Raw genomic sequence first — 51,130 nt, forward strand, 5'->3', positions numbered from 1 at the left:
AGTGGTCCCATATGCGTTTCCAAAGCCTTGTCCCTCATTATTAAGAAGCAGGCTCTGTTTATTCTGCATTTGAAGTTGGTTAGGACCTTGTGACTGCTACAGTGAACAGAATATGGGAGAAATGACTTCCAAAACTAATTCATGAAAGGTGATTTGACTTCCACCTTTCTCTCTCTCTGTTTTTTGTTTTTTGAGATGAAGTCTCACTCTGTCACCCAGGCTGGAGTGCAGTAGCACAATCTCAGCTCACTGCAACCTCAGTCTCCTGGGTTCAAGCAACTCTCCTACCTCAGTCTCTCGAGTAGCTGGGATTACAGGTGCTCACCACCACACCCAGTTAATTTTGGCATTTTTAGTAGAGACAGGGTTTCACCGAGTTGGCCAGGCTTATCTTGAACTCCTGACCTCCAGTGTTCTGCCTGCCTCAGCCTCCCAGAGTGCTGGGATTACAGACGTGAGCCACTGCGCCAGGACCTACCTTTTTTCTTTCGAGATGCTTGGCCTTGAAACCCAGCCGCCATGCTGTGAGGGAGCCCCTGCCAGCCACACAGAGATCCAGGTGGGGAGGCACTGAGGCCCCGCCTACAAGGAGCATCCTCTTTCTCACATGGGTGGGAGGGAGGGAGGGAGCCTTGAGAAGATCCAGTCCCTGGCTTTCCAGCTGAGGTTCCAGACAAAAAGGAGCAGAGACAAGCTGTCATCATGGATGTTCTGTGTGTGAATTCCTGACCCACTGCGACTGTATGCATAATAAATAGTTGCTTTATAGGACTGAGTTTTGGGGTAGTCATAAAAACTAGAGCAGATAATAAGTGTGAAGTCGTGAAAACAGGTGCAGCTAATGAGTGTGGAAGTCAGGGTTTGAATGTAGGCATCTGAGACTCTTTCCACTACATTCTCCCACTATCCTACTCTTGCTGTGTGGTGAAATAGCAGCATCACCAGCATTTATCCGCCTCCTCTCCCCCTGCCTGGGACCTCTGACTAATCTCAAGAGCACTCATTTTTATTTGGAAAAGAAAAATCAGAATTCAAATGAAATTGTTCACAGAAGGTGTAAAAGCCTTTCCCAGTGACAGCTGCAGTTCATTTCACAAAAAAGAGCCACGAGCCCACTTATGGCAACCCCCCTGCCCACCCCCAACAAGTGAGAAAACCTGAGTCAAACAAAAGGAATGAGAATGTCTGTTCATTTCTGCCGCCCATGCTGTTTGCTTATATTACAAAGTCTCCAAGGATCTGCTAAGACAGGCCTCGTTTTGTGTGTGTGAGCGCGCGCGCGTGTATGTGTGCTTGAGATAAGGACTCACTCTGTTGCCCAGGCTGGAGTGTAGTGGCGCCATCAGAGCTCACTGCAGCCTCAAACTCCTGGTGTCAAGCCATCCTCCTGCCTCAGCCTCTCAAGTAACTAGGGCTACAGGCAGGCACCACCACACTTGCACTAATTTTTTTTTTTTTTTTTTTGAGACTGAGTCTTGCTCTGTTGCCAAGCTAGAGTGCAGCTGTGCGATCTCAGCTCACTGTAACCTCCACCTCCCAGGTTCAAGCAATTCTCCAGCCTCAGCCTCTCCAGTAGCTGGGACTACAGGCGTATGCCACCATGCCCAGCTAATTTTTCTATTTTTAGTAGACACAGGGTTTTACCATGTTTGCCAGGATGGTCTCGATCTATTGACCTTGTGATTTGCCTGCCTTGGCCTCCCAAAGTGCCGGGATTAATGGGGTGCACCACCGCACCCGGCTGTTATTTTATTACTATTATTTTTGAGACAAAGTCTCACTGTCACCCAGGCTGGAGTGCAGTGGTGCAATCTTGGCTTATTGCAACCTCCGTCTCCCAGGTTCAAGTGATTCTCCTGCCTCAGCCTCCTGAGTAGCTGGGATTACAGGCATCCGCCACCATGCCCGGCTAATTTTTGTACTTCTAGTAGAGATGGGGTTTCACCATGTTGGCTAGGCTGGTCTGGAACTCCTGACCTCAAATGATCCACCCACCTCAGCTTCCCAGAGTGCTGGGATTACAGGCATGAGTCACCATGCCCGGCCATGCTTGGTTAATTAATTAATTAATTTATTTATTTTAAAGATGAGGTTTCACCATGATGGCCAGGCTGGTCTTGAACTCCTGACCTCAGGTGATCCACCCACCTTGGCCTCCCAAAGTGCTAGGATTATAGGCACGAGCCACTATGCCCAGCCTCATGCTTGGCTAATAAAATTGTAGAGATGGGGACTCGTTATGTTGCCCAGGCTGGTCTTGAACTCCTGGGCCCAAGGGAGCCTTTGACCTCAGCCTTCTAAGTAGCTGGGACTATTGGCACAGCTGCCATGCCTGAGCGCTATCTTTTCTACACCTACCTTGCCTCTCTCCAAATAACTTTTCAGCAGGGATAGACGTAAACCCACATGTTCAGACTTGAAAGCCAAGTTTAGCTGAATGTGAATCTATTTTCTTTCCCCCGGGCATGTGGATCAAATAGGACTCATTGCATGTTGGAAAAAATAACAAAAACAAACCAACAACATCAACCTAAGCTGTGTAAAACACATTTGGCCAGGCACAGGGGCTCACACCTCTAATCCCAGCACTTTGTGAGGCCAAGGAGGGAGGATCGCTTGAGCCCAGGAGGCGGAGGTTGCAGTGAGCTGAGATGGCACCACTGCACTCAAGCCTGGGTGACAGTGAGACTCTGTCTTAAAAAAGACAAAGTTTAAAACGCATTTAAAAGCAAACAAAAAATGTATTCACATACACAATGGGGAAGTTCAGATGTTGTTAGACTGTGAACGGGGCTGGATCCAGGGGCTCAGATAACGATACCATCAAGACTCAGAATCCCTGAATTTTGGCCAGGCACAGTGACTCGTGCCTGTAATCCTAGCACTTTGGGAGATCAAGGCAGGAGGATCACTTGAGGTCAGGAGTTAGAGACCATCCTGGCCAACATGGTGAAACCCTGTCTCTACTAAAAATACAAAAATTAGCTGGGCATGGTAGCGGGTGCCTGTAATCCCAGCTACTTGGTAGGCTGAGGCAGGAGAATGACTTGGACCTGAGAGGCGGAGGCTGCCGTGAGCCGAAATTGCACCACAGCACTCCAGCCTGGGTGACAGAGCAAGATTCTGTCTCAAAAAAAAAAAAAAAAAGAATCCCTGCGTTTCTCAGCTTCATCTTCTCTGTGCTGTTTTCATCTTCTGGCTCCTCTTTGGAGTCCCCTGGAAGTTTCAGGTTCTCCATGTCACCAAACCCAATACAAAGGAGGGCAGAGTCTCTGCCTGAGAGCTCCAAAAGAAGTCAAGCAATAGAATCCTGCTGTCCTGGTTGGCCTGAAAGGAGTCAGGAGCCCTAACCCTATCACCATGGCCTAGGAGATGGAGTTGGCTTCATTTAGTCAAAGGCTGTGAATTTGGCTACACAAGAGAGTGGTGAAAAAGTGGAAAATCAGGTGTTATCACAAGAAGCAAGAGAGGATTTGGGCAGCTGGAACATAAGGAGCCACCACAAGGTGAAATTGGGGTACACTGAGAAAGTAACATTATGCGTGACCCTAACAGGCTCTGACAGCCCATTCCCAGAGGACAACACGGAAATAGTCATTATAAATATTAGAGGGCCGGGCTGGGCATGGTGGCTCATGCCTGTAATCCCAGCACTTTAGGAGGCCGAGACGGGTGGATCACCTGAGGGTCACGAGTTTGAGACCAGCCTGATCAACATGGAGAAACCCAGTCTCTACTAAAAATACAAAATTATCTGGGCATGGTGGCGCACGTCTGTAATCCCGGTTATTTGGGAGGCTGAGGCAGGAGAATCACTGGAACCCAGGAGGTGGAGGTTGCAGTGAGCCCAGATAGAGACATTGCACTCCAGCCTGGGCAACAAGGCAGAAACCCTATCTTAAAAGAAAAAAAAAAATTAGAGGACTGGGCGCAGTGACTCATGTCTGTTATCCCAGCACTTTGGGAGGCTGAGGCAGTGGATCACCTGAGGTCAGGAGTTCGAGACCAGCCTAGCCAACATGGTGAAACACCGTCTCTACAAAAAATACAAAAATTAGCTGGGCATGGTGGCAGGTGCCTGTAATCCCAGCTACTTGGGAGTCTGAGGCAGGAGACTCGCTTGAAACTGGGGAGGCGGAAATTGCAGTGCGCCAAGACTACATCATTGCACTCCAGCCTGGGCAACAAGAGCGAAACTCCATCTCAAAAAACAAACAAAACAAAACAAAACAAAAGCATTAGGGAAGGTCAGGAGTGGTGGCTGAGGCCTGTAATCCCAGCACTTTGGGAGGCCAGTGCAGGAGGATCACTTGAGGTCAGGAGTTTGAGATCAATCTGGGCAAAATAGCAAGACACCATCTCTACAAAAAAATTAAAAACTTTTTTTTTTTTTTTTTTTAATAAAGACGGGGTTTCACCATGTTGATCAGGCTGGTCTTGAACTCCTGACCTCAGGTGATCCGCCCGCCTTGACCTCCAAAGTGCTTGGATTACAGGCATGAGCCACCACGCCCAGCCTAAAAAATTTAAAACTAGCTGAGTGAGCATGGTGGCATGCATCTGTGGTCCCAACTGCTTGGGAGGCTGAGGCAGGAGGATCCCTGGAGCTTAGTGAGTGGAGGCTGCAGTAAGCTGTGATTGTGTCACTGCACTCCAGCCTGGGCAACATAGTGAGACCCTGTCTGGAAAAAACAAAAAAGATGCTTGAGTTCTTCTTTTTGAAGAAATGCCAAGCGCCAAGTGAAATATCAAATGACCTATCTGTTTCTCACCTCCCCCATCAGAGTAGCTGTAAGTGACAGCGCTATCCAGTGTTGGCTAGAGCATGGGGATTGCGCACACACAGATGATCAAGAGTAAACCAAAGCATCCTTTTGGAAAGTCAATCGGACAGCATTTCTCAAAGATTTAAATCCTTACTTCTAGAAATCCTTAGAAATCAATGCACGTGTGCCCACGGATGTATGTACAAGTGACAATTGACGAAGGATTATTTGTTAAAATAAAACAGTGGAAGTCCCCTAACAGTCCATTAGCAATGGAGTGGATGTCAATGACAGCATCTTTGCGCTATAGAATGCCACATGGGACTGTGCCACCATTAAAGGCAGAGACGTATGGACAGACATAAGGCATTCTCCAAGATTTATTAAATGCAAAAAGCAAAATGCAAAAGATGCACAAGGTATGACCCCATTTTTTGAAAAAAGACAGTATTTGAGAGTCAGTAGAATGTAATGGTTATGAATAAACTCTGGAACCAGGTTCCCTGGGTTTGAATCCCTGCTCTTTTTCTCTGAAGCTGTGTGACTTTGGGGAAGTTACTTTACCCCTCTGGGCCTGAGTTTTCTCCTCTGTAAAATAGAGCTAATAATAGAGTTTGCCTCATGGGATTTTGTGAAGATTAAATAAATGAATTCATGTAAAGTGCTTAGAGCAGTGCCTGATATGTAGCAAAATGCCCAGTTAGTGTTAGCTATTAGTCCTGGGCACATACATACATAAATGGAGAGAAAGAGAGAGAGAAGATTGTAAGGATGTGCTCCAAACTGTAGATAGTGGAAGCTAGTGAAAGGGGACTTCACATTTTGCTAAAATCCAGATTGCTAAAATCTTTCACAATAATCATAGATTCATGTATTACTTGGGTGATATTTTTAATACCCTCCACTCCCAAATCCCCAACCATGATGTCAGTAACATTTTTCCTTCTGTAGAATATTCTTATTCTGTGTGAGAAAGGGCAGAGCCTAGCATGACCATTATGCAGTTGGAGAAAAGGAAGCTGCTGGAGGTTAAGCCATTTGTCCACCTTCAGCCTTTGACTCCCTGGCCAGCCTGGCCCTGCATACAGAACATTGTTTTCCTCCAACTCCACTCCATTCTATCTCTACCATGGGGTTCAGTCCTCAGTTGCCTTTAGGACTTTAGAGTATGTTTCCTCCTTCTTTAGGCTGTGTAAAGGGCTCTCGCTCAAAATATCCAGTGCCGCCGGGCGCGGTGGCTCACGCCTGTAATCCCAGCACTTTGGGAGGCCGAGGCAGGTGGATCACGAGGTTAAGAGATCGAGACCATCCTGGTCAACATGGTGAAACCCCGTCTCTACTAAAAATACAAAAAATCAGCTGGGCATGGTGGCGCATGCCTGTAGTCCCAGCTGCTCAGGAGGCTGAGGCAGGAGAATTGCCTGAACCCAGGAGGCGGAGGCTGCGGTGAGCTGAGATCGCGCCATTGCACTCCAGCCTGGGTAACGAGAGCGAAACTCCGTCTCAAAAAAAAAAAAAAAAAAAAAAAAAAATATCCAGTGCCTTTCTCTTGCCAACCCTAGCAAGTAGACAATATTGTGATCTCATTTTCCAGATATGGACACTGAGGCACAGAGTGTAGTAGTGTGCCTAGGATCACACAGCTAATAAGGGGCAGAGCTGGGCTTCAAACCCACTTCGTTCTGATGTCAAGGCTTGTGCTCTTTCAAAATTTAATCAGGTGTGCACACAGTTCTTTCAAACTTTAAATAAGTCAGGTATGCATGCAGTTTACTGCAGGTGCCCATCCATCCAAGAAAACCTGGCTGGGCGCGGTGGCTCACACTTGTAATGCCAGCGCTTTGGGAGGCCAATGCAGGTGGATTAGGGAGTCGGGAGTTTGAGACAAGCCTGGCCAACATGGTGAAAACCTGTCTCTATTAAAAACACAAAAAATTAGCTGTGCATGATGGCAGGTGCCTGTAAGCTCAGCTACTTGGGAGGCTGAGGCAGGAGAGTCTGTTGAACCTGGGAGGTGTAGGTTGTAGTGAGCCGAGACTGCACCACTACATTCCAGCCTGCACAACAGAGCGAGACTCTGTCTTACAAAAAAAAAAAGAGAAAAGAAAAAGAAAAGAAAACCTAGCAGGAGCCCCCTGCGAAGCAGGAGCCTCTCTGCTGCCAGTGCTCTCATCTTGCAACAGCCTTGGAGTCTTGCCTCCAGATCTGCAGGGCTCTCTGGAGAGTCCTGGCCTGGACCCACATCCATTCTTGTGCGTGGGCCAGACTGTCCAGCCAATAGGGCAATCTGGAAGGTCAGATAAGAAGGGAGCCAGGGACTATGTTGAGCGCCTGGCTGCTCTCCCATCAACAGGCTCTGGGAGAGCAAGAGCCAGAGGTCTGTATGAGTCAGCACAGTGGGAAGTGGAAACGATGACTCAGCTCTGGGCCCTAATTTGCCTCTTCTTTGTCTGAGATGAGTCATTGCCGATATGCCTTTCATTTTCAGACTTTTGAACTCATCCCAGCAATGTAGAGAAAGCTGATAAGGGAAAGCTCCCTGCAGTGTGGGCTGTGCCCCCAGGAGCTCCCAAGTTTAAATTCAGTCTCTGCTACTTACCAATCACAGGATGTTGGCAAATCGCTGAGCCCTCATCGCCCCATCTGTCAAATAGGGGTGCTAAGGCCTACCTGGCAAGATTCCTTCACCTAATCAGTGCCAGGAGCTGAGGAGATGATAGTAAATGACATAGACTAAATTCCTGCCCCCATGAAGCTTACATTCTAACGAGGAAAAACAACGATGAACAAATCTGTCTGTATAACCTAAGGCCAGCTGGTGGTGAGCATGTGAAGAAAAAGTAAACGGGTGAGGTGTAGAGGTAAGAGAAGGTTAAGAGGATTGGACGAGAAAGGCCCTATAGGGTGTCTAGCGCTGGGTCTGACATAGGCTAGGACTTCAATAAATAAATACAGATTGTCCTTTTTGTGGTTTAGGAATTAAGGGGCACGTGGCTTACAGGACTGAACAGAATACACAAACACACACACACACACACACACACACACACACACACAGAATGGCACAGTGGCTCATACCTGCAATCCCGGCCTCTTTTGGGAGGTTGAAGTGGGAGGATCCCTTGAGACCAGAAGTTTGAGGCCAGCCTAGGCAACATATGGAGACCCCTCCCATCTCTATAAAAATTAAAGAAAATTAGCTAGGCATGGTGATGTGCACGTGTAGTCCCAACTACTCAGGAGGTTGAGACAGGAGGATCACCTGAGCCCAGGAGTTTGAGGTTGCAGCTATGGTGACACCACTGCACTCCAGCCTGGGCAACAGAGGGGGACTCCGTCTCTAAAGATAAATAAATAAGTAAATAAATGAATTGTTTTTATTGAGGTGAAACTCACATAACATAAAATTAACCATTAGCCATTTTAAAGTCAACAATGTAGTGGCATTTAGTATATTCACAATGCTGTGCAATCACCCATGCCACCTCTATCTAGTTCCAAGACATTTTCAGCACCCAAAAGGAAACCTTGTGTCGATAAAGCAGTCACTCCTCATTCCTCCCCCTCCCTAGTCCCTGACAACCACTAATCTGCTTTTCTGTGTATTGGTTTACCTTCTATTCTGGATGTTTCACATAAATGGGATCATGGAATATGTGACTTTGTGTTTCTGGCTTCTTTCATTACGCATAATGTTTTTTGTTTTGGTGTTTTAAGACAGGGTTTCTCTCCCGTTGCCCAGGCTGGAGTGTGGTGGTATACTCTTGGTTCACCCCAAGCTCCGCCTCTCTAGCTCAAGAGATCCTCCTGTCTCAGTCTCCAGAGTAGCTGGGACTACAGGTATGCACCACCACACCTGGCTAATTTTTTTATTTTATTTTTTGTAGAAATGGGGTTTCACCATAATGGCCAGGCTGGTCTTGAACTCTCCACCTCAAGTGATCCTCCTGCCTCGGCCTCCCAAAGTGCTGGAATTACAGGCATGAGCCCCTGCACCTGCCTGATCATAATGTTTTTAAGGCTCTTTCAAGTTGTAGTATGCATCAATGCTTTGTTCCTTCTTATAGTTGAATAATAATCCATTGTGTGGATATACAATCTATGTATATTCATTCATCAGTTGAAGTAATTTTTAAAATTTTAAACATTTTTTGGTTTTGTTTTGAGACAGGGTCTCACTCCCTGTCACCCAGGCTGTAGTATGCCATCACACCTGGCTAATCTTTTGTATTTTTGGTAGAGACAGGGTTTCTCCATGTTGGTCACACTGGTCTTGAACTCCTGACCTCAGGTGATCCGCTCACCTTGGCCTCCCAAAGTGCTGGGATTACAGGCATGAGCCACCGCACCCGGCCTATATTTCTTATTTTTTGTAGAGATGGGCATCTTGCTGTGTTGCTCAGGCTGATCTCGAACTCCTTGCCTCAAGCAGTCCTCTCACCTTGGCCTCCCAAAGCGCTGAGATCACAGACCTGAGCCACTGCACCCAGCCCATTTTACCCTCTTGATGATTCGCTTGCCTGGTCCTAGTTCCAGCCCTGGGAGGTGATGTCAGGAATCATTCAGAGGCAGAGGGAGTGAACAGGATGAGAAGGCCAGAACCAACAAAAGGTGCAGGTTATTGTGGGCAACTGTATACGTTGTGCTGCCCCAGTGGAGGGCGGGGAGCCTGGGGCATTTATCCAAACAATTCCTAACCTGACTGGTTGAGGTGGCCCTTGGGACTGGAACTCCCCCGACATTTCCGGGGTGAGCCTGTTTGGTTGAGCTGGAGAGCACCCTCAGGTGGAGAAGCAGAGAGACTCAGTCTTCTAAAACCAGAAGTGCTGAGTGAACTGGAAACCATCTCTTCTGCAGCTGCAAGTGAGCTCAGATGAGCAAGGGAATACAGGTAGCATCATCAGCCCCTGTAGGCACTTACACGATGCTTGGGAGCTTGACAAATATTAATTCACTGACTTCTTTTGTTGTTGTTGAGATGGAGTTTCGCTCTGTCGGATGTAGTGCAGTGGCACAATCTCAGCTCTCTGTAACCTCCACCTCCCGGGTTTAAGCGATTCCCCTGGCTCAGACTCCCAAGTAGCCCTCCCAAGTAGCTGAGAATACAGGTGTGCACCACCAGACCTGGCTAATTTTTGTATTTTTAGTAGAGGCGGGATTTCACCATATTGGCCAGACTGGTCTCAAACTTCTGACCTCAGGTGATCCACCAGCCTCAGCCTCCCCAAGTGCTGGGATTACAGGTGTGAGCCACTGTACCTGGCACAATTAACTGACTTCTAGAAACAGTCCTATGAAACAGGTATTATCACTGTCCCCATTTTAAAGATGAAGACACCGAGGCCAATAACTTATCCAAGATTATGCAGTGAGTCGATTTTAGAGCAGGATTCAAATCCAGGAAGTCTGTGCTCCTCACGTCCATGCACTGCTCTTGCCCACTCAGTTTTGCTTCCTTTCATGCTTTCCACGGGCACCAACTCAATCTGCAGACACCATGCCCACTACCCAGTTAGGGTGGCCAAATCTAGCAAATAAAAACACAGGATTCCCACTGAAATGTGAATTTCAGAAAAACAATTTGTTTTTAGCATGAGTATTTTTTTAAGAGATAAAATATTGTGTGGGAGATACTTACAGAAAAAAATAAGTGTTTGTTTATCTGAAATTCAAATGTAACTGTGTGTCCCGCATTTTATCTGGAAATCACATTCCCTCTCCTTACTATTCTCCTGGGGTGGAACTAGAAGCTGGTAGGAGGGGTTAGAAGAAGTCCCCTATTGTTCTTTCTTTTTTTTTTTTTGAGACGGAGTTTCACTCATGTTACCCAGGCTGGAGTGCAATGGTGCGATCTCGGCTCACCGCAACCTCCGCCTCCTGGGTTCAGGCAATTCTCCTGCCTCAGCCTCCTGAGTAGCTGGGATTAAAGGCACGCACCACCATGCCCAGCTAATTTTTTGTATTTTTAGTAGAGACGGGGTTCCACCATGTTGACGAGGATGGTCTCGATCTCTTGACCTCGTGATCCACCTGCCTCGGCCTCCCAAAGTGCTGGGATTACAGGCTTGAGCCACCGCGCCCGGCCCTGTTCTTTTTTTTTTTTTTTTTTTTTTTTTTTTGAGCTAGACTTTCACTCTGTTACTAGGCTCAAGTGCAGTGGCATGATCTCAGTTCACCGCAACTCCGACTCCCTGGTTCAAGTGATTCTCCTGCCTTAGCGTCCTGAGTAGCTGGGATTACAGGCACATGCCACTATACGCCCAGCTAATTTTTTTGGATTTTTAGTTGAAACGGGGTTTTACCATGTTGGCCAGAATGGTCTTGACCTCGTAATCCGCAAACCTCGGCCTCCCAAAGTGCCGGAATTACAAGTATGAGCCACCGTGCCTGGCCCTGAGCTCAGCTCTTTAAGGTGCATTTGTATAATGATTCTGTATTACTTAAGAGAACACTAGCCACTGTAACAAAGAAACCCTTAAAAGGACAAAACAAACAAACAAAAAAACAAAGACACACCCAAATCTCAGTGGCCTAACAAAATAGAAATTTATTTCTTGCTAATGTAAAGTCCAAAATTGGTATTCTTGATGGACAGGTGGCTCTCTTCCAATACCTGATCCAGGGATACAGGCTCCTGCTAGCTCGTGGCTCTGCTTTCTCCATCAAGATGAGTAAAATGCAGAAGCAAAGAGGTTGGCCCAGGAGGTAGTCACTAGCAAGGTCTGAAAGCAGCTGTCCTTGCCTCTCCTTGCATTCCTTTGGCCAAAATCCAGTCACATGCCCATCCTCAACAGCAAGGGATGCTGGGAGATGTAGTCCAGCTTCATGCCAAGGAGGAGGCCAGGAACAGCGTTTGGCTAACTCCTTCGAGTCCGTGAGTAATCTGGGTCTGACCTCACTCCACCTTCCTCATTCACTATGCTGTAGCTACATTGACTCCTATAGTTCCCCCAAATGAAAACCTCTTCCTCACCTCAGCTTTTGTCCTCGCTGCTCCTTCTGCCTAACATGCCCTTCCCCTCTGTCAAACTGGCTTGTTCCTTCCCATCCTCCAGGTCTTAGGTTGGGGATCCTCTCCTAAGAAGCCTCTTATGACCATGTCATCAAAAAAAGATCCCTCCAGTCCAGGCTCGGTGGCTCATGCCTGTAATCCCAGTACTTTGGGAGGTCAGGGGTTCCAGACCAGCCTGACCAACATGGTGAAACCCCGTCTCTACTAAAAATACAAAAATTAGCCTGGCATAGTGGTGCACACCTGTAATACCCGCTGGAGGCTAATGCAGGAGAATGGCTTGAACCTGGGAGGCTGAGGTTGCAGTGAGCGGAGATCATGCCACTGTACTCCAGCCTGGGTGACGAGACTCTGTCTAAAAAAAAAAAACAAAAATAAAGAAAAATGGGCCACTTCCCCTAGCCTCTATCACAGATTTCTATTTGCTTTCCTCTTGCACTTATGGTTTGTAATGATTGTATCTGGTTTACCTACTTAGCATCTGTCTCCTTTGCTAGACTGGAAGCTCCACGAGGGCAGGAGCTGATCTCCCTTATTCATAGCTGCACATCTAGTTCCCAGCTCAGGGCTTGGCTTAGAGTAGAGCTTAATAAATGTTAACAGCACCTAAAGTGTAGTTGAATAATTAAATAAATGAACCCAACTTACAAAACATCCTGATGCCATGTTTCTACAGCTCTGGCACATATAAATTATACTGTTGTCCAAATATTAATTAATGAAGTCTGCAATTTCCCCAAGGGGTTGGCTGAAGGTGCTTTCATGTGGATGATACAAGTCACAAACAGAGCAAAATGATTTATTCTGGGTCACTGGTGACTCAGTGTCTGGGAATAGAAACATACTCCAAAACCTTTGCTCTAATTAGTCAAGGTAATTATTAGGCACAATAATTAAGCATGAATGACCTCAGCCAGGCTGTTTTGTAACCTCTGGAATTTAAGACCTGTACTAATTTTGCTTTAATGACAGTATTTGTTATGGCTTGCCACAAACCCTTTTTGCTTTTCCTGAGAAATCAAACATATTTGTCTAAAAATATAGTATTTTCAATAATGAATACTTTGATTTACTCATTGTCACATTCTGGAGTCATTCCTTACATTATTTCCCTCTAATATGATTTTTTGTTTTTGTGGGATTCTTTTGTGTTTTCATTTTTGATGATTTTTACAGGTCAATTCTAGTTCATTAGAAACTCCTCCCCGGGCCCATTTATTTATTAAATCAATATTTATTGTGGGCTGGGCATTGTGGCTCATGACTGCAATCCCAAAATTTTGGGAGTCCCAGGTGGGAGGACCACTTGAGGCCAGGAGTTAGAGATCAGCATGGGCAACATAGCAAGACCCCATCTCTACAAAATATAGAAAACTGACCGGGCATTTTGGTGTGTGCCTGTGGCGGAGGCAGGAGAATTGCTTGAGCCCAAGGTTCGAGGCTGCAGTAAGCTATGATTGTGCCACTGCACTCCAGCCTGGGCAACACATTGAGGTCCTGTCTTAAAAAAAAAAAAAAAAAAAAGGCCAGGCTGTGGTGGCTCACGCCTGTAATCCCAGCACGTTGGGAGGCCGTGGTGGGTGGATTACAAGAGATGGAGACCATCCTGGCCAACATGGTGAAACCCCGTCTCTACTAAAAATACAAAAAATAGCCGGGCATGATGGCACGTGCTTGTGGTCCCAGCTACTCAGGAGGCTGAGGCGGAAGAATCGCTTGAACTCAGGAGGGAGAGGTTGCAGTGAGCTGAGACTGCCCCACTGCACTCCAGCCTGGCAACAGAGCCAAGACTCCGTCTCAAAAAAAAAGAAAAGAAAAAGAAAATTCTAGCCAGGCATGGTGGCTCACGCCTGTAATGCCAGCACTTTGGGAGGCCGAAGTGGGTGGATCACCTGAGGTCGGAAGTTTACCAGATTGGCCAACATGGCGAAGCCCCGTCTCTACTAAAATATAAAAATTAGTCAGGCATGGTGGTGGGTGCCTGTAATCCCAGCTACTGGGGAGGCTGAGGCAGGAGAACCGCTTGAACATGGGGGGCAGAGGTTGCAGTAAGCCGAGATCGCGCCATTGCACTCCAGCCTGGGTGACAGCGCGAGACTCCATCTCCAAAAAACCCAAAAAACAAAACTACAGGTCATCAAGTTAAATATGAATTTCAGATAAACAACAATTTTTTTTAGTGTAAGTACGTTCCATGCCATATCTTATTTTATCTGGCAACACTGCAGGGAATTGCTGTGTGACCCTGGGTACTGCTCTTAAACTCCCTGGTCTCAGATTATTTGTTTTCAAAATAAAGAGAACAATCCCCATTCACAGACTTACTTTGAGAAGTAAGAATGCTGCCAGGCACAGTGGCTCATGCCTTTAATCCCAACACTTCAGGAGGCCAAGTTGGGTGGATCACTTGAGGTCAGGAGTTCGAGACCAGCATGGCCAACATGGTGAAACCTCACCTCTACAAAAATACAAAAATTAGCTGGGTGTGGTGACACACTCCTGTTGTCCCACCTACTTGAGAGGCTGAAGCAGAAGAATCGCTTGAACCCAGGCGACAGAGGTTGCAGTGAGCAGAGATTGTGCCATTGCACTCCAGCCTGGAGTGAGAGTGAGTCTCTGTCTCAAAAAAAAAAAAAAAAAAAAAAAAAAAAAAAAATGCTTATAAAGTACTTGGAATGCTGCAGTGCCTCCTAGCCGGTCTTCTTTTTACAGGCAGCCCACTCCAAACTGTGCTCTGTGCATTAGCTAGGCTAGAGGAGACTTTTGTTATTATTATTTTTGAGATGGAGTTTGGCTCGTTGCCCAGGCTGAAGTGCAATGGTGAGATCTCTGCTCACTGCAACCTCTGCCTCCCGAGTTCAAGCAATTCTCCTGCCTCAGTCTCTTGTAGCTGGGATTATAGGTGCCCGCCACCACCCCCAGCTATTTTTTGTATTTTTAGTAGATATGGGGTTTCACCATGTTGGCATGCTGGTCTCGAACTCCTGACCTCAAGTGATCCACCATCCTTGGCCTCCCAAAGTGCTGGGACTACAGGTGTGAACCACTGTGCTAGGCCAAGACTTTCTTTTTTTCTGAGACGAAGTGTCACTCTGTCGCCCAGGCTGGAGTACAGTGTCGCAATCTTGGCTTAATGCAACCTCCACCTCCTGGGTTCAAGCGATTCTCCTCCCTCAGCCTCTTTAGTAGCTGGGATTACACGCACGAGCCACCATATCCAGCTAATTTTATTTTTAGTAGAGAAGGGGTTTCATCATGTTGGTCAGGCTTGTCTCAAACTCCTGCCCTCGTGATCTGCCCGCCTCGGCCTCCCAAAGTGCTGGGATTACAGTGTGAGCCACCACACCTGGCTTGTATTTTAATTAATTAACTACTTATTTTTAAAGAGAGGGTCTCACTCTGTTGCCCAGGCTGGAGTGCAGTGGCATGATCATAGCTCACTGCAGCCTCAAACTCCTGGACTCAAGGGATCTGTCTTCCTCAGACTCCTGAGTAACTGGGACTACAGACATGCACCACACTTGGCTTTTTTTAAGAGAGGGTCTCCCTATGTTACCCAGGCTGGTCTTGAACTCCTGGCCTCAAGGGATCCTCCCATCTTGGCCTCCTAGAGGGGACTTAAAATCAGGCCACAGCCTATTGAAAACTCTTAAAAGTTCCCATGCCTGGCTGGGCATGGTGGCTCACGCCTGTAATGCCGGCACGTTGGGAGGTCAAGGTGGCTGGAACATTTGAGGTCAGGAGTTTAAGGCTAGCCTGGCCAACATAATGAAACTCTGTCTTTACTAAAAATACAAAAAATAGCTGGGTGTTGTGGCACAGGCCTGTAATTCCAGCTACTTGGGAGGCTGAGGCAGGAGAATCGCTTGAACCCAGGAAGTCGAGGCTGCAGTGAGCCCAGATCATGCCACTGCACTCCAGCCTGGGTGATACAGCCACACTGTCTCAAAAAAAAAAAAAAAAAGTTCCCATGACATCTAGACTAAAGCCCAAAGTACAGGAAAAGCACTTGAAGTGAAGGAGGAGAGAAAATGGATGGGGATTTGAAATTAGATGCTGAAATAATGTAGAAGAATACAGCCGAGCATACTTGAATCCATCCTTCTCTTCTGGCCTCTCCACACAGTCACCCTAGGTTAGAACTCACTTGCCCCTGCAGCTGCAATACCCTTCTCACTGGTCTCCCATCTCCTATGAACCACTGTGCTGGGCAGAGACTTTTTTTCATTAAAGAAATTTTCAGAAGATATACAAAAGCAGAGTGACTAGAATCATGAACCCAGCTTCAACAATGCTCAGATCATTAGCTCATGGCCAGTCCAGTTTCAGTCACTCCTCAATTCATTGGAATTTTTTTTTTTGGATGGAGTTTCGCTCTTGTTGCCCAGGCTAGAGTGCTGTGGCGCGGTCTCGGCTTAGCGCAACCTTCGCCTCCTGGATTCAATTCTCCTGCCTCAGCCACCCGAGTCGCTGGGATTACCGGCATGTGTAACCACGCCCAGCTAATTCTGTATTTTTAGTAGAGACTGGGTTTCTCTATGTTGGTCAGGCTAGTGTCTAACTCCCAACCTCAGGTGGTCCACCCACCTTGGCCTCCCAAAGTGCTGGGATTACAGGCATGAGCCACCATGCCCGGTCCTCGTTGGAATTTTTAATTCCTCCTCCAGAGATTTTTTTTCTTTTTTGTTGAAAAATTTCAGTCTCAGGGACAGGATAACATGACTTTTCTTTTTCTAACTACTTAGTTAGTGGTTGCTACCTATCAAGGCTGCAGTGAGCTATGTTCACACCACTGCACCTCAGCCTAGGCAACAGAGTAAAACCCTGTCTCACACAAAAAAAGGGGGTGCTAATTTTTCAATGGCATGTTGAGATAAACTATCAGCCACATTCTGGAGTTCTCCAGGGCTCTGCTGATGGGAGAATTATAAATGCAGATGTTAAAGTATCCAACTTCCAAGGAACACAAGTCACTAACGTACACATTTTTAAATTTATTTTTCTATTTATTTCACAGATGATGAAACTGAGCCCAGAGAGGCAAATTTACCTAGGTTCCCATACCTGGTAGGTAGGGTCAGCATTCAAACCCACGATATCAAGCAAAAGGTCGTCCTTCATATGAATGGGCAAAAAGCATATTAAAACTGAAAGGTCACTTCTGCCAAAGGAAGTATAGATAACCCAACACTGGCTAAAATGCAAGGGGACAGGTACTCTTACTTTCTGATGGCAGAACCCATCAGTATTTTATAGAGGAATTCCTTTGACCCAGCTAGTTCATCTGCAAAATTTTGTCACAGAGATACTTAAATATTAGGCTGCGTGCAGTGGCTCACACCTGCAATCCTAGCACTTTGGGAGGCCATGGTGGGTGGATCACAAGGTAAGGTGTTCAAGACTAGCCTGGGCAATATGGTGAAACCCCACCTCTACTAAAAAGTACAAAAATTAGCCAGGCATGGTGGTACGTGCCTGTAGTCCCAGCTACTGGGGAAGCTGGGGCAGGAGAACTGCTTGAACCTGGGAGGCGGAGGTTGCAGTGAGCCGACATCATGCCACTGCACTACAGTCTGGATGACAGAGCAAGACTCCATCTAGAGAAGGAAAAAAAAAAAAAAAAAAAAAAAAAAAGACCAGGCACAATGTCTCATGCCTGTAATACCAGCACTTGGGGAGGCCAAGACAGGTGGATCACTTAAGGTCAGGAATTCGAGACCAGCCTGGCCAACAAGGTGAAACTCTGTCTCTACTAAAAATAAAAAATAAAAAAAAAATTAGTCAGATGTAGTGGCGCACATGTGTAGTTCCAGGAAGAAGAATCGCTTGAACCTGGGTAGCGGAGGTTGCAGTGAGCCAGGTTTGCACCACAGCACTCCAGCCTGGGCAAGAGATCCTGTCTCAAACAAACAAACAAAAATCACTGAGGCATTACTACTAATAAAAAAAACCCTGGAAACTGTATCAAGGCTCATCTGTACAAGGAAATACTATTCTGTCATAAGATTTCACCATATTTGAAACCCTGTATCTAACAAAAATACAAAAATTAGGCGGGCTTAATGGTGGGTGCTTATAAGGCATAAGAATTGCTTGAATCTGGGAGGCAGAGGTTGCAGTGAGCCAAGATCGTGCCATTGCACTCCAGCCTAAGCAAGAGTGAAACTCGTGTTAACAACAAAAAGATGTCACCATATTAATTCTAATGTGTAAAAGACCTGTATAGGCTGGGCATGGTAGCTCAGGCCTATAATCCTAGCACTTTGGGAGGCCAAGGTGGGCAGATAACCTGAGGTCAGAAGTTTGAGAACAGCCAGGCCAACATGGTAGAAGCCCATTTCTCTACTAAAAATACAAAAAAAATTAGCCAGCGTGGTGGAACGCACCTGTAATCCCAGCTACTCATGAGGCTTGAGGCAGGAGAATCACTTGAACCCGGGAAGTAGAGGCTGCAGCAAGCTGAGATCGTGCCATTGCACTCCAGCTTGGGCAACAAGAATGAAACTCCATTTAAAAAAAAAAAAAAAAAAGACCTGTATAAACTGTTGTATGGCTTGATTTCTGCTGTTTTAATTCTTTTTTAAAGTACTAAATCAGTACAAAGAAAATGAAGGGCCATTGAAAACTTGACTTGCCACGTCACAGGCTACTGTCTACTGAACTTCACAAAGAGCCTGCAGGAAGTAAAACCCTGGGTCTTGCCCATCAAACCCAACAGGTACAACACATGGTCTGACAGCCACCCTGGGTGCTCAGGCCTGCTCCTCTCTTAAATACTGTCCTCACTAAAACATCACACACCTCAGATATTCCACAGGGAGGCTAGAAGCTGGCCATATGGGGTAAGGTCATCTTAACTATCAAAGCTGACAGCTTTCAAGAAGGGGTAAGCAGGTACTTTACACAAGGGGTTCCTATGGAAGAACCTTTATAGTCATTTCATTCCAAAACTCCAGAATGTATCTCTGAAGATTCCCACACTCAACATAACTAGATACCTCAGTCATCAATCTAATGAATGAAGTGCCAGGTTATAACATACTATGTGAAGTAAAACGCAATGAGATTAATCGGCTAACATAGTCACCACTAGAGGTAGTAGCCAGGCCAAAAATTTAATCATTCTGTTCATAATTTTCTGAAATGGCCCCATTTCAAAATCATCTCTTGGCGTCTTGCACTGGCCTCTGAGGTTGACTAGCCCTCTGGGTTGATGTTGGCCGTCCCTCTCACTATAAAGGAAGTTAGCCCAGTTTCCACTGCTGAATGGCAATCTTCAGGCCCAAAGCCACAATTATTCAAGTTTAATTAGTTCCAGTAGCCCTTAGAAAAAAAACACTTATGAAGCTAATTCTTTTTTTTTTTTTTTGAGACGGAGTTTTCGCTCTTGTTACCCAGGCTGGAGTGCAATGGCGCGATCTCGGCTCACCGCAACCTCCGCCTCCTGGGTTCAGGCAATTCTCCTGCCTCAGCCTCCTGGGTAGCTGGGATTACAGGCACGCGCCACCATGCCCAGCCAATTTTTTTTGTATTTTTAGTAGAGACGGGGTTTCACCATATTGACCAGGATGGTCTCGATCTCTTGACCTCGTGATCCACCCGCCTCGGCCTCCCAAAGTGCTGGGATTACAGGCTTGAGCCACCGCGCCCGGCGCTAATTCTTTTTTAAAAGCCAAAACTTCATTTGATTGCATCAAAAAGTTATTCAAATGTGATGACCAAAACAAAACTGCAGACAAGCCCCATGGTTTTTTTGTTTTTATTCATTTTATGATTAAGGTGTGTATCACTACTCCAGTTGGGTAAACCACATTGAAGAATTTGACTGCAGGTCTTTAGATTCAGCCAAATGCTTTCCAGTAGGTTTGCTCTATAAAATATTAAACATTGTAATACTTCAGCCATGCTCAGAACGCTGCAGTCTAAGGATGAACCTCAACCCACCCATGCCAAGCAAGGGCAACAGGAGCAGAACTAATGAACTATGAACGTCTAAAAGAATCAGAGAATCTGGCTTAAGACGAAGAGAGGTTCTGTTCCCCCAAACTACAGTATTTAGTCTTTAAATCCAGCCTGAACTGTTCAAGAAACTGAAAATGTCAAATTGTTCTTAAAGTACCACACAGGTATGCAATCTTCCATTCTTTCTTTAGCATCTAAACTAGCCCAAGCAAACACTTCAAAAACCTAGCTGTCAGAAATTAAGTTTTCCTAAGAGAAATCATTACCCTTCTACAAGTGAGCTTGTTTATTCTGTGCGTAGGAGAACAGAAGAGAGCAATGGGGCAGAGAAGGGAAAAGTTGCAACTGGGTGGCAAATGCATCAGGTGCATTTGAGAGTAAATGCAATGGAAAAAAGGAACAAATGCTAAAGTTTTGTAAAAGTTTAATGAAGCCATTAAGGCATATAAATTGTGTTCTGGCAGACATTAAGACCTGCTTTCTCTTACCAAAGAAAATGGCACATGTTTTACCCAAATTTGACAATTCAGAGTAAAGGGTACTGAGAGTTAAGCTTCAGAGCACCAACTTAAACAAAATAACAAAAAAATTGTTATCCAACTTAGAAAGAGGAACAAGAACCAAGGCATAAAGGGGAATTAAATATGTGTTCCTCGATCTCAAAATCCTTTTAGGAATAGGAGTCTGGCCACTTGTGAGCAACACATCGTACCACCAAACCCCAATTCCAGAATCTAAATTTACAACGATAGAAAAACAAAGGTAACTCCAAATGCATGTCTTGTATATTCCAAAGGGAAGCTTGAAAGTATTCATAACACATAGGCTTGTCTGTTTCAGGTAAAATGACAGGTTGCTATAATTCTTCCTGCTATTATAGTCAAACAAAAATGATCCACTTTTGCAAAAATTTAGAAATATCTCACTTTCATTCCTAGTTTTAGTATGGAATTCACTTTTTTAAATAAGGGCTACATCTACAATGAATACAGAACTTCAGTTCACACATTTCTAACATTCCATTCACATCCCACCCAGTCAATGAATATTTATGGTTAACTTAGCAGAGTTTCTTCACAGAAAGATATTATTAAATGGCTGAAGAAATTGCAAACTTTAACAAAAGTGCTGTGAGTAATTACTGGAAAAACCCTTACACTGATTTGCAATGGTCTTTTAAGGATTAAAAATAGGAAGTAACTGATACTGGACTACAAGTTTGCAAGGAAACATTTTCACTGTCCTACTTGATATATAATATAATAATATGATAGAATAAATTACAGTACCTGGCAGGCTGACATCAGTTCTTCATCTAAAAAAAACACTATCATTCAGTTCAGGATATTAAAAATGAAGATGAAACATGCTCTAAAACATTGTAGCTACAAGAGGTCTTATATTTACTCAAAAGAGGAATCTATTGAGAACTTTTATTTAGGTCTACCTAACAGCTTAAGAATCTCCATGCGATTCCATCTTTTCCAGAATGAGATTCCAAACTGAACTTTTTAGGAGAGGGATTGGAGGGATAGGGAGACTTGGGTTTTGCTATTTTAAGTTGCAATCACATTATTAGTAGATAAAAGAGAGCTTTATCATCATCTGCCCACTCCAATGGAAACTGCACTAAGCAGGGCCTCCATGAAAAATGTAAAATGATAGACTAGAAAACCTACTCCACTATCCATCTCCCTCACCCTCTCACTAATACTGAACCAAAAAGGAAGCCCATTCTCAAAGTTCATAACGTCTCTACTTTAGCTCACCTCAAATGCAGTCTACATGTTTACATTTACCATAAGTCAAGTACCCCATATAGGAAGTAGTGTTTGTCTTAAAACTGAGTACTTTAGGCCTACAGGGTTAATCTGGGGCAGTTTAATAATAATATTGCTACTTTAGAGCACTAACACACACAAAGTGAATCCAATAAAGCTCTGTGCATTGATTCAATATTAAGTATTAATTGCATGACCATCATAGCACCTCTTTACATCACACAATCACCAGAATTAGAAACTGCTTTGAAAACTAAAAACAGGGCACAGTCCAATAATTAGAGTTGCACACTGTTACTATTTAGAAACCAGGTGCATGTTACAGTGCAGCTGCAAAAATGGAAGCCTAATCATGTTTTTAGACAATTTTAGGAACCTGGCAATACTGTTGAGGCAAAATACTCAACACAGCAGGAAATGGACCAAAAAAAAAAAAAAAAAAAAGCCTTCTATAACCAAATAAACATCTGATATCTCCTTTCCCTTTGAGAATAAATACAGTTAAGGTCACTTTTAGCCTTGGAACGGATATATGTTTGCCTATGATGATCTTGCTAACGACTACACAATATCTGATGTCCTCTGCTAGGATTATAGTTTTAAGAAAGCCATAGTTACAAGAGGCATCTACTGTAAATACCTACAACTTCCTTTTATGGCAACCACTATAGAATTCACTTGTCTTAAACAGTGAACAAGGGAAGATGGCCTCATGTTTCCTTTGCAATTATAGTATATGTTGAGGATCAAGTGGCTTTCAAGCAGCATGGTGGGTGTGAAAATGTTTGCAGTTTAGATCATTCTGTTGCGTTTATGGGTTGGTGAGTCTGTAATGACATCGCCACACTGGGCTGAGGTACGCTTTCTAGTTCCACCATTGTCCAAGTGGAGTGCCATTTCTTCTGATATGAAAGTGTTCAAATCGACATCATGGAGTCCATTTCTCCTTCGACTAGCATTCGATCCACTGCTTACATGTGTAGGAGAGCCTGGGGTACTCGAACGCACGCTTATACTAGCCATTGCACCACTAAGACCTAGGAAGAAGAAAAAAGGTTTTAAGAGTTGCTCAATTATTTAACCCTTTCGAACGCAACCCACTTACTTTCCATGTTGTCACAATGTCAAAGCACGTCTGCCTATTTTCTTTTATAAAGGGTTACTAGCAAGCAATTAAGTTTTATTCTAGAAAAACACACCATCTGGCCTTGAGATATGTTTTATTGGTACCAATATCTGCAATATTGGTAACTACCAATTAATACAAGTTACTATGTCAGCCATGGTGCTAGGCGTACAAATAGGTCACGAAATCTCCCATCGATTAGGTAGGTGCTACACACAATTTACAGAAAGGACAGGAGGCGTTTGCTTTAAAACAAGACATTTTTGGTTACCCACAGTTACCATTCCAACAGACCCCTCTGATGAGTGTGTATGTCTGTGATGTATTCAAGAGAGCAAGAAATCACTTCCAGGCCTAGGTGGGCTTATTCCAACATCCCCTTTAGATAAGGCGACCATGTAATTTATCATCCAAAACAGTATGATTACGGAGCCCAAAAAGAGTCACTGTTAAAACGTCTACTGGAAAATCAGGTACAAAGTCAGTCTGCCCTGGACAAACTGGGCTACGTGATCCCCTCAAGTCTAGAATGTAGATATCCTTTAGGACAGCCTCAATGATGATCCTCTCTAATCCTTTAGAGAAGTGGGGAGGACAGGGGGTTGTAAAGAATCATGCTGCTTTGTTTTCAACATTAAGAGTTATTGAATCCAGGGCTGGGCACTGTGGCTCATGCCTGTAATCCCAGTACTTTGGGAGGCCAAGGCAGGCAGATCACTTGAGGTTAGGAGTTTGTGAACAGCCTGGCCAACATGGTAAAACCCCGTATTTACTAAAAAAAAATATAAAAATTAGCTGGGTGTGGTGGCAGGTGCCTGTAATCCCAATTACTCGGGAAGCTGAGGCCGAATTGCTTGAAGCCAGGAAGAGGAGGTTGCAATGAGCTGAGACCATGCCACTGCACTCCAGCCTGCGTGACAAGAGCAAAACTCTGTCTCAAATTTTTTAAAAAAGTTATTGAATCAGAATATACCTAGCACTCATGGACACTCACTCATTCCTTTCCTTAAACTGTTACGGTTAAAGAGCTAAACTTACATTCCACCCCTAAATGTTCAAGATAAACCCGTGAAAGGTATGAGTCAGGCCAGGAAACATAAACCATAGTGTTGCATTTTTAAAAACCTACCGTCATTGGCAGTGATCTTAGGCCTTAGGAATTTCCCCTTCCACTATTCTTGCCTCACGTAGAGATTCATTATTGCTTGACTAAATTTATAACACAGTTTAGTATAATCGATTAATTTTCAAAGACTAGAACTTAAATCTTCAAGTAAGCTTAGAGGTTTCATTTGACAGGGGCCCATTCTTTCTAATCATGAACTCTGTAAATATGTAGTTTACATTTGAACTTTAAGTTGAAAAAACATTCTCTGCCTCCTATCACATGAAATCTATTAAATTCCCCTTGACATTTTTCTCCCTCCACCAAATACATGCTGTGAACGTTCTCAAATGCATGGCCTCCGCCATCGTCCCACGTGCTGGCCATGTCCTTCAGGCCACATCTCCCTTCTGAGGCGCTCTCAACTCCACACTCTAGGTGGCTCCTATTCCTTTCTGCACTAATCCAACCAATTCCCTGGCTGCTCACCATGAAGAAGGTGCATCCTCCCTTCCTGCTGGTGGTCAGAGGAAATCAAACTGTGTCTCTTTAGCCTCTAAACCTTTCAAAGGCTAGTATCTACTAAAAAATAAAAGCATTAACATGGGAGTACTTCCTACATCAGGTACTGTTATGTCAATTACTCCTATGACATCTATAACATCTCCACGCTGCAGGTGAAAATCCAAGTTTAAAGGTTAAGTAATTCATCCAAGGTCAACAGGCAGTAAACAAGAGCTGAGACTTCCACTCAAGTGTAATCCATATTCCTATTCAGTTATTCTGATTTCCAAGTCTAGAGTATTTTAGCAAAAAGGTGGCTTCAAGTTGGTCCTAGGACCAGCCTGCCTCTTAGGCCTCATCTCTCTGAACAGTTTCTCTTCCTGCCCTCTTCACCCTTAGACCGAATCTGCACTACCAACATCATGCAATTTGCAGCTCTTTGAAATAGTGAGGCCTGCAACTCTCTCTTCCAACATTCACGCCGTGAGCCCACCTGCTCCCCAGCACACCTCCCCTCTGAGGCTCCTTTCCTGGTTCTCCTACCTCTCTGTTTTCTTTCCTCCTCCTTGAAATTCAAACTCTCTACTCCTTCCTATTCACCAGCCTGCCAGCTCCCTTCCACGTCGCCTTTGTGGGGTTCCCTTCTGCCCCTGAAAGGCTGTTGTCACCCTGGGTGATACCCTCAACTCTCACCTTACCCACACACGTTGGTGTTTCCCAAAACTGGACTAATGAGCTCAAGGACCTTCCCAGATTTCTAACCGCCTATTGGACATCTCAAACTCAACACCATCAAAAAGGAACTTCGCTTCCTCTTCCCCAACCAGCACAAGCTTATTTTTAAAAACAAAACACCATCTTAAGCTATTTTTCTATAGCATGGTATAACCAACCATCTCTTCCTACAGAAGGTATCTTTTCATTTCTATATAATGACCCTTAACACAGTGCCTGACACATCATAACATTCATTGAATTCTAAAGAGTAATACTTCAAAGTCCTACACCCCCTCGTTGAAATCCACTGAAATCCAAGGCTCGGCTGTTGATGTTTATTCACCTCTCCAATACCAGGAAATAAACCCAGATGGTTCTCTCCGCTTACATCACTGCCATCGAGTTTAAAACTCAATTATCCCGTGTTGGCTTTTTTTGAGGTTCTACAGCAAGACTAAAGTTAAGGGGAGAGCTATGCCTTCTTTTATCCTCGTGTCTCAGCCTGTAACATATTACAAGGTGCCCATGTTCTTCAAAGATAAACTTTCATACTTGTTTCATAATGCAAAAGGTCCCAAGGTCATATGGCAAAATACAGGCACATTCTGCAATAAACCAGCCTACTTCAATAATTAAAATCAAGATACCCCTTATCATTTCAAAAGACAAAAAGAATTCAACGAACCCCACCCCAATGCCCTTGTTAACATAACACAGGACTCCAATGGCAGCATGTTTAATATCTAACAACAAATATGGAAGGCTCAAAACACTGTATCAGAAGTGCACTAGGCATTTCAAGCAAATGTTCCTTATTGTTTCAATTGCCATTCTCCATGAAAAAGAAGATGTATTAAACATCAATTTGGTAAATCTGAACTCCAGCAGCTTCTGGGAAAACTGCTTTTTCTACTGGGTGTATGACCTAGGTGTTTAGCTTGATAATTGTAATGTGCAATATGATCTATGACTGACTCTCATTGCAGTAAAAATATTTTCAAAGTTTGCCTACCTAATCTTCCCCAAAAAGACTTCACAAGGGTCAAAAATAATTAAGATTAACAACCAAAAAATGTGTATTTTGACAGCCCAAATTTTATTTTACAAACCAATGACAGCTACTAGAAGATGCGTTAGGAAACCTTAGCTAAGCCACATAAACAATCAGGCCTATACAAGTATAGAAAAATCTAAACATGCTTCAGGACTAAAAAACAAACAAACAAAACAAAAAACAAAAAAGAACAAAAAACCAAGTTGTAGGTCCTGAGGGCATACAACTTAATTTCCTCCAAAAACACGTTTTCAAAAGGGCTACGGGAGTATCAATTGACAAAAAAAGAACAAGTAGCATGATTAGACAGAGAAGTCTCAATTGCTTAACACAAGATAAACTCAACAGTTGTATTCTGTATCCATTTTAAATTAGTCCAGGGGTGGAAAAGATTAGGATGGTTTCATCATACTTTGAAAAGGAAACTCCCACTGGAGCTAAAAGAAATTTACAGACCAGGTTATAGGAATCCAAGTTACATGATAAATAAGTAGCACATAACTATTATTGTCATACCAAGTTCATGCTTAAGCAACAAGAAAATCCTGTTTGCAGCATTAATTACATGTAATTCAGTTTCCAGGCACATAGTTAGAGGTCACACACAGGCAGAGAAAGAACAAATGCCAGCCCAGTCATCTCACTGCCGCAGTCCAGCAGCCAATGGCCTAGGACATCATCTACACTGTCTACCTGCTTCCCAACTGCTTAAAAGCCCCATGAGGGAAGGCAAGGCAGCCAGCCCTGGAGATGAGAAGGCATCGTTGGTCCACCTTTGCAGATCTGTTCCACCAGTGATGGGATTTGAAATTGCAACTTAAACAAAGTGGGTAATATCCTCACTGGAGGCCCTAAGAAACTGGCATTCTTGTGTTGAAAATGAATTGCACTATTCAGATGCACAGCACTCCTTTTGCACAAAGTTGTGTTCTGAGGTGCCAGGACATACAAGTACTTGCAGTGTCAATGTCTTGTTTAAGATGTACCAGAGGAGTTCAAACATTTAAAAAGGAATTCTATTAGGGAGATTTTGGTAATTTGAAGTAGATACCACTCCCCACCCCAATCTGTAAATTATAATACTGAATTTTTATTGAAATAAAGCACACTAAATCAAACCAATTACAAAGATACATGGGTCACACCAAGAAAACATTTTCAGTTATGCTGACAGCCCCAAATGTTTTCCACATTTTTCAAAGACAGTTTTTAATGTCATGGGAAAATTGCTCACGACGTTAAAATGAAAAAAGCAAAATACAGTATATATGCAGTATCTCAACTATGAAATAATTTTAATATTTATACATTGAAAAAAAGACTAGAAGAAAATGCACCAAACATTGAACTGCAGTTTATCTCTATATAGTGGAATAACAAGATACTCATTTTTTAATTTTTGAAAACTTTCAAATTTTCCAAGAAATTTTTTATAAATCATAAAATCAGTGAGAAAATTAAATTGAATATCAAAACTGCTTAAACAAGCACTAGGCTGAGTCACCTGGCTTTGAGGTATGCTACATGGCCTCCTTTTTCACTGCAATGAAAAAAATGTCTGACAAAATTTTATCGCAGGTTCAAGACAATGTTGCATTACTGATGTTGGAAGCTTTATGTCCCACATCCTCGAACATCAGCCGCTAACCTTAACCTACAGAAAATGCCAACTTTTCACTGAAAACTTTAATGCTACCTGAATTGCCTTAATTGTTCTTTTCAGGGGCTGGCTTGAACAAAGGGGCATAATTTACAAATTCCAGCCTTCACAGGAAATTTAAAGATTCTTTAAAATAACTCATTTTAAGCAATTAAGAGATTGCTTTGGTGCATTAATCTCTTACATCTTAATTTCCTAATGTTTTTCAGACACATTTTACTGTTAAACAGTTATCAACAGTTATTTCAAGAAGATGCAGACTGCAACATTCAACAAGCATTCCTTAAGAATCTACAGTGTTCCATACACTGCCAGGAGTGTGGATTTCCAGAGAGAAGAAAGGGTTCTGAAAGACGGATGGGTATATCCAACAGGTTGGTTCTAATTAATCCTCTAACAGAAAACTGCAAGAAGTTTCTTTCATACTATACCATCAGTTTTGTTTTGCTCTGAGACCGAGTTTCACTCCTGTCACCCAGGCTGGAATGCCATGGCATGATCTCAGCTCACTGCAACCTCCGCCTCCTGAGTTCAAGCGATTCCCCTGCCTCAGCCTCCCGAGTAGCTGGGATTACGGGCACATGCCACGACCCGGCTAATTTTTGTATTTTTAGTAGAGACGGGGTTTCACCATGTTGGCCAGGCTAATCTCAAACTCCTGATCTCAGGTGATCAACCCACTTTAGCTTCCCAAAGTACTGGGATTACAGGCGTGAGCCACCATGCCCGGCCATATCATCAGTTTTAAAATACTTAACTGAAACATTTCTGCTAGCTGTCAAGACACACTTCTAAATATTTAGCTATAGCAATGGAAGAGGTAGAAAAGTGACACGAAAAGGGCAAGACAGAGAACCAAACACAATTAAATTTCTTCTTAAAATGATTATCAATTGTCCAAGAAATTTTATCAGGAGTGATTTGTTCTCCAAAAAAAAAAAAAAATGTGGTAACTTCCTTTCTGTATCACTCTGGCATTTCACACATCATATCATCATCGTAGGGCCAAATAATGTTTTGACAAACAAAGGATACAAAAATCTGTACTTGGAGGAGAAAGAGTATCTTACTGGTTCAGGGTGCCTAAAATAAGCTTTCCTTTTTCTAGGGAAAAGGTAGCAGTTTTATCTGGATGTGACAACTTAGTTATGTGCCTTACATTCTTCTTTGTAAAACATTCCTATCCAACCTTATACCCCTAAATCTGATTTTGAATAATTTTTTCTTATAGGGCCCCATACCCAGTTTCTCCAGATCCAAGAATCTTGTCAAGCAACTTAATGATTTAAGAGAATAAGAAGTTCCATGGAGTCCACAGAAAGATTCTGTCGGGCCAAAAAAAAAAAAAAAAAAGAGAACACACAAATGCAGCCTATTAATTCTCAGGGCAATGACACTGTGCCTCAATCTGATTCCCTGGATTTAGATACCTCGCACTACTATAATTCTATCAGGCCAGAAACTCAGAAACTCCTTGAGATTATTAGCTTATTCCTTTTTTTAAATCACCTGCGCCTACTCCTAGCCTCTAATAAATAGAGTGCTTGGTATCCACTGTATTCAGTAAATAGAGGACAATAAGAAAGGCTGCAGAATGACAATAAGAACTCCTAACACCAAACCCACAAAGAAAGCATAGTTTTCAAATCAAAAAGTTCTCAGCAATCAACTAAGGAGCCGCTGTCTTGTAACTCACAAAGCACTGCTATATATATATATATAAAATGTATAAGATATATATATCACGAGATAGATACATATATCTCCTTAAGTTTTTTCCTCTGTGTTTTGAAATTCTTGATTAAAGGCTAGACTGCCTAAGACCCCTTGTCTTTTAAACTTGTTTTAAACACAAAAGGAACTTACAATTGGGATTAAAGCCAAAAGCCAATGACAGCAGTGGTTCCCACTGGTGCCTATTATGACACCAGATTCCGCATGCTAAAAGCCTTTGAGTCTGAAATGATATGCAGCTTTAGAGAGGGACAAGTCAGGCCCCGTGGATTTAATCCCAAGCCCTGCAGTCAAGAATGTCATCAAAATCAAATTTAGTTTGGGAACTAAAACCAAGAGTCTGATTTTTATGAAACAATCTGAATTAGGGTCAGCAACTTACAGAGACCACCTATAAGATGCTATGAGTGAGAGTGAGGCTTTGAATAAAGCTTCAGAGTGAAGTCTGGCTTGGTGTCTGGCTCCCCACCCTAGACACATGCCATCTTCTTACTCGGGACCCTATTCACCTAACCCCCATGATGACAGCTAGGATGAGGGGAGACCAGATTTCAATCTAATGCTTCTAAGAAACAGCACTGGGTTGGGCAAGGCAACTCCAAATCCCTCCCTCCAGTGAGGAGAGAGACAACGTAAACCAACCTCACTAGTATGTCAACATGAGACAAGCTCAAGAGCTTAGCAAGTAATATTTAAGCAGTCAAAAGTTTTAAATGACCTGACCCTCCAGCGTGGAATCTGTAATTTAAAATGTGACCCTTACTAAACAGGGAGGCAAAAAAGTATTCCAGAAGGCAATGGCCTCTGGGCCTTCAGATCCTTGGGTTTATTTTTGTAGTAAAATAGCCCAGGGAAAAAGAGAGTACTCACAGGACCTGGAAAAAACCAGCAATTCTCCTTTTCTCAAGGAAAATAATACTTCCAGTGTCATGGTAGTGTAGGTAACCTGCCAGGGTTCTCATTTAATAAATCATCTTATAAGTGAGTATGTCACCTTTCACAAAGCAGACTGGCTTGGAGAGGCTGAGCATGTCGCCCAAGGTTACACAAGGAAAAGAGCCTATAGAGCAAGCCTATGTATTCCTCCTAACAGTGAACCAGGGATACAGCTGGTCATTCAACTTTAAGCCTAGTTATCCAGATTTGCTTATGGGGAAAACCCCAGAAAGATAAAAATTTGCATCATTTCTGATGACTTTCAAGAAGAAAAGCCTTGAGATTTTTCCCACCTGAACACCTAAGCTCTAGGTCTCAGCGAGGATGATGCAGCAGACAGAAATTCTAAAAATATAAGGGCATAGTGGTTAGGAGTATGCACTTTGAGGCCAGGCACTGTGGCTCATGTTGGTAATCCCAACATTTTGGGAGGACAAGGATGGGGGAGATAGCTTGCGCCCATGAGTTTGACACCAGTCTGGGCAACATGACGAAACTCCAACTCTACAAAAAATAAAAAATTAAGAAATATATTGAAAATTAAAAATTTATAAATTCAATAACTATGTATTTTAGAGACAAGACTGGAGTATCTATTCTACCACTTACTAACCTGCTTCCTATTTTAGCCAAGTGAGTCTTTCTTCATCAACCAAGTGTTAATAACCCAGGGTAGGTGTGAGGATTAAACGAGAACCTCCTTAGTGTAATGCTTATATTTTATTTTATTTTATTTATTTATTTTTTGTGACGGGGAGGGGAGGAGGGGAGCCAGTGTAATGCTTTTATAAAGTAAACACTGAAAGAGTAGCTTTAACGGTTTTCACCCTATGGTCCCATGTAAGTCTCAGCTGTTCTAATTCAAGATTATCATGTAGCACCCTAGGCAAACAGGTTACATTATATCCTGATTGTAGCTATCTGGGGATTGTAATTCTCAACTCTTTCTAGAGGTTCTGGGTCCCCACTGTGTTGTATTCATTCACTTAGCAGGTCTCTGCGATAACCCCAGTGGTAAACTCAGAATACATTTATGTCATGTTCTTCGCTATGTTGTATCAAGGCCAAAAGGACAAAGGCAAGGTCCCTGCTATAATCTGGCCCCAGGGGACTGGGACAGTCACAAATCATGCAGCAAAGCAAATGTACAATTTAGGGAGGCTACAGAGATTGGGAGACCTGAAGGAAGGCTGTGTCACAGAAGTGAGGTATGAACACGTAGGGGTAGGAGCTGGACTCAAAGAGCATAGAGATATTCACGAGATAAACACTATGTATAGGATACCTGACCTATGGTTAAGACCAGATCATAAGGGTCTTACAATAGCATGCTGAATTTGAACTTCACTGTGTAGGCCCCAGGGAAACTTTAAACCAAGAAGTGACAAGATCAGAAAGATCACTCCAATGGTCTCATGAAAGATGGACTAGCGTCAACAGCTCAGGACTGGGAAGTGACAGCTGAAATATCTGCCCAAGGGCTCAGGCTCACCTCCTCTAGAGGGCCTGCCCTGAGCAGCACACAGGGGGCTGTACTGTGAAATAGCCCTTTCTGCCCTCAGAGTATCTTCCACATACCACATTCACGGCATTAATAGAAATTATCCAAATCCTTGTTTGCCTCAACAGAAGAAGGAAGCACTCTATAATTGTTTATATACTTCCAGACACAGCACTCAATCTGCCATATAGAAAATGTGCTGAATGGCTCAATGAGTCGGCTGCTGGGGCAGAAGAATGAGTCCAACCAGAAACATCATCTAAGACAAATGCCCGTGGGACACTTTGGAGATGTACACCAGAGGACAGGGGACATGCCATCTGGCAGTCAAGAGAGGGGGTCTAAACCAGAGGCCCAGATTTGGATATGAAGAGTGACATGGGGAATGTAATTTAGGGCAGTGACAGGGCCTGAGGACAGGTCAGGCAGGCCAATGTGGCAGAAGAGAAGCCACGGTAAGGAAAAGCTCTAGAAGAGAAGGAATGAACAGAGGACCAGTGAGAATGGTAGACAGAGATCCACGAAGCAGTTCAGAAGATTTCTGGTCTCAAGTATGATGTTTACATAAAAATGAGTGACCAGTTATTAATTAAACTCTTGGGAAATTTATAATGTTAATTTAAGACACAGGATAACAAAGCAAGACAGGAATCAACTTAGCACATGCATATGTATCTCTTTAAATCCTCTGTGAGTCTAACATAAGATGACTGGGTCCCATAGAACACAAGAAAAAAAAAAGTAACATGTTGCAGACAAGTGTCAAAATAAAGCACTGAATTAAGTCTTTTAGCCTTGATAACCAATAACTGAAGTCATTTTAATTAAAACTATTTGAGGCTTGGCATGGTGGCTCACAACTGTAATCCCAGCACTTAGGGAGGCCGAGACAGGCAGGAGGCTGAGACAGGTGGATCACTTGAGGTCAGGAGTTTGAGATCAGCCTGGCTAACATAGTGAAACCCTGTCTCTACTAAAAATACAAGTTATTAGCTGGGCATGGTGGCGGGCACCTGTAATCCCAGCTACTCAAGAGGCTGAGGCATGAAAATGGCTTGAACCCGGGAGGCAGAGGCTGAAGTGAGCCGTGATCACGCCACTGTACTCCAGCCTGGCCGACACAGCAAGACTCAGTCTCAAAACAAAACAAACAAACAAACAAAACTTCTTTGACAACCACTAATTGATATACTTTTTTTTTTTTTTTTAAATAGAAACATGGTTTCGCCATGTTGGCCAGGCTGGTCTCAAACTCGACCTCAAGTGATCTGCCCACCTCGGCCTCTCAAAATGCAGGCATTATAGGTGTTACCCACAGTGCCCGGCCAATTGATCTACTTTTGAGTAAAGCTGTTGGTCAGGCAGGGTGGCTCATGTCTGTAATACCAGCACTTTGGGAGGCGAAAGAGGGCGGATCATGAGGTCAGGAGTTAGAGATCAGCCTGAACAACACAGTGAAACCCGATCTCTACTAAAAATACAAAAATTAGTTGGCTGTGGTGGCGGACGACTATAATCCCAGCTACTCAGGAGGCTGGGCAAGAGTTGCTCGAACCCAGGAACGTCGGAGGTTATAGTGAGTCGAGATGGCGCCACTGTACTCCAGCCTGGGTGACAAGAGCAAAACTCCATCTCAAAAACAAAAAACAAAAACTGTTTACATTAGTCTCTCCCACTAAACTGAGTTCTGAGGCTTAGAAGGGTAATGAATGGGGATTTTATTCATTGTCACACTCTGTCTACATCAAATACTCGGCAAGTATCTCAAGTCTGCCATTTTCCTTCAAGTTAAGAGCATATTTATTTGGTTGGGCTATGTTTAATGGGCGTAGGAGTAAGGAATGGGAAAAAAAGCTGAGGGAAAACTGTTTTCTCTGATAAATACATAGGACATGATATAGGAGTATGACTTTGCTTTGATTATAAAGTCAAGCCTGCCTCAATAGATCAATTCTTTTCCTATGTCCTTTTGCTCTCCAAACACATGAATTTAGATTCACCCCAGATGTAAGCCTCCAAAACTTTCAATTTGACCTAACTTAACTTCATAAATTTGGCTAAGCACATAATATGCAAGACTGAATTCAGACATTGTATTTACTTTAACTATGGTGTTTCCAAATACATTTTTAAAGGAGCACCTTAATAGTTTTCACTTCAGACAATTCAACAAATCAGATAATAAGGACACCCAATTAAAGTCACTAATTTACATTACTAGTTAACAATGGCCCTATTACTAGAACCATCCAAATTACTTTCTTTAAATATTCAAATTAAACTATGATTCTCCTCAATACACTGATGTTCTCACAAGCCAGTAGAGCACAACTCAGTATAATTTATGTTTCTGTAGATGCTTTCAAAGGGTCCTATTACTTCACCACAGCACTGTTTTAAACGTATGAATTAGAGGTATGAACCCTAAGAGTAAGAATACATTCAGTCTCCAATCTATTCTAGATTAGTTCTACATTATCAATTTATTGAAGGGAAAGATCATTTTTTTCCTACACCAATTCTTATATTCAAACTTTTGAAAATCTTCACAACTTAAACATGTGAAAATTATAAATAGTCCCTTCAAATATATCATTACTTAAAACTCCCAAAGTTCAGGAAAACAGTAACGGGTTGAACAGATCATATATGAGAAAACGTAATGGGAGTTGCAGTTTTTCAGGGCAGAGGGGACTGGCCTGCTGTTGTTACTATTATGTACACTACTGCATTAAGTTAACAAGCATGGTTTTTATGTTTCTTAAAACTATCTTCTAAAGTATAATAGCACACAATACAATAAAGAGATACCCCAAGAGAAGCATGGAATGAGCCATAACCCTCTTAATAAAGGAAGAAAATCACAATACTTAAGGAGAGGCAACTGCATCAAATATTACCATGCACTACAATTAATCTAACAAACTATGTACACCTTTAGTTGTTTTCCCAAACTTTAGGGGGAAAGATGTGAAACTCTCTAATTCGCAAGAAACAGATCTGTCACATTTTTGTCTGAGCTTCCAAAGTTCTGACAGCCTAACTACTCCACTGTATCAGGAATAATGCGCAGTCTTAAGTACTGCGTCCATACAACCTGAACTACCCTGCAATTAATGTTTTTGTTTTTAATTGTCCTAAACACTATCTAGGGGAACAAAAAATACAACATTGGGGTTTAGGAAAGAATCATGGTTTGCCAGAGAGAACAAGATCTCTACAGGTATAAAGTTTCAATGATTCTACTTCAATAAAGTTTCTTTATATTCCACTATTTCTTAGTACCTTACCAGGTTACTTCATTTTAGATGACCTGTACTATGGCCCAAAAATGTTAACTTTCAACAAGACTCATGACACCTAACTAATTACTTCTACTTGCTTAGTGATCTGCATGATACATGTTTTCATCTTGGTTTCAAGCAAGTCTTATCCTCTTGCTTTTTTTCTATAGCAGTATTAAATGCTGTCACACAGGTTAACTCTCCCAGTTCTATTTGGAAGTCTGTATTAGAGAGCAACAGGCAACAACAGACTTATCACTGTCTACACTCCCCAGGCTTTTCCAGCAATACTAAAATCCCTCAGCCAAGAGTGCCTTCTTACGACAGGTCTGGACTGGGGAGATGGTGATCTACCTGTCCACTGGCTGCATCTCTGCTGGCCCCGCCTATTAAAGTGCAAGGGACCTGAGGGACAACAGGCAGAAGGCAATCTGAGTCTTGTATCTGTCCTCTTCCACAATCTACAGTATACTAGGTAAGAAAGGTGCCAAGGGAGGTGTCTGGTCCCATGAGAACTAACCCAACAATTTCCCACCTTACTTGCCTGTCATGGAGCAAGCAATTACAAATTGTAATAGAATTTTTTTTTTTTTTTTTTTGAGATGGAGTCTTGCTCTGTCACCAGGCTGGAATGCAGTGGCACAATCTCAGTTCACTGCGACCTCTGACTCCCTGGTTCAAGCAATTCTCCTGCCTCAGCCTCCCGAGTAGCTGGGATTACAGGCATGTGCCACCATGCCCAGCTAATTTTTATATTTTTAGTAGAGACGGGGTTTCACCATGTTGGCCAGGATGGTCCCGATCTCTTCATCTCATGATCCGCCCGCCTCAGCCTCCCAAAGGGCTGGGATTACAGGCGTGAGCCACCACGCCTGGCCTAGAAATGTAGTAGAATTCTTAAGACACAAGAACTTCCTCTTTGACTTCAGAAGAGGAAAAAAACATGTACAACATGTAAGTGTAAAGTGATATACTCTAATGCTGCAGAAAAATGTCATTTTAACACCAATAAGCTCAAACTAACTTTCTGAAAACATTTTCTAGGATGGGTTAGCTGACAGAGTAAGTTCACCCATGTCAGTTCTTAGCTTACATTCTATTAAACATTTCTAGAGCAAAAAAGACAAAAAACAGTCAATATATCTGGACCTAAACCTAAACGTGAAAAATGGGTCCACAGGCACCCTCTTAACCATTTTCCAAAGAAATATGTTTAAACGGCTTTACCATGCAGAGCTATGGCTTCCCGGAAGGGTTGCAAATCAGTCTCTACAGATGAGCTAGTTTCCGTTGAAGTAGCTCGGTTAGGGGACACTACAGTCAGTCTTGGGGGAGCTCTAGAGTTTCGTGGTGGAGGAACTTTTCCACACAGGAAGCTGATCAAATCTTCTCTACGAATAGTTCTTCTGCGTTTTTTAACCCAAGCCAACACATCCTTATTGCGTCGCTGATAGCCAATCTGAATTCCAATATCAAAACTTCGTTGATGGGTATCCACACTTTCTGTTAGAAAAAAAGAAAAAGAGAAAACATGTATCATGATCACTAGAGCCATAATGTATTCCCCTCTAAAGAAAACAATTTTATAAGTTAACCAAAGTGAATACCATGATGTGGCCTCTGACCCCATCAGTATCTACTAAACTGAAATGATTTCAGTCATAATGAAAATGTTACATATGACATTTAATCTTAATGGTCTAAATTCAGTGTTTCTTACACTCCTAGAGCTTGTCTTGTTCTTAAAAAAATTTCTTTTAACATCTGCATTTACCATGTCATTGGGAAGATGCCCTCCTACTGACAGATTCAGCACCAACAATCAGGAACATGCTGAAGGCAGCAGCAAACGTTTTAGAATGAAAAATTAGTCCTGATCAATTTCAACACTAAAACCAAACAGCATGGTGGAAACAAAAAGCTTCATCCATTTCCCTAGGTATATCCTCATTCTGCTTCCAGTTCCCAATAGCTTCCTGTAACTCAACCATTCCCAACAGATCTCCCAGACTGGACTGCCTATATACACTCCACCTGAGTTTTGGTAAAAATGACCTGTACCTTTTAGTGATTTGATCTGGTTAGAAAAAAAATTGAAAATTTAAGTCACTGCAATTTATTTTTAATTGTGCTGCTATGCTCGCACCAAAATCACCAGTATGTCTTTTTTTTTTTTTTTCTTTTTCAATTTATAAAATATATATATAAACACTAAGATGCGGTTTCACCATGATGGCCAGGCTGGTCTCGAACGCCTGACCTCAGGTCATCCACCAACCTCTGCCTCCCAAAGTGCTAGGATTACAGGCATGAGCCACCGCGCCCGGCATCTTTTTTTTTTTTTTTTATTTAATTCAGTCTCCATAGAGACTGTCAAAAATTGCCAATGCTGACTGTATTTAAAGTTGTCATGGAAGGGTATTGGGAAAAGTTTTCAATTAGCAATAATCGCGCCTTGGATAAACCTCATTGGCTACGATACTGCCACTGCGCAAAGCTACCATTATGTCTTTAATGGAATTAATCCATTGTTACTTTATCCCTGAACCTTTTGTAAAAGGAACAATACTGTGTACATTTCTCTATTACTTTTCGTGTCTTTATTTTAATTTCTTGTCTGCTATGTCTACAATAGACTCTGAAAGGATGAACAATAGTCAAACAATGTAAAGCTGCATTCCAGCAAGAAGACAATCATCCAGACATCACAGAGGATCCCAAGCTGAATTTGCATTATTAAAGGAAATGGCAAGAGGGCAGCAGAATAACCAGGACTTTATGACCAGGCCTACTCCTTAGCAAATGACAGTATTTATTGCTAAAGATAAACAGAGATACTGTCCACAGAAGATTTTAAAAATTAATGAAAGCAGGACCTGGGATGTTATGAAGAAAAAAAAGTACTTAAAAAGGACCAGGAGGCTGGGCGTGGTGGCTCACGCCTGTAATCCAAGCACTTTGGAGGCCAACGAGGGCAGATCGCCTGAGGTCAGGAGTTCAAGACCAGCCTAACCAACACAGTGAAACCCCGTCTTATTTTCTAAAATTAAAAAGGACCAGGACTACATTTCAACATCAATTTGGAAACCTGATATGCTATAAAGTGCATTCATAACTTCACATTTACACCCCCAACACAACTTTGAGAAGGTAGATTATTATAATTTTATAAATATAAAAAGCAACTCAAGAGTGAAGTAACTTCTCCAGTGTCTCACTACTGGTATAATATAAATCAATAATATTTATTTTTCACTTCTTCATAAACACAAAAAGTGTGAACTCCGTTCTGAACATAAATAGCATTCGAAAGGATCAGCACTTTCCCATCTCTTTGGGAAAAGATTTAGATGAGCCAACCCTAAAAAAGGGTGGACCACCCAAAGATGACCTTGTGATGCTGTACCTAAAACTTAAATGATTCTGAAAAAGCTGGAGGCATTAAGAGAAATCAACACATTGAGCAACTAAACCTACCTTATCAGACCACAGAAAGGATAAATGTAAAATGCCTGAACCTAGAAGCAACCAGGTTTTTAAACCTATCCTACCTAGAAGAATTGCTTTTAATTAAGTTTTTTTTTTTTTTTTTTGAGACGGAGTTTCACTCGTTACCCAGGCTGGAGTGCAATGGCGCAATCTCGGCTCACCACAACCTCCGCCTCCTGGGTTCAGGCAATTCTCCTGCCTCAGCCTCCTGAGTAGCTGGGATTACAGGCATGTGCCACCATGCCCAGCTAATTTTTTGTATTTTTAGTAGAGACGGGGTTTCACCATGTTGACCAGGATGGTCTTGATCTCTTGACCTCGTGATCCACCCGCCTCGGCCTCCCAAAGTGCTGGGATTACAGGCATGAGCCACCGCGCCCGGCCGCTTAATTAAGTTTTAAACAAAGAAGTTTCTATTTCTAAAGAGAATGAGGATATTTTATTCTTCAAAAGCCAAATGAAGGTAAGCCCAGACCTGAAGAAACAGGAAAAAAGTATGAAGCATAGTAAAAGGGATACAAGAAACAAGTCTAAAGAATGCTTGGAAAGCACAAAGAAAGATGGCCAGGCATGGTAGCTCAGGCCTGTAATCCTAGCACTTTGGGAGGCCAAAGTGGGTGGATCACTTTAAGTCAGGAATTAACCATGTCAACCAGCCTGGCCAACATGGTTAATCTTCATCTATTTTTTTTTTTTTTTTTTTTTTGAGACGGAGTCTTACTCCATCACCAGGCTGGAGTACAGTGGTGTGACCTCGGCTCACTGCAACCTCCGCCGCCCCGGTTCAAGCAATTCTCCTGCCTCAGCCTCCCGAGTAGCTGGGACTACAGGTGTGCACCACCACGCCCAGCTAATTTTTTTTTTTTTTTTGTATTTTTTAGTAGAGATAGTGTTTCACCATGTTGGCCAGGATGCTCTTGATCTCCTGACCTAGCGATCCGCTCGCCTCGGCCTCCCAAAGTGCTTGGGATTACAGGCATGAGCCACCATGCCCGGCCAATCTCCACCTCTACTAAAAATACAAACATTAGGCTGGGTATGGTGGCTCACGCCTGTAATCCCAGCACTTTGGGAGGCTGAGGTGGGCAGATCACCTGAGGTCAGGAGTCTGAGACCAGCCTGGCTAACATGGTGAAACACCATTTCTACTAAAAATACTTTGGGCATGGTGGCACATGCCTATAATCCCAGTTACTCAGGAGGCGGAAATTGCAATGAGCTCAGATAGCGCCGTTGCACTCCAGCCTGGGCAACAAGAGCAAAACTCCAACTCAAAAAAAAAAAATTGGCTGAGCATAGTGGTGGGTGCCTGTAATCTCAGCTACTTGGAAGGCTGAGGCAGGAAAATCAGTTGAACCAGGGGTGGAGGTGGAAGGGTGGGGAACGTTGCAGTGACCCAAAACTGCGCCATTTCACTCCAGCCAAGGCAAAGAGTGAGACTCTGGCTCAAAAAAAACAAAGATGAAGCAGACATGTAAACATACACCTGGCAAACCAAACTGCAAAAGAGAGAAGCTAAACTTGATACAAAACTCAAGTGCCAAAGGGAAGGGGCCACGTGAGGTGGCTTAAAAAAAAACTATCCTGTGAAGAAAGAGCCTGGCCAAGTTTTGGTTTGTTTTTATTTGAAGACACAAGAAGTCCAACAGTCAGATCTGCAAGGGACTAGTGCTTTCATCACGAATTTGAACAACATTGGAAAACTCAATAATCACTAGTGGCCTGGCTTAGATGTAAGACAGTTATATAACCAGCTGTGAACCTCTTTAAAAAATTATGCAACCGACTAATTATTTCACCTCAAAAATTATGAGATGACCAAGTCTCAGAATCAGAACTATGAGTACAATAAAAGTCATGCGTTTTACAAACACTACCTTACAGGCTAGAAGGTACTGGAGGAGAAAAGCAGATACAACACTGAAGGTTTCAGGTATGTTTTTGCACCACCAGGGCATAATGTGGTTTTAAACTGTTAACAGCGTATTTTGAAAACCAAGTCCAATAGCGTTAACACTCAAATTAACCCAACCTCAGTTACTTCCCCAAATACGAAGTCTCACGTAGATGCTGAAGTATTTAAAATAAGAGTCCTTTCTAAATAGTTACCTGACTGAAAATAAACCTTCCTCATACCTCGAGTTAATCAGGAGAGCTGTGTGCTTACTAAAGAATCTTAGGCATGACTACATTTTAACGTAATCCCAGGATAATCTAGTGTCCAGTGGATAATCACACAATCACATACACACACTCACACTCACACAAACACAGCCCCTTGAAGGCTCTCAGCCAAACACTGCTCTGAGCACACCCCAATTCTAGAAACACGGGGTTTCAGGCACCTATCCAAGAAAAGCAGAGTGCAGAGGTCATGGCCAATCTTGTGTCCAACACTATTTCATCGAAACCAAAGTCAATGTGGAAAAGAGCCACATACTGGAAGGTTAGGCAAACCCCAAGGACATCGAAATGTCAATCTAACCTTTAACCACAACACATTCATTTCCTTATTCAAAAAAGGAACCGGGGCGGGCGGGGTGGTTTACACATAATCCCAGCACTTTGGGAGGTCAAGATGGGCGGATCACTTGAGGCCAGGAGTTTGAGATCAGCCTGACCAACACAGTGAAACCCCGTCTCTACTCAAAACACAAAAATTAGCCAGGCATAGTGGCAGGCACCTGTAATCCCAACTACTCGGGAGACTGAGGCAAGAGAACTGCTTGAGTCTCGGAGGCAGAGGTTGCAGTGAGTCAAGATGGTGCCACAGCATTCCAGCCTGGGTAACAGAGCAAGACTCCATCTCAAAAAAAAAAAAAAAAAAAGAAAAACTGATTCATACACGAGTCACAGATTTCCCATATTTCATATTTAAAAAAAAAAAAGCTTTTATATAAACATGTAAAATTGAATCCAAGAGATTTTAGAAGACAAATTCTCCTACCACAATGGGCTGGGGTGGGGGCAGAGGGGAAAGAATTATATTGCTTCTGAAGACGAAATGCAGAACTTTCTTTCAAGACTACACAAAATTAATCAGATTACACTACTTATAGCTTTTTGATACACACAAAACTTCATGTGAATTAGAGCAGGCATCCCAAGTTTATAACAAAGAACTTAAGTTCAAAGGGCCTTACGTCCAAAGTTCAGTAACTGAGTTCCTTCTATGACCTATCTCTTCCTCAAATGAGACGCTATCACTCAATCATAGACAATCTACAAACCATAAGAACACAATGCTACATCAAAGCAACACTTCTAAAGAAATACTATTGCCTACATAATACTTACACTTAAGAATTAAATTTGTACTTGTCAGGCCAGGCGTGGTGGCTCACGCCTGTAATTCCAACACTCTGGGAGGCAAATCATGAGGTCAGGAGTTTGAGCCCAGTCTGGCCAACATGGTGAAACCCCATCTCTACTAAAAATACAAAAAATTAGCTGGGCATAGTGGTGGGCACCCGTAATCCCAGCTACTCGGGAGGCTGGGGCAGGAGAATCACTTGAACCCAGGAGGTATAGGTTACAGTGAGCAGAGATCACGCCACTGTACTCCAGCCGGGGCGACAGAGGCTCCATCTCAAAAATAAATAAAGAAAAAATAAATTTGCACTAGTCAGTCCAACACAGAGTAAAATATTGTATTATTTTTTGGAGGAATGGTAGAGGCAGGTCTCACTGTTTCCCAGGCTGATCTCACACTCCTAGCCTCAAGATACCCTCTCGCCTCAGCCTCCCAAGTGCTGGGACTATAAGGTGTGAGCCACGGCACTCCAACCAGTAAAGAAATGTAATGTTTGTTTAGGAATGTAACAATCTAGCCGGGCGCGGTGGCTCACGCCTGTAATCCCAGCACTTTGGGAGGCCGAGGCGGGTGGATCACGAGGTCAAGAGATCAAGACCATCCTGGTCAACATGGTGAAACCCCGTCTCTACTAAAAATACAAAAAATTAGCTGGGCATGGTGGCGCATGCCTGTAATCCCAGCTACTCAGGAGGCTGAGGCAGGAGAATTGCCTGAACCCAGGAGGCGGAGGTTGTGGTGAGCCGAGATTGCGCCATTGCACTCCAGCCTGGGCAACAAGAGCGAAACTCCGACTCAAAAAAAAAAAAAAAAAAAAGGAATGTAACAATCTAAGTCACAGCCAAAATAAAACTGTTTCCAATGGTATTCCTCAAGGAAGTAGTATCCAAAAATAAGTACATTCTAGCTGCTTATAAGTTTGCTTACTCTTCACCTAGCACACAAAACTAAGGACAGGAACCAGTGGGAGATTCTGAACCTCCACAGTTTGTTGCCTGCCTGGCATCCAACCCTTGTCCTTCCCTTCCTAAAAGCACTCCAAGTTTCTGTTTGGATAGCCTATCACGTTCTGAGAGAAGCTCCCTCCACATTTGCTCAAGGGGTGGAAATAAAGGCTTAGCCCTCAATTCATCTGCATAACCCCAAATACCCGTATGACTGGTTGTGAGTAAGCAAGTGATCCCATTATAGCCAAGAGATGACAGAAGTCATTTTTAGAGTGGCCCTACGACGTGAGCCACAAGCCATTCACCAACCTAATGAAGCCAGTCTGAAGACAAGTGTGTGAGTACACACGGGAGAACAGAGCAGGGGAGAGCCTGGGATGCGCAATGAAATCAATCCTACTGTGGCCTTTTAAGTAAGAGGGGGCCAATGCATGTCTATACAGCTAAAGCCAGCCAGACTTGTGTTTTCTGATACCTGCAACCAACATATCCTTTCACAGAAAAATTATGCACAGGCCGGGTGCAGTGGCTCTCACTTGTAATCCCAGCACTTTGAGAGGCTGAGGCAGGTAGATCACCTGAGCTCAGGAGTTTGAGACCAGCCCCAGCAACATAACAAAACCTCATCTCTACCAAAAATACAAAAGATTAGCTGGGTGTGGTGGTGCATGCCAGCTACTTGGGTGGCTGAGGTGAAAGGATCACTTGAGCCTGGAAAGCAGAGGTTGCAGTGAGCTGAGACTGCACCACTGCACTCCCACCTGGGTGACAGACTGAGACCCTATCTCAAAAAAAGGAAAAAATAAGAGCTACACACAAAAAAAGCAGTTTTCTATAAAAAAAAAAATCTATGATCTACAAACAGTATCATGAATAACTGACGCTACTCCTGACAAAGCTAAAAAATTTTTTCTTTTAAATTAAAAAAAAATTTAAGACATAGGATATCTCACTATACTGCCCCAAGTAATCCTCCTGTCTCAGCCCGCCAAAGTGCTGGGATTACAGGCTGGAAAAGTTAAATATAATTTAATGCTTAGGGTCTCTCACTGTAATCCATACTAAGGTATTTTGAACAAAGTCTCAAACTCAGTAATAATTTTTTACAGCAAAGTGAGTCACAAGTCAGCTCCATCAGTCTCCAGGTAGAATATGATTTCCAGTCATTTGCTTATAAGTCACCTGCCATTTGGTCCTCACGTTTACATTTATGCTCAGCTCTCCTTTAGCTTAGGAGTCCAAAATGGCCACACTGAAGTGAGACATATAAAGAGGGCTTGGCATCAAGATGTATCAAAAATGAGAACTTAAAGCGCATCAGACTATTTTTCCCATACTCCATTTAGGGAAAGAAGATGATGGAAAGTACACACAAGAGTTTATTCCAACACAAGAAAAAAAAAAAATGAAGACAGAAAAGAAAAATAAACTATTATTACTTTACTTCATTTTAAGCACTGCCCATGGTGACAAAAATCCAAAAAATAGTTAAAACTTGACCACCAACACAATGAATGCCATGGCACTCACTATGCCAGGCACAAAGCTAAGAGCCTGTGCTATAGTCTGTGGTAGTTACCTCTATTTACAGTTAATTCAAACAAGGAATACAATGGTGAAATAAACACCTGGCTTACTGTAGGTCTCCAGGACCATAAAAGAAAGAAGTAACAGAGCCAAGATCTGAACTCTGGCAATGTGGCAGTAGACTCCAACTCACAATGACACTAACCCTCTGCAAGCACTGCTAGAGTACAGACCATGCTCAGGAAAATGCTGTTCAAGAAGATAACCAGAAACAACGTTTAGCAATATATCCAGGACTGCATGCAACTATGCTCAAATACGGTTTCAAAATGCAGAGGCAAAGAAGCATCAAAGAAGAAAAAGATGAAAAGCTGAAGAACAATTAGAGAAATGGCTCTACGGGCACAATCAAGCATGGGCTCACACAGGCTGCTGGAAAGTGGGATCTCCGATGTAGGCAGCAAACACAGGCAGGCTTGGCCAAGACATCCCAGGTAAACATCAACCCTAGCTAGATTAAAAGGATTTTTTTTTCTACTCCCTTCTGTAGTTGTGGGTATCAAAAAATACACTGATCTAAGGATACTACTGAATATTGAAGAAACACCATCCTCTTTGCATTTATCAAATCAAAAAGCAGCAATCAGGACCGTGGCTTCCTTCCTTTTTCCGAAAGGGGAAGAAAAGTCTTACCCCTACTATCTAGAGTACAAGGAATCATGCGCTCCATTTTATTGAATTCTATCCTTGCTTAAGGGACAAATTCAATTTACATTTACATTCTCTTCCAAATCCTAGCCACATTCCAACCAAACCAATTAACTGAATGCTCAACTTTTCAAAAGCCCTCTGACAACTAAAAGGGACCCTCTGCTGGGTTTTAATCTCAATCCTGACCTTGTCAATACTGACCTTCCTAATGAAGGTCAGGATTGAGATAAACACCTAATGAACTTCTTGGTAGTTATTAAGAAGCTAGTAGGAGTGCCAAACTCTCCCCGAGCTGCAAAATAAGCCACTTTTACCTTGCAAGATTAAGTGTTTAATTATACAAAATGCAGGAATGCTGCCTGCTACCCACTTAGAAGTATCTGCCAAATTTTTCCCCCCTTAAATTTATATTCAAATATTTAATCAGAACTATTCTCATTTAAATTTAGTACTACTTACTGCTGACTGCACTTGTGACACTACCTTGCTAATTTTATTGGTTTTATTTAAGGTAACCAATTATTCCTATAGCTGTATGCCTCTTCTCTAAAGGCCACACCCTGAAAAGAAGTAAAAGTGTGAGGCTATCCAGAGTATTATCCACACACTCCTTGAATCAAATAAAATGATACTACATTATTGAATTCCACAAGACACAACTTGCCATTTCTTTTAGGCAAGAAGGGATGTGTTTTCATTGTACAGAAACAAGGTACAAAATAAAACTAATTCAGACTAACAATCTAGCATTTACAATAATCCAAGAATCATGTGATATTTAAAATAAAATTAATGTACCTCAAGTTTTCTGAGCAGGAAAACTAGAAACTATAACCATTTTAAAATAATCAAATTAAGGATTATTTCAGGGTTCAACTGCTGAACCCACCTTCTTAACAAGAAAAGTTAGCACTAAAGAACTGCTAGTGGGCCGGGTGAGGTGGTTCAGGACTGTAATCCCAGCACTTTGGGAGGCTGGGGCAGGCGGATCACGAGGTCAAGAGACGGAGACCATCCTGACCAACGCGGTGAAACCCCAGCTAGCTTCGTCCTAAAGGGACACATTCTACAAGCACACAACAGCACGAAAGCCAGAGGACACTCACATTTGTACAGGGCCGAGGCTAAAAGCCTGGTATATAAAAACACTAAAAATGTGTTGCCTTCCCCTTCAAGCAAAAAGCAATACTAACAAGAGCAAAACAATAAACAATGGTACACCCACACCACAGTAATACTCGCCAATCAAAAGGCACTGAACTATGCACATCTGCAATGTGACTGAACTATGCACATCTACCATGCAATTTACTCCATGGGTAAATCTTACCATAGTAACTTGAAGAAGCCAGACACAAAAGGCTACAAGGACTAGGTTCTATTTAGGAAATAATGGAGAAGAAAAAAACAGCAATCAAATCAGTGACTGTCAGGGCTGGGGTGGAGGTGATGGATTTATTCTATTTGTTAGTTTTTTAAAAAAAATCAAAGTATACATTCTAAAAGGGTGATTCTACTGTATGTAAACTACACTCCAAGAAATCTTTTATTTTTAAATAAAGTATTATTTCAAAAGTCCCTTTTTGGACAAAACTAAGAGCCATTCCAAAGAGAATGTTCAAGGCCGTCAAGCACTGATGGATGCTGAAACAGTTTACTCAGTCACAATTTAAGAAACAGCTATAGAAAAATCGAACTTAACCACTGGGGCACTATTTAACCACGTTGCCCTTTTTTCAATATGGCTGGACTAGTACTTTAATAGTTCCTCATTCCCTAAAGTTAGCGTTCCTTTTCACCACTTTGTTACCAGTTCTCAAATTACTGTCCCAAAAAACTGCAGTCTCCTCAAAAAAAATCTCACCGTAAGAGCTATTTTTCTTACAGAATGCTGTGGCCATTTGCACATTCTTATGCAAAAACAGTAACCTGAGAGTCAAGAAGCAGCTTCATAGCCTGTTCCAATCTATATTAACATTTTTAAAATGCACAAAAGTCCATTACTGTTCTAAGCAGCTCTTAAAAAGTAGCCTGTTCCAACCTACGTTTATGTTTTAAAAATGCACAAAATTCCATTACTGTTCTGGGCAGCTCTTAAAAAGTCTGAAAGCATTTTAATTAAATTACATTTTTCTTAAGATTAACAAAGTCAAATCCTTTTTCCTTAAAAACCTTGCCATTACTCGGGGATCACCTGAGGTCGGGAGTTCAAGACCAGCCTGATCAACATGGTGAAACCCCGTCTTAAAAAAAAAAAAAACAAAAAACAAAACAAAACAAAAACAAAAAAAAAAAAACCTTGCAAAAAAAAAATCAACCCCAAATTTCCCAATCTTTAATCAGTAAGGCACAAAATGTAAACCCACCGTTACCAAGAGAGCAGAAAGGACAAGAACGTTTACTAACACATCTTCGTGTCATCACAAAGGGGGGAATTAACTCCAGAAAGGCACCCTCATAAAACACAAACCTATGGACTCAAAACTCTCATCAGAGCTCCTGCCGGCAACTTACAACCAGATATACGATCGTTTTGACAGAAAACACTTGATGGAATTGCTAGAGAAAAGCACTCATGCACGTCCAATTAGCAAGCTTTCAAGCACTTCAACGCTATCAGACTGCCACACTCTCAAATGCCTAACTCAAAAATCTTCTCTATAAAGTTTGCCCCATCTCCCACTGTGGTACAAAAAACATCAACTCTTTTCTTCCCTCAAAGTCTTTTCCAGAGGGAAGGAAGGCTTCAAGCTCAAGGCCTCTCAACCTGGGCACTACTGACTTTAGGGCCAGGATAATTCTTCGCTGAGAGGCGGTAGGGGGGGATTGGGCACTGCAGGACCTTCAGCAGCCTCTATCCACTGGGTGCCAACAGCAGCCCCCTCTCGGAGAAGACAACCAAATATGTCCCCAAGCGTTGCCATCTGTGGGGAGGGGGGCGGAGGGAGGTGTCAAAATCGCCTCCGGATCTAGCTAGAGCACCGCTGGGATTCTCAAATTGCAAGGTATTCAAGATTAGCAGCTGGGTTGGGGAGCAGAAAACACACTTGGAACGCAGGGCAGACACCCTGACGCAGGCGGCCCTTCCCTGAATCGGCAATGCAGCAAGGTTATCTTTACCTTTGTAGAGGTTGGTGACGGCGGTGGCTGCGTTTTGGAAGGGGACCCAGAGAGAAAGTCCTGGCTGCTGACACACTCGGTCTGAAAAGCAAGCCCAAAAAAGAAAAAGAAAGAAAGAAAAGAAAAAAAACACACACACAGAAAGAGAAAGAAACAGAAAAAGAATGTTATTTGGGCGTCAATCACTCCGAAACGGCCATATTAGGTTTCGCCATTTTGTTCAAGGGTTTCGGGATCCCAAACCCAGTGGAAAAACGGAGGGCAGGGGGGATCGAGGCGGAGAGAAGGGGAAGCCGCAGGGATCAGGGGCGCAGATCAGGGACAATGGGCGGCGCAGGGAGGCGCCCCCGTCGGAGTCCCCGCCCCGAGGCCGGCTCGGGGCACAATGGGGCCGCCCCACCGTCTCCCTTCGCCATTTTGTGACCAGGGGCTCCTCCCCTCCCCCCCGGGCCGAGGGGGACACCTGACGGCCGGACCTGGAGAGCGGGGTCCTCAGACAACACCAAAACGGAACTCCCCCAACGCCGGCCCCGGCCTGCCCCCGGCTCCCTCCTGCCCCCCAACCCCGAACCTCCCTCCTGCGGCGCCATCTTTCGGGGAGGGGGCGACTGGGCCGCGGCGCCACCAGCCGGGACCCCTGAGGCCGCCGCCGTCGCCGCCCCCCCAAGCGGCAGCTGAGCCGTCAAGGCCGGACCCGGGCTGAGGCGGCACCAAGATGGCGGCGGCGGCCTCACCTTTGTAGAGCTGAGCGACGGCGGTGGCCGAGTTCTGGAAGAGGTGCCATAGCTTCTGCTGCTTGTGCTCGGGCTGCGCGGCGGCCGCTGCCTCCTCCTGCAGCTCGGGGGGCAGCTGCTCGTCCTGCTCGGCCTCGGCCAGGCACTGCCGCTCCCACTTGGAGAACCAGTGCTCGGGCCCGTGTTCCTGGATCTCGGCCTCGCCCTCCTCCTTCCGCTCCTCCATCCTCCGCGGCCTCCCGCGGCCTCTCCGCCGCCGCCGCCGCGTCCTCCTCAGGCGGGGCCCCCGCGGGAGCGTCGTCGTCGAACGGCCCGGCGACAGGGCCTGGCGGCCGAGAGCGCCTTCTCCTTGCAGCGACCCAGGCCTCCTGTACCCCGACGGCCGGCGAGCCCCGCCCCGCTGCCCCACGCAACCAGGGACGACCCCCGCCCCAGGCCTTCCCACCCCCGGGCCCGACCGAAGGTCGCCCCGGACCAGATGACCGCTGCCGCCCCTCGCCTCGCCCTCCGGAGCCGATCTAACGCCCCCCCATGGCGCAGCGGCCTCCCCACTGCCGCCGCGGCTGACCGCCGAGCCCTGCGCGCAGCCCAGCCTGCGCCGCCGAGCCCACCCCAAAGACTGAGCAACGTCGTCGTCGTCGCCGCCGCCAACGACGCCTCTGCGGCTGCTGGTCCCAGCCCTCCCCCGCCCACATGCTGACTTGAGAAGCGCCGCCCACTGGGCCGAGCACCCCAGCCTGGTTGGGGCACGGCCGTTCCAAGGGCCCCTATTGGTCGGATGCGACCGGTTCCGCGTGCCGGCTTCTGAAAACAGCATCGTGATTGGTTGGTTTCTTGTACTGTCTGCCTGAAGTAACCAATGGGCTGGGGGAAGGGAGTAAATGTCAGGAAGGATGAAGAGGGAGGGGGAAGAGCTAGCAGTGGTGGCATCCGAGCCAAGTTGGGGGCGGGGGGCGGAGGGGGTTGTGGAATAGAAAGCATGCGCATGCGCACTTACTCGCTGCCCCCGAGCTCCGGGGAGCCGAGTGAGGGTCACGTGACAAGACCCAGCGACCGCACCCCACGGGAGCTTTTCCGGCGTTTACCGGCCCTGGAGGATGCAAAATCAAGTGCGGCAGCTGTGCCGTGGACTCGGAGAGGCGTAGTGGGTGGCTGCGTGCTTACTCCAGCACCTGGGGCTCCCAAAGGGAGGAGGGAAGTAGAGAAAGTGAATAAAACGCCCAACTAGTGTCCAAGTTTGCAAAGAGCTTTTCTATTCTTTTATTTGAGTCCCTCTCCTTTTTTTTGAGACGGGGGTCTCGCTACGTTGCCCAGGCTGGCCTGGACTCCTGGCTTCAAGCGGTCCTCCCGCCTCGGCCTCCCAAGGCTCTGGGATTTAGAGGCTCGAGCCATCGCGGCCGGCCTAGAGTCTCATTTCTTAGATGGGCAAATCAAGTGTCAGAGCCAAAGAAAAGCTTACGAATTGGGAAGTCGGCTCAGCGGCCCCTGCACCCTGACGCCCTACAGGACATTGCGCTTTCTGGGTGGACATGACCTTGATGACCACCTTGCCGCCCGCAGAGCCGAGGATAACCCGACGGGTGAGGCTGCGGAGGGCCCGCACGCATCTTCGCCTTCGCGTGCGCGGTGGCCCCCGCACCTGTCCCGAAAAGCACAGTCCCGGGCCACGTGCACGCCTGGCGTCACGCGCCAGCCCCTGTCTCCCCCTGCCGGAATCCGCGTGGCGGCGGCACCCCCACAGGGCGCGATCTCTGGGCGCCCCTGCGGCTGCGCGCCCCTCTCCCCTGCCGGAGCTTCCCCGGGATCTGGCGCTCAGGAGAAGGCAGCCACGCAGGCAGGTGGTGACTGCACAGAAGCAAAACCCACCATTCCGACCTACACGCCCACGGCTGGCACCAGCCGGCCTGGAGCCGCCGAGGGGGCCGGCTAGGGGCAGCGTCGTCCTTGGCCTGCGAGTGCGCTTGTACAGAGGAAGGCGGCTTTACAAGAAAATCTGCGCCCCCTCACCGTGGCCTGCAAACCCCTGTAGGATCTGGGTCTGGCGCCTCTCACACAAAACCCTACTTGGCTCATGCCCTGCCCCCCAACCCGTGACACACACACACACACACACAGACACACACAGAGACACACACACACACACACAC

The 51,130-nt window shown here is 44.1% G+C and overlaps 1 protein-coding gene and 1 non-coding gene across 2 annotated transcripts; both read right to left on the reverse strand.

Moving 5' to 3' along the window:
• Positions 1-19,521: 19,521 nt before the first annotated feature.
• On the reverse strand, positions 19,522-49,923 carry CUNH16orf72 (chromosome unknown C16orf72 homolog). Its single transcript, XM_032258085.1, has 4 exons — positions 48,984-49,923; positions 48,250-48,330; positions 36,370-36,645; positions 19,522-22,558 (listed from the first exon to the last, which is right to left on the reverse strand). The coding sequence occupies exons 1-4, from the start codon at positions 49,798-49,800 to the stop codon at positions 22,314-22,316; spliced, it is 1,419 nt and encodes a 472-aa protein (XP_032113976.1). The 5' UTR covers positions 49,801-49,923; the 3' UTR covers positions 19,522-22,313.
• Positions 37,501-37,641, reverse strand: LOC116536340. The gene has a single exon (XR_004262579.1). It is a non-coding gene; the product is annotated as a U4 spliceosomal RNA (small nuclear RNA).
• Positions 49,924-51,130: the final 1,207 nt, after the last annotated feature.

This window comes from Sapajus apella, unplaced genomic scaffold (assembly GCF_009761245.1).
Source record: "Sapajus apella isolate SASKATOON/1434 unplaced genomic scaffold, GSC_monkey_1.0 scaffold99, whole genome shotgun sequence".
Taxonomy (NCBI): domain Eukaryota; kingdom Metazoa; phylum Chordata; class Mammalia; order Primates; family Cebidae; genus Sapajus; species Sapajus apella.

Coding starts and splice junctions, on each gene's coding strand:
- CUNH16orf72 (XM_032258085.1), bottom strand. CDS start 49,800: ATGCTGTTTTCAGAAGCCGGCACGCGGAACCGGTCGCATCCGACCAAT. Junction 48,331..48,983: donor CGTCGCTCAGCTCTACAAAG/GTGAGGCCGCCG, acceptor CTTGCTTTTCAG/ACCGAGTGTGTCAGCAGCCA. Junction 22,559..36,369: donor GGAAGCCATAGCTCTGCATG/GTAAAGCCGTTT, acceptor TCTTCTTCCTAG/GTCTTAGTGGTGCAATGGCT.